We start from the raw sequence: 72,089 nt of genomic DNA, 5'->3' as shown, positions 1-72,089 counted from the left end.
TGTTTTGTGTGATGTTTTCAGGTTTCTTTCAGTATCACGAGACGGCACCGACTTGATTGTACACACCAGAGAAAGAGTCATTTTTTTGAGGATCCTGGTTTTCTATGCAAGTGAAAATGGAGTTATGTTTTGTAATTCGACTATGAATGAGATTTTAAACAAGCGTTTCTAAGAATAAAATGATTATTTTAAATGAAAATTTTGTCTTGAAATTTACGGTGTTACAAGTTGGTATCAAAGCCTTGGTTTGAGGGAATCGGATGCGCCTTCGGGTAAATCTGGACTCAAACTGAGGAAGTAACAAAAGTTTTTAAGGAAATAATTTTCTAAAAGTGAATAAGAGTTCAAAGAGAAAGCAAGAAAGAGCAGTGTGTACAATCAGCCAGAGCCTGAACGGTGATTTCCCAAAATACCCTTACTTTTGTGTTATGAGATATTTATGATGCACTTTATGAGATATTATTGCATGCTAGAGACAGGCTAGGTATTTCATATGTTAGGACTAGAGTGGTCTGATTTGTGATGCCTTAGCCTAGGACTTGTTGTTATATGTGTTATGCTTTTGAGTATGTGATGAGTGAGAGTATCCAGTTAGAACCCATGAGGGGTAGAGTTACAGAGTTCGGTGGTACTTTCGAGGATGAGCCGAGAAGGTGGAGTTATCACAGAGAGGGAGTCCTATGTATTCTTCGATGCTCGAATGCTACTTGCTTTGTGCTCTGTGGAACTCTCGATGATGGGAGTCAGCTACCAAGTGAATATGATGATATTCAGGAGGTAGATGGTTGGCATCATTGGGAGCTCTTCAGCAGCTGATAGCAAAGAAGTGGGAGGACAACAGAAGGGCCTAGGGAGTAACCCTAGCCAGATGAGTGCGCTTGTAGAATAGAGAATTTCGCTGGGGAGCGAGCACGCGCGATGGGATTGGTGAAAGAGCAAGTCGAGCAGCTACTTAGAAGCTCTGGGATGGTCCGTGTGGAAAGTATGGGTAGATGTGGCAGGTAGTATGGGCCTGTACTACTGAAAGCAGAGGACCCATACTTGATACAGGGAGTATTCTGAAGGTTCTAAGGAGCGGATTGAGGAGTGATGTTATGGTTTGAGTACCATACATCATAGCAGATTGAGGAGTAATGTTATGGTTCGGGTACCATACATCAGAGCAGATTGAGGAGTGATGTTATGGTTCGAGTACCATACATCGGAGCGGATTGAGGAGTGATGTTATGGTTCGGGTACCATACATCAGAGCAGATTGAGGAGTGATGTTATGGTTCGGGTACCATACATCAGAGCAGATTGAGGAGTGATGTTATGGTTCGGGTACCATACATCAGAGCAGATTGAGGAGTGATGTTATGGTTCGAGTACCATACATCGGAGCAGATTGAGGAGTGATGTTATGGTTCAGGTACCATACATCAGAGCAGATTGAGGAGTGATGTTATGGTTCGGGTACCATACATTAGAGCAAATTGAGGAGTGATGTTATGATCCGGGTACCATACATCGGAGCGGATTGGGGAGTGATGTTATGGTTAGGGTACGATACACCGAGGCATATTGAGAAGAGATGTCATGGAATGAGTACCATGGTTCGTAGTGAATGATGTTTGTGGTTCTCCGGTTATTCGGTCACGAGTAAGTTCGAAGAGGCGTCCCTTGAGAGGGAGATCGAGAGCCCCTCAGAGTATTTTAGTAAGGAGTCAGTGAGAAGGGAGAATTTCGATCTGTGTTGAGCGATCAGTCGATAAAGGAGATGTCACCTCCTATGATCTGGGAGGTACTGATTATGTTCGTGTGAAAAAAAAATATGAGAAGCATGATGTTTTGGTTTTAGGTTTAGGGGTAAACCTTGCAGGTCATCATTGATGATGATTTCCCACCAGAGTATCAGGTAGCATGTGTGTCGCGCTATACCTAATTGAGTATAGTCGGGTGTACGATAGTGGTATCAGTGGGGAGTTCAGTCGAGTTCAGCGGTGCAGAGAGTTTTCTATCCATGGGGTGTTGAATTTGGGAGTGGGTTCCTGTTCTTGGGATGATCCCGGTGTTGGAGCGTTGGTTAATGAGTTGAGGTGAGGGGTATGATGATTTTATGGTTCAGTCTATGAGCCAGGGATGTTATTGAGCAGTTGAGTTATTTGGTACTAAATTGGTACAAGATTTGGAACGACTATAGGCAGACGTGACGAGAAGTTCTTGAGGAGTTCACCAGAGGTTCAGAGTATATGAGGTCGATTCATTTCCTTAAGGGGGATTATCGGGCGTTGTGTAGCACTTTCCGGGGGCAGGTGCGATATTGCTGGAGAAAATAGTTATGGGTTGGTTGTGTGCTATTTGGTGATGGTTCGAACCCTAAGTGGGGGAGAACCGGGTGCCGTATGTAAGAAAGCAGAGAATTGTCAAGAACAGTTATAAGTGGAGTATAGAGATATGCGGTAAGAAATCATGAGACCAGAGATGCCGGTGACCGAGGAAAGGGGTCAGAGTGAGTTAATGCAGGAAGTACTTGTTTGAGAAGGATGAATGTCTCCACGACAGGTGTTTATTGCTCAGGAATCTGGCAATGGTCAGTGTTGGGGCAAGTAGATAGAGAATGATTGGGCAGCCAACTCCCGGGTCGGTATGCGTATCCTTGTTTGGATTTTGAACAGCGGGAAAAAGGGTTTCGGAGAATTATCAGCGTATTTTGTAACGTTAGCGTTTCTTCGTATTGCAATTGAGAAATTGAATACACCGAAGTTGCAACTTGGGAAAAATGAAGATCTAGTTATGGGGTTCAGAGGGAATGTATTATTGCATCTATATGGTGCTTGGGGCAGGAGATCAGTGGTTGTGGCAGGATCTTGTGATGTTCGGTGGGGGTGTTCCGAGGTATCCGGGTATTGATATCTTTATTTCGAAGTTATTCGTGAATCTTGAGTTGAGACGACTTGTGGTATATCAGATATCTATGGATCTAGTGAGAGCCCTTCGAGTATGGGAATCCAGGGAGATTATTTGAGAGAGTGGATCTTCGCAAGGGTGGGCATCTGTGATGTCGATTGCCTCCAGAGTCTGTGATGAATATTCGAGACGAGTATGGGTAGCCGCCTATGATAGTCTGCGGTGCACGAGCTAGTGGGGTCAGAGGGTGTTGTGATATTGCAGGGAGCCGTAGTACTCACTAGTCAGAGGGTGTTGTGATACCGCGGGGAGCCGTAGTACTCACTAGATGGCAAGGGAGTGTGATGATGGAATGTTCTCCGATCAGTATATGATGTGGAAGAGTTTTGGGCTTGAGTATCCCTAGTATTGAGTTTTTGGAGCCTGGATGTTGGACCGGGGGCGAGACTGGGGTCCCTGTCTCTATCGGGAAATGTGGTGAGATGCGCAAGGGATATGCGCAGCAGAAACCAGAGATCAGAGTGGAGACGATCCTCGGTTGGATTGTATTTTCTCGCATAAGGAAAAGAGAATTTCGTGACTTGCGTGTCACGGTGCCGGGATAGTGGTCACGGGGAGGAAGTTAGTGGGATATTTGGATCATGATATGGGTGACCTTTGGAGGCTCAGCTGTGGAGTCAAAAGCTGACCTGGTGCTCAGTCTCGAAGAGGGATATGAGAAATGAGCTAAAGCTTATCAATTCGATGTCTAAGGACACCTCAGAGGGAGCGAACGATTTAGACGCTCAAAGACATGCTTCAGGCATGTGTATTAGATTTCAGAGGGAGTTGCGGCACATAATTATCCTTGGTTGAGTTATCCTATATCAACAGCCATCATTAGTGCATTGGTATGCCGCCCTTTGAGCTGTTGTATGGGAGGAAGTGTCGGACCCTCATTTGCTGGGGAAAGTGTTGATTCGCGGAAGTGGAAGTTGTAGTGAGAATGGATGATTTGGAGTATGGTGGTCGAACATTGTGTCTGTGATAGTGGTATGGAATGACATCATGATGGGATGTCTGCTGAGGACACGGAAGGGATTCCGCGGGTGTAGAGCCAAGAGTCTCAGGATGGATGTAGGGATGGAGTCTGGGACTCCCATCTTGATTCTGATCAAGGGCCGTGTGCGTAGTGGTGGTTTCTCCTGGAGATGTTAGAGATGTCATCAGTGCGACGAGTTTTCCTAACCCGAGAGTGCGAAGGTTGGTGCGGCATGGGTGCATGATTGCAAGAAGAGGACTCATGGGAGTTGCTCTGGGATTGAAGAGTGGGACTTTCTGTCGTCACGGATTGGATAGAATGGGATTTGGATCGGGGATCCGATGGTTCATGACTTCTAACCCTTATGGGTCGAGTGATTGTTGAGATTTGGGACAGTGATTCTTCATGGGTAATTCTCGGATCGTTGAGTGTGGTTATCAGAGGGTACATCCGGTGCCCGGTTCGAGACAGTGGTCAGGACACCGTAAGGAAAGGGAAAGTGTGTTCGAGTTTCGATGGGTATGCCTTGTGAGACCTGGTCCGATTAAGGCCAGGTGGCACGTTGTGGGAGTATTTTCGGAGTTGAGTTGCTGTAGGCTTCGAGGACGAAGCCTAATTTAAGTGGGGGAGAATTGTAACATCCCGAAATATCAAGAGTAGAGTTGAAGGGCTAAAAGAGTAAATTGGGAAAGAGTGACTCGGCGAGTCCATGTGCGGACTCGGCGAGTAGAGTCGCGACTTGGTCGCGTGTTAAGTGGCCGACTCGGCGAGTCAGTGTAATAGACTCAGCAACTAGGCGCTGAGTGGAGAAAACCCTAATTCTCGGGGTTGAGCCTTATATAAAGATCATTATGTTTTCCTCCCAGCCTCTTTATCACCCCTTGAGCCCTAGAAAACCCTAAATCACGGAGAAGCACCATTGTTGAGTGGATTGGAGCTTGGAGAAGTAATTGTTGAAGGAATTTTGGGAGATTGAAGGCTTGGAGCAAGGCGCTTTACTTGGATTCGAATTACATTGCAGTTGGGGCATCACTTAGAGGTAATATCTCGTTATTGAGCTGTTGTTATGTTGTTTCTTCATTTTGGGGTTTGTGAGAATTTGTCTATGGATGAAATGGGAAGCCTAGAGGTTAGATATGAGGTTGCTACCTTAGATCTGGAAGGGAGAAGAATCAGAGAGCATGAAAGTCCCTGTGTTGGAGTGTTTAGTGAAGCTTACATGTCCCAAACCCTAGCCTAATGTGCAAACAACTTAGATCTCTTTGGATTCATGTAAAGTTTGCCACTTTACGTGATGGATGAGTGGTAGGAGACTAGATCTATGTTTTGGAGCAGTTGCATGGCCTGGAATGCTTTTGAATGGATTCAGACCGGTGGTACTCGGCGAGTCACATGGGTGTACTCGACGAGTTGCTTGAAGATGAGCTGGGACTCGGCGAGTTAGAAGAACAACTCGGCGAGTAGGTTGATGATAGCCTTAGACTCAGCGAGTCTTGTTGAAGGGTCCCGATATTCTCTGGTTGAGTCGAGAATCGGTGAGTCGAGGGATGACTCGGTGAGTTGTGTGCGAGTGGACTCAGAGTTGTTGGACTCGGCGAGTCTCGGGGTGACTCGGCGAGTTAGGTCGCGGATTGAGTGAAGTTCTGATTATGTGAACTCGACGAGTCACAGGGTTGACTCGGCGAATAGGGTCAGTCAGGGGTTGACTTAGACTGAGGACTTTGATTTTGACCAAGGGTTGGCTGTTGACTTTTAGGGTTTGGTCAGCGATTTGGCCTTTGGGCCAAGAGAGGGGTAAAATAGTCTTTTACCCTTAAGAGGGTGTCATGAGAGGATTGATTCTAGTCTCAAGAGTTATATTCATGAGAGTATTTGCCTTACGTGTTAGGCGGTGGCGAGTTTGAGATTTAAGTGTGGGGATATCTGCTTTCTGCTTGCCAGGTGAGTCTTCTCACTATACTTTACCTTGAGTAGGTAACCAGAGTTATGTGATCAGAGTATTTGTATGCTATATGTACGTGATGTGTTGTATTGCATTACTTCTATGTGATTTATGCTGTGCATGTTTATAGAGTTGGAACCGGAAGGTTCCCAGAGTTAGAACCTGAGGGTTCACAGAGTTTGGGTGCACAGACCCATAGAGTTATAGCCTTGAGTGGCTAATATGTGTTATGTGTGGTATTTTGGGGAACTCACTAAGCTTCGTGCTTATAGTGTTTTGTGTGATGTTTTCAGGTTTCTTTTAGTATCACGAGACGGCACCGGCTTGATTGTACACACCAGAGAAAGAGTCATTTTTTTTAGGATCCTGGTTTTCTATGCAAGTGAAAATGGAGTTATGTTTTGTAATTCGACTATGAATGAGATTTTAAACAAGCGTTTCTAAGAATAAAATGATTATTTTAAATGAAAATTTTGTCTTGAAATTTACGGTGTTACAGTACGGATAGATGTGGAAGTTAGTATGGGCCCGTACTACTGAAAGCAGAGGATCCGTACTCGATTCGGGAAAGGCCGAGACAAGACCGGGAACCTGATAGTGAGTATGTTTGGTCTCGCAGCAGTGAGCATTATTCTGATAATGGTTATGTTATATGTTTCAGTATGGTGACATTGCAAGAGGGACCAACGGGCGGAGCAGGCGCTGGAGAGGGATTGGGCTCAGGTTTAGGGCCGAGCAGCTCGAGGAGCGGATGAGAGAGTTGATATCAGCCGAGGTTACGCGCAGTATTCTAGCTCAGACTCCTGTGATATTTGGCACGGTCAAGGAGGGTATATTGGAGATTTTGGATGAGAGGCTGGGAGCCTTCCGTACTGAGATGATGGCTTTGTTGGGAGCGCGTACCTTGGCATTTCGGGAGTTCAGGGCTTGCGGGGCACCAGATTATCATGGGGCTAAGGACCCCATCGCTAGCAGCAGATGGTTGGCTGATGTTGCCAACGCATTCCGTACGAGCCGGTGTCCTGAGGAGGACAAGGTCAGACTCGCTTCCTGTCTTCTGAAGGACAGAGCGAGGGATTGGTGGGAAGAGATTGGTCATGCTTTGGGTGATGATGCCGCGTTGGACGCGATAACTTGGAGTGATTTCTCAGCTAGGTTCAGAGCGGAGTTTTCGCCGATTATTGAGGTGCAGCAGTTGGCCCGGGAGTTTTAGGATTTAACGCAGACTACTGAGACTGTGGCGGAAATCACCGCCAAGTTCAGGGAGAGAGCCCTTCTTGTTCCGCAGTATGTCGCAGATGAGGAGATGAAGAAGGCACGATATCATGAGATGCTGAGGGATGACATTAGGGAGTTCGTGAGCAGGTTCGGTTGTAAGACGCTGGAAGATATGATTTCTCAGGCCAGGGAGAGGGAAATTGATTTAAAGCAGATCCGGAAGAGGAAGCCGGATGAGGTTCAGGTAGCCGCGAGTTTGGGCAAAAGGCCCAAGGGATCGGATTCAAGATCGAGGGATCATCAGGACCGCAGTCGATGCGGAAAGTGTGGTAGGATGCACGGGGGTGCGTGCAGGAGTGGTGGTGGTGGTGAGTCTGGCTGCTTCAGGTGCGGTCGGACTAGTCATTTTAGCAGAGATTGTACTGTTACCATCACCCAGGGATCAGACTTGATATTTTTTCACTGCAATCAGTGGGGCCACAAGAAGGCCCAGTGCCCCAGTTTGCTTTCAGCAGGACGGGTAATGGTACCTGCCCTTGCAACTTTGAGGATCGCAGATGGCCGTCAGGGCCATGCGGAAGCGCCTGCGGTAGGAGGCAGGGCTTTTCAGATGGCTACCTTGGAGACATGGGCAGTGCCGGACGTTGTAGGTATGCGATTTCCATTTTCAGTTCTTCTATTTGTGCATGATGTTATATTGTTATGGTTCTGCATCATTATCTGTATGAGCATTTCATTTGAGCGGTTTGATTGTGATCGAGTTATACGCCATCTGCATGCCTTGGATATTGGTTAGTAGTTAACGGATGGGTTGTATCGAAGAAGGTTATTTAGGGTGCAGTATCTATAGAATGCCTTGGAGAGACTCGGTATGTCTTGCTAGTTCGGAGCCGTATAAGTTTTAGAATGGACAGGTTATATCCTTAGCTATGGTAAGCTTGGGATTCCTCAGCGGATTGATTATGGTAGCAAGGATTGGGATTTCTCTTCATTGAGCATCGAAGTGTAAGCAGGATTGAAGTGTGGGAGAATCCTCCGAGTGTATAAGGGTAAGGGCATGCAAATCCAGATCGAGTATTTGATTTCTGAGAAGGAAAGGAGGTAGTTCAGCGTTTGACGGATTGAGTAGTTCAGGGTTGGGAGTTTGAGAAACTTCCCATCAGTCCGTGCGTGTAATGGGTAATGGTGAGTATGTGGTTCGGATTCAGGTTGAAGGGTCGCCTGTAGGACTCGTGTGAGTCGGAATGGAGATCTTGAGGTCAAATAGCAGGAGATGTTTTCGTGTTAGCAGTCAGTGGCAGAAGCAGCATGTAGAGCATGGAAGAGTGGCGGGAGAGCCTTGGCTTTATTCAGCAGTAGTCAGTGGTGGAAAGTGATGTAAGACTACGGGGCGGTCGTAGCATTCACTAGTAGTAAGTGGTGGAAGTGTTGTTAGACTACGGGGCATCTGTAGCATTCCGTAGTAGCTTCGTTGGCGGAGTCGGGGCAAGGCCCTTATCTCCTAGCATTCAGATAGGGATCGGGAATGGGTAATGGATGAGGATGGTAATGAGTTTCCTGTATAGCCTGTGAGAGGTGAGACCTTGGGAGAGGCCGCTCTAGGATATAGTCGGGTGAGACCCGTGGGCGAGGCCCGTATGAGATAGCAGTATAGGTGAGACCTGAGAGCAGGGTTGCTTAGTAGTATGGTTGGGTGAGACCCGTGGGTGAGGCCAGTGAGTTTTAGTAGCACAGGTGGAACATGGTAAGGATCTTAGTGTCTAGATAAGGGGATCGGGGATCCCAGGAAATAGTATTGCCAGCATGGTAGAATAGATTGAGCAGTATAGGTGGCGGAAGATTCTTCGTATGTCGTTGGGAGCGACTAGTGGTTGTGCTGGGCCAGCAATCGATGAGAGTCGGTAATCTAGATATTGATAGGTTGGTAGGGACTAGGATGGTCTCAGTTCATCCGAAGCCAGATAAGGAATAGCAGGATTTCTAGTCAGTAGCAGTGCGGGGATGCAAAGTATGGTGGAATTCAGTTAGTCGATCCTGGGGTGCTCGACACCGAATGATAGTAGAAAGAATGCCAAGTGGATACTGGCAATGATGACCCGTACAGAGTAGCGGGAGTAATAGATTGGGTGAAGACAGGGTCTTCACAGTGGCAGAGGAGATAAATGGTTATGTAGCGTTGCCTTGGGAAGGCAAGGAAATCGCGCAAGGAAAGAAGGGGTGAACCCCTATGTTGCAGTACTCGGAGAATACCAGAAAGATTGTCGGTTGAGTAAGTTGTGTTTCCAGGATGTTCAGGGTCAGGATGCACCCGAGATTATTATCGGTAAGGATTGACGTTAGTTTGAATGACTGAGCGGAAGGCCAACAAAGTTAGGCAGTTGGTGTTAGAATGGATGGTGGGGTATTGGAGGCAGATCGCACGCAGTAGATTATAGAAAACTTCGAGGATGAAGTTTATTTTAAGTGGGGGAGAGTTGTAACACCCAATGTTTTGAAGGCCAAGAAAGGAAAGAAAAGCCCTAATTTTAAGGGTAGACTCGGTGAGTCCAAGGAGGGACTCGGCGAGTCCTAGCGGGATCCGGGTCGAGGAGTCAGCGACCGACTCGGCGAGTCTGGTCTGAACGAGGAAAACCCTAATCCCAGGAGTTGTACCCTATTTAAAGGGTGTTATGTCCCTCCCTCAGCCCCCATATCACCCTAGAGAACCAGTACACCCTTGATTTCGTGAGAGCTTCCATCATTTGAGAGATAAAGCTTGGAGGAAGGAACTTTGGGAAAGGAACTTGAAGATCAAGTAGGTTGCTTCAAAGGAGGAGGTGTAGATCCGATATCTACTTCCGTGGTGTTCATCTTGGAGGTAACAAGCTGCTATTTTCCCTTTTTGGCACCTAGATCTATGTGTGTATTTGGGCATTCATGGCATTAGAGTGACCTTTCAAGCTAGGGGTTCAGATCTGAGGTTGTTACCTCAGATCCATGCTTATTTTGATCTATAACCCCGTAAAGTATCAGCCCTTGAATTGATTTTGAATCCCCTTGGCCTTAAACCCTAGTTTATGGCATATTTTGCCTAGATCTCCTTCTCTACACATAAAGTTTGCAACTTCACGTGAGGAATAGGCTTCAGAAGGGTAGATCTACAGTTTGGAGTCCATGCATGACTCAAAAGTCCTCTACATGTAACGAGAACTGAAGGGACTCGGCGAGTCCTTTGAGTGGACTCGGCGAGTAGCATGAAGTTGTGGAGAAACTCGACGAGTGGGATGAACAACTCATCGAGTCGTATGAAGATTGCCTTGTACTCGGCGAGTCAGGTCGCAAAACCCCAAACCCTTCGAGTTGAGACTTGAATCAGTGAGTCGGGTGGAGACTCAGTGAGTTAGACAGGTTAGGACTCAGAAATCGGTAGACTCGGCGAGTCATGGACTGACTCGGCGAGTCGAGTCGCGAATGGAAGGAATCTGATCATTTTGAACTCGGCGAGTTAGTAGGGTGACTCGGCGAGTAGGGTTGACCTGGAAGGTTGAATTTGTCCAGGACTTTGACCTTGGACCAGGGTTGATTTGGTTGTCTTTCGGGGGTCAGTTAGACTCAGTGTTGCATTGATATTGGTAGTTCGGGGAGTAAGGGGAGCAGGAGTTCCGTGAGTTGTCGGGCAGCAGCTAGTGAGATCATGAGCAAGTTCAGCCAGTGCAGGTGAGTTTCTCTTTGTGTGAATGGGTCTAAGGCCACAATGCCGGTCCATGTAGTTATGAGTAGAAGACCTAGGGGTTAGCCCTAGGCATAGTATGCTAGTATGATATTCAGGACGAGGTACAGTAATAGCGGGCGGGTGCCCAAGGATTCGTTTGTATGCTAGATTATACTTGTTGTCTGTGTGATACATGTGTGTGCCTAGTAGGGAGGTGAGTGTGGGCGAGGTCCCGTATCTCACCAATAGCAGAGTGTGGATGGGGTTCCATATCTCATTAGTAGCAGAATATGGGCGAGGCCCAAACTAGAACAGGAGTGAGAGTGGGCTAGGCCCGTACCTCACTACCATTAGGAGCGTGGACGGGGTTCCATGACTCATCAATAGCAGGACAGGGGCGAGGTCCAGGATAGGCGAGGCCTTAGGACAGAACCAGTTGCATGTGTTTAGTTATGTGTTTTGAAATGTTTATGTGTTATTATTTTTGGGTGGGTAAGGCCCTGTGGCAGGCGAGGCCTAAGTAGAACAGATCTGCATCCGAGCGGGACTCGAAGCCAGGCGGGGCCTGGAGCGGTGGGGCCGTTGTAGTGGGCGAGGCTCGAGGTAGGGGCGAGGCCCAAGATAGCGGGCGTGGCCCAGTAGGTATTTCAGAAATTAGGGCTAGAGTTTCCTGATTCAAGATGCCTTAGCCTAGGGAGTGCTATTGATTGTTATTATCTGCTATTTTTGTTGTGTATGTGTTGAGTAAGAGTACCTAGCAAGAATCTTTTAGAGAGAGATTTGAGTACAGGAGTAATCTTGGAGAGATATCTAGATGTGCATGTGAGGAATCTACTGAGAGAGTAGTTGGATACCCACGAGACGTCGAGTTGCTTGAGTTCGGTAATACCTTTTAGAGCTGAAGATAAAGCGAGTGGAGTTGTATGCTAGAGTAGTTTTATGTGTTGGTGGAGGTAATTTGATGCTCGAATGTTTCTTGCTTTGTGCTTTGTGTGGAACTCTTGATGATGGGGGACAGCTACTAAGTGAATATGATGATATTCAGGAGGTAGATGGCTGACATCATGAGGAGTTCTTCAACAGCTGATGGCAGAGAAGTATAAGAACCTAGGAAGTGACCTTAGTCAGATGAGTACGCTGATAAAGGAGAGTATTCACTGGAAAGCGAACATGTGTAAAGGGATTGGTGATCGAGAAGGTTGAGCAGCTACTTAGGAAATCTGGCATGATCTGTGTAGAAAGTATGGGTAGATGTGGCAGGTAGTGGGCCCGTACTACTAAAAGCAGAGGACCCATACTCGAAACATAGAAAATTCCAGAGATTCTAAGTAGCAGGATGAGGAGAGATAACATGGTTTGGTTACCATGATTCGTAACAGAGTGTGTTTCCATCTTTAGCAGTTATCCGACGATAGGTGTTCGGACAGATAATGGATATGGTAAACTGTGCGGCCAGAGGGCCATGTCTGTTGAACCTCGATAGAGTGAATCTTGCGTGGAAAAAAATGAGTTTATGTAACAGCCCAAATTCCAGGTTAGCTTTATGGCCCTTCTATTTTGGAGAGTTGGCATTTTAGCCCCTTGAAGTTGAAAAGATGATTTGGTGAGTACGCTGGGCATACTGGGGCGTACGCCGCGCGTACTCATGCACTTAATTCATACGCGTGTTCATCCGGGTACGCTGGGCGTACCCAAGGTTACGTCGGGCGTAACCGGCCCAGATGTAAAACCCTAAATTGTGGCCTTACACTATAAAAGGAACATGTAGTCCCTTGCCCTAGTCACCATACATCCTCGAGAGAACCCTTAGAGAGCTGAGATTCGTGCTTTAGCTTATGTGTGAGTTTTTGAGCTTGATGTTGTCTTTTCAAGGTGAAGAAGGAGAAGAGGGAGCCATTGTTGGAGCTATAAGTTGAAGAACGAGTATAGATCCGAGTTCTACAGTGGTTAGAGATCCTTCTTGAGGTAAAAAGCTTAAAGCTTTCCTTCTTCTTCATAAGATTTGCTTGTTGGACAATTTGTTAGGGTTTTGGTTCAAAGTTGGAGACTTTATGTGCAAAGAGTCTCCATAAGCGTAGATTTAACCTTTTCTAGAGTAAAATGTGTTGAGGAGTCATAAAAATCGAGTCTTGCACGTGGATCTTGTGGCATGCATGAGTTATAGTCTCATTATGGAAAGAGGAAAGGTGTTTTGATCACAAAGTGATCTTTACAGTCATGCAACGGCTTAAAGGTTCCAACTTTATGGTTTAAGACGTGTTAGATGGGTCAGATCTGAAGTTTGGATGCAAGTCTTAACCGTTTAAGACCTGAATATGCTGAACAAAGAAACTGGGCATTATGTTGGGCATAATCCCAGTAAGCGTCGCGTAAGGGGTTGCGTACCTTGTTTCTAGAAGGCAAGAGTACGCCCCGCGTACAGGAGCTGGTACGCCCCGCGTACTGCTTGCTGTTGACTTTTGTTGACTTTTAGGGTTTTAGTCAACATGTGGACTTTTGGGTCAGGGAGGGGTAAAATGGTCTTTTACCCATCTATGGAGTTTTAGAAGGAATATAGTATAGCCTTGAGAGCCGTTAATGATTTAGAATGATTATTTAATATGATCAGGCGAGGCTAGATCAAGGTTACGAGATTCAGAGATATCAAGCATGTGAGACTTAAACATCATATGAGGTGAATCTTCTCACTATACTGTACCTGGAAGGGTACCTATGTGTGACCAGAAGGTTTGGTATGCTATAAGATATATGCATTGTATGTTATAAGTTGCCTGTTTGTATGCGATATGTATGCTATGCTTGATTTGGGCTGGAAGGCATTATGTTATGGGCCGGAAGGCATTATGATGTAGATCGGAAGGTCGACACAGGTGGGACCGGAAGGTTTACCGGGTCAGGATGGAAGTCTCCTGAGACACATGGACTGGAAGGGCGTATGTGTGTAACTGGTATATTCGGGAACTCACTAAGCATTTATGCTTGCAGTTGTTGTGTTATGTGTTTCAGGTACTAGCGAGGACCGTGGGAGGCACCGACATGACTCGTACACACACACACACGCAGTCGGATATGGATTTATTTGATCTTGGGATTTGACATGTTTTGTATTATGATTATGACACATGGGATTTTTATGGTTGGATTTGGATGATAATATATTTTTAAGAAATGAAAAATTATTTTGAAAAATTACGTTGTTACAAGATGGTATCAGAGCCTTGGTTTGAGGGACTCGGATGCACCTTTGGGCGTATCTGAACTCAAACTGAGGATTTGAGAAATTTTCAACAATAAAAACTATACTTTCTAAAAGAGAAAAGAGTTTTGAAACAAACGGACCAGAGCTGTGTGTACGGTCAACCAGCGCCCGAACGGTGAATCCCCAAAATACCCTTACAATATATGTTATGAGATATGCTATGTTATGTTATGCATGCTAGAGTGGGCTAGGTATTCATATTAGGACTAGAGTGGCCTGATTTGTGATGCCTTAGCCTAGGAGAATCCTACTGCTATGAGATGCCTTGAGAGCGACTAGGTAGTCAATGCATAGCATGAATAGAGTACTTGCGATCCGGGATCCAAGGAGGAGGACTTGTGGTGAATGCTAATGCAGTGTAGTCAGTAGTATAGGGCCCATACTACTGAAGACACCGGATCAGTGAGCAACCCAGGTAAGAATCCTTTGGGTATTGGAGGGTGAGTAGGGTTGCATTATTGAGTGTGAGTATGCTCGATCGAGTCTCTGATATTTTTATGTTCTTTTTCAGAGGCATCATGGTTCGGACACGACACACACATGAGATCAGTGGGGTTAGTGACGGGGAGATACGTCGATTGCTTCATGAGGAGGTGGTTGCTCCCATCCGGGCTGAGATTCCAGAGATGTTTTGGGACATCAAGACCACACTGATTGAGACCTTCGATGAGCGGTATGCAGCGGTGACTGAGCCTGCATCTGCTGCAGCTACCGCATCTATTGCTGCTGCTAGACCTTAGGGAGGTGACTCGTTGTTGTTTCGGGAGTTCAGCAACACGAAGCCACCAGAGTTCGATGGGACGCAAGACCCGATAGCGGCGATGAGGTGGATCTCTGATATTTAGGGATGTTTCTATACGTGTTCTTGTCCAGGACACTTAAGGGTACAATTCACTTTGAACCAGCTTCGCTCGGGAGCGAAGGATTGGTGGAAGTTCGTGACGTCGAGCTTCACTTTGGAAGAGATTGCTTAGGTGACCTGGGAGAGATTCACCGCCGTGTTCAGGGATGAGTATGTTCCCCCGGTGGAGAGGGAACGGTTGATTCAGGAGTTCTTGACCCTCAAGCAGGGTAATGATTCGGTTACTGTGGTTACCCGGAAGTTTCATGAGAGGAGATGTTCTACCCTATGCAGGTGTCAACGGAGCAGGCACGGATGAGCCGGTATTTCAACATTTTGAGGAGGGACATTCAAGAGTTCATGTCGAACTCGACGTACCGTACTTTTGTTGAGCTTCAGGCAAATGCCGAGAAGCGTGAGATCAAGTTGGAGACTCACGCCAGGGAGGACACCGAGTCTCAGAAGATGGATCGGCGGCCGGCTCAGTCTCAGCTGACAGCCAAGCGGGCCAAGCCCGCTGATTCGAGGACTGGAGGCTAGAAGGGCCGCACTTGAGGGAAGTGCGAGAAGGGTGTTTAGGGAGCTTTTCGATCGGGTTCTTGATACAAATGTGGCAAGGAGGGAAATATCGCCAAGGATTGCCCCAAGGGATTTATGGTTTGCTTTCATTGCAACCAGACTGGCCATCGGATGGCCGAGTGTCCGCAATTGCATCAGGGGATAGCACAGGGATCTGCACCTGCTGCTAGGGTTACCGAGGTTCGATCGGTAAAGGCTGAGGCTCTGAAGGCTCATGGGAGAGCTTTCCAGTTGACAACAGAGGAGGTCCACGTAGCACCCGACGTTGTGGCCGGTATGTATTCTTCTCTCTATATATTTAATTCTGAGATATTATGCTTATGTTATGTTATGCGTAGGTACTTTTCTTGTGAATTATGTGCCTGCCTTAGTGTTATTTGATTCGGGAGCGAGTCGGTCTTTTGTGCCGTTAGCCTTCAGTCGTCATATCAAGATTTTTCAAGAGGCCATGAGTCGATCTCTATGAGTTTCTATAGCCAACGAGAGAGCAGTGTATGCCACGGATGTGATTAGATGATGTATCCTTGAGATCTTCGGTGTGGAGTTCCCGATAGATCTGGTCCCGATCGTGATGGGGGACGTGTGTGTTATAGTGGGTATGGATTGGTTGAGCCGATTTGTAGCTGTTGTAGATTGCGAGCGTCAGTTGGTGACAATACGAGACCCTAGTGGGGGAGTACTTACGGTGTACGGTGAGGGTACCCGTCCTGAGTCAGCATTTTGCTTGGAAGCTAGAGCGAGACAGAGTTTACAGTAGGGTTGTAAGGGATTTGTGGCTTATGTGATGGACACACGAGTGGCCGCTGGGAGGCCAAGTTCGATTGATGAGGTCCCAATTGTGCGGTAACTCCCTGACGTTTTCCCCGAGGAGTTGTCGGGTGTGCCTCCCGAGAGGCAAGTGGAGTTTCGTATCGACTTGGGTCCCGGGGCGGCACCTATTGCCATGGCACCCTATCGCCTTGCGCCATCCGAGATGCATGAGTTATCCTCGCAGCTTCAGGAGCTATTGGGAAAGGGTTTTATTAGACCGAGTAGCTCACCTTGGGGAGCACCGATCCTTTTTGTCAAGAAGAAGGATGGTTCACATCGGATGTGTATTGATTAACGGGAGTTGAACAAGCTAATGGTCAAGAACTATTATCCGTTACTGAGGATCGACGATTTGTTCGATTAGTTGCAGGGAGCATCTTGGTTCTCCAAGATTGACTTGAGGTCGGGTTATCATTAGATGAGGGTTCGGGATGAAGATATCCAGAAGGCAACGTTCAGAACTCGTTATAGGCATTACGAGTTCGTGGTGATGCCTTTTGGGATCACCAATGCACCAGCCGCGTTCATGGATCTCATGAACAGAGTGTGTAGACCGATGTTGGATTGATCAGTGATTGTTTTCATCGATGATATATTGGTATATTGAAAATCCAGAGAGCAGCATGAGGAGCATTTGAGGGAAATCCTCGGAGTTCTGAGATCGGAGAGGCTTTACGCCAAATTCTCCAAGTGTGATTTTTGGTTACGGGAGGTCCAGTTCCAAGGGAATCTCGTTAACCAGCAGGGGATATTGGTCGATCCGGCCAAGATTGAGGCGGTGATGAGTTGGGAAGTACCGAGGTCACCTTCTAAGATCAGGAGTTTCTTAGGGTTGGCAGACTACTATCGTAGATTTATCAGGGATTTCTCCAAGATCGCTGTGCCACTCACCAAGTTGACCCGGAAGGGTGTTGCATTTTCTTGGGGTCTGGAGTAGCAGACCTCGTTCGATACACTTCACTAGAAATTATGCAAAGTCCCGGTGTTGTCCCTTCCAGAAGGAATGGTGGATTTCATGGTATATTGTGATGCATCTATATCCATATTGGGAGCGGTGCTTATGCAGAGGGGGCATGTGATAGCATATGCATCGAGGCAGCTTAAGCCTCATGACTCGAGGTATCCCACTCATGATTTGAAATTGGGAGCGGTGGTGTTCGCCCTCAAGATCTGGCATCACTATTTGTATGAGGTTCGGTGTACGATATACACGGACCACAAGAGCTTGAAGTATTTGATGGATCAGCTCAATATGAATATGCGCCAGAGCAGATGGTTGGATGTAGTAAAGGATTATGATTGTGAGATCCTGTACCACTCGGGCAAGGCTAATGTGGTTGTTGATGCCCTGAGCTGTAGGGCGGAGGGCGCCCGGATTCGAGACATTTGCATGAGATTGACAGTGATGACTCCGATATAGGACGCCATTCGAGGGACCCAGGCGGAGGCCGTGAGACCGGAGAACCGCAAGAGACAACGAGTGATCGGGCAGGTATCGGAGTTTGTTACCGATAGTCGAGGACTTATGACCTTCCAGGGTTGGGTTTGGGTACCATTTGTGGGAAAAACGCGTACCGTCTTGATGGAGGAGGCACATAAATCGAAGTTCTCGATCCACCCCGGGGCCACTAAGATGTATTTGGACCTGAAGAAGGAGTATTAGTGGCCCTGTATGAAGAGGGATGTTGCATGGTTCGTGGAGAGGTGCTTGACCTGTCGCAAGGTTAAGGCCGAGCACCAACGTCCGCATGGTAAGTCGCAGCCGTTAGAGATTCCCGAGTGGAAGTGGGAACAGATCACCACGGATTTTATCACCAAATTGCTGAGGACTGCCAGGGGTTTCGATGCAATTTGGGTGATTGTGGACCGGTTGACGAAGAGCGCTCATTTTCTTGCTATCAGTGAGAGCTCCTATTCTGAAAAGTTAGCAGAGCTATACGTGAGGGAGGTGGTATCGTGGCATGGAGTTTTGATCTCGATTGTTTCAGACCAATATGTGCATTTTATTTCAAGATTTTGGAAAAAGTTCCACGAGGAGTTGGGTACGAGGCTGCATTTCGGTACCGCATACCACCCACATACCGACAGGCAGAGTGAGCGGACGATTCAGACGCTCGACGACATGATTCGGGCATGTGCATTGGAGTTTGGCGGAAGTTGGGAAACGTATTTGCCATTGGCTGAGTTTTCCTATAACAACGGCCATCCCTTGAGCATTGGTATGCCACCTTTTGAGCTGTTGTATGGAAGGAGGTGTCGTACCCCCATTTGCTAGGGCGAGGTAGGGCAGCATGTGATGGGTAGTACAGAGATAGTGATTCAGACGACATAGCAGATACAGCAGGTCCAACAGAGGTTATTGACCACTCAGAGTCACTAGAAGAGTTACGCGTATAGGCGACGATCCGAAATCGAATTTCAGGTCGGTGATTTCGTGCTCCTAAAGGTATCTCCTTGGAAAGGAGTGATCCGATTCAGGAAGAGGGGCAAGCTGGGACCCAGGTATATTAGGCCGTTTAGAGTGATCGCGAGGGTGGGTAGGGTAGCGTATCGCTTGTAGCTACCTGTGGAGTTGGACCAGATTCATGATACCTTCCACGTATCACAACTGAGGAAGTGTATTGCCGATGAGTCGGTAGTGGTACCATTAGAGGATATCCAGGTGGACGCAAGCCTGAATTATGCAGAGAAACCAATATTGATTCGGGATCAGAAGATCAAGGTTCTAAGGAACAAGGAGATACCATTGGTGCAGGTTCAGTGGCAGCATTGGAATGGGTCCGAGCTGACGTGGGAATCAGAGTCAGAAATGCGGGATCAGCATCCGGAATTGGTCTCGGTATAAGACTTTGATGGCGAAGTCTGGTTCTAGTGGGGGAGAATTGTAACAGCCCAAATTCCAGGTTAGCTTTATGGCCCTTCTATTTTGGAGAGTTGGCATTTTAGTCCCTTAAAGATGAAAAGATGATTTGGTGAGTACGTTGGGCGTATTGGGGCGTACACCACGCATACTCATGCGCTTAATTCATACACATGTTCATCCGGGTATGCTGGGCGTACCCAAGGTTACGCCATGCGTAACCGACACAGATGTAAAACCCTAAATTATGGCCTTGCACTATAAAAGGAACATGTAGTCCCTTGCCCTAGCCACCATATATCCTTGAGAGAACCCTTAGAGAGCTGATATTCATGCTTTAGCTTATGTGTGAGTTTTTGAGCTTGAAGTTGTCTTTTCAAGGTGAAGAAGGAGAAGAGGGGGCCATTATTGGAGCTAGAAGTTGATGAACGAGTATAGATCCGAGTTCTATAGTGGTTGGAGATCCTTGCTGAGGTAAAAAGCTCAAAGCTCTCCTTGTTCTTCATAAGCTTTGCTTGTTGGACCATTTGTTAGGGTTTTGGATCAAAGTTGGAGACTTTATGTGCAAAGATTCTCCATAAGCTTAGATCTAACCTTTTCTAGTGTGAAATGTGTTGAGGAGTCATAAAAATCAAGTATTGCACGTAGATCTTGTGGCATGCATGAGTTATAGTCTCATTATGGAAAGATGAAAGGTGTTTTGAGCACAAAGTGATCTTTACAGTTATGCAAAGGCTTAAAGGTTCCAACTTTATGGTTTAAGATGTATTAGAGAGGTCAGATCTGAAGTTTAGATGCAAGTCTTAACCGTTTAAGACCTGAATAAGTTGAACAAAGAAACTGGGCATTATGTTGGGCGTAATCCCAATACGCGCTTCATAAGTGGTTGTGTAACCCGTTTCTGGAAGGCAAAAGTACGCCCCACGTACAGGACTTGGTACGCCGCACGTACTGCTTGCTGTTGACTTTTGTTGACTTTTAGGGTTTTAGTCAACATGTGGACCTTTGGGTAAGGGAGGGGTAAAATGGGCTTTTAACCTTTTATTGAATTTTAGAAGGAATATTGTATAGCCTTGAGAGTCGTTAATGATTTAGAATGATTGTTTAATATGATTAGGCGATGCTAGGTCGAGGTTACGAGATTCAGAGAAATCAAGTACGTGAGACTTAGACATCATACGAGGTGAGTCTTCTCACTATACTGTACCTGGAAGGGTACCTATGTGTGACCAGAAGGTCTGGTATGCTATAAGATATATGCATTGTATGTTATAAGTTGCCTGTTTGTATGTGATATGTATGTTATGCTTGATTTGGGCCGGAAGGTATTATGTTATGGGCCGGAAGGCATTATGATGTAGACCGGAAGGTCAGGGAGTTACGGATCGGAAGGTCGACACGGGTGGGACCGGAAGGTTTACCGGTTCGGAACGGAAGTCCCCTGGACACATGGACCGGAAGGTCATGGCCCGGAAGGGCGTATGTGTGTAAGTGGTATATTGGGGAACTCACTAAGCATTTATGTTTACAGTTGTTGTGTTATGTGTTTTAGGTACTAGCGAGGCCCGTGGGAAGGTGCCAACATTACTTGTACACACACATACATAGTCGGATTTGGATTTATTTGATCTTGGGATTTGACATGTTTTGTATTATGATTATAATACATGGGATTTTTATTGTTGGATTTGGATGAACATATGTTTTTAAGAAATGAAAAGTTATTTTGAAAAATTACGTTGTTACAGTTTAGATCACGAAGAGTTTGACTGGTGAGTGGACAGTTGGAGTCCCAAGACTTGAGGAAGAGTGGATATGATATGGAACGCCCGTAGATTAGGGCTAGTCCATTTAACGACAATAAACGTCAAAAAAGACTTTTTGACAGAAGATTATTTAGAAGGAGTAATCTTAACTAAGTTGTAGTATATATTACAAGGATTCCATACATATAAAGAACGCCGAAATCCAAAGTATAACGAAGAAGTTATGACCTGTTGAAGTTTCGCAACAAAACCAGCACGACACAGCGCGCCGTAAATAGTGAATTTATGATAGAGCAAAATTTGGATTTAGCTATCTAAATGAAATTCGTAGAATACGTTAAAGAGAGAACTTGCATAAAAAGAACGTCCAAATCTGACTTCGAATGAGGAAGTTATGATTTTCCGAAGTTTCGACTTAGCGGTATGCAGCCCGAATACTCGAATATGAGATCGAGTGATTTTTAGCCAAAACAATCTCAATGAGAATCAAAGATCTCGTCGATAGTAGTGCAATGGTAAAAAGACAGACGAAAACCGACGTCGGATGAAGAAATTATGAATTTCTAATGGAGTTTTCCTATCCCAGCCTACTAAAATTAATATAAAAATATTATATTTATAATATATTAAAAATAAATTCAAAATTATCCAACGGAGTCTAAACGAGAGTTGTAGAGCATATTCTCACCTACATGTCGATATAAAGAACGTCGAAAATGGAGTTTTTATGCGAAAGTTAAGAGTTTCTAAAATTCGGGTCGCGAACCCCAGAGCTATGTCAGTGGTGATGACGTGGAAACATTGCCTACGTCGTGGCATGTTTTCTAACACCTCCTGGAGTCTGCCAGACCCAACTTGTGATGACGCATGCAGTGACTACCAAACCCTCGACATGGAAAAAGTGCCCACGGCATGGAAAATGAGAAATTTGCCCTATAAATAGATTTGAAGGGGCAGCCAACCAAGGTTGCTAATTCACCCTTCTCTCACCCATATTACCTTGATTTACGTGCAAAGAAGCACCCCCGAAGCCATGGTATCATCCCGAGACCCGAAGCAAGTCCCAAAGCCCGAAGATCCCGAGAAGAAAAGAGTTTCCGAGCCGAAGCTCTGCCTGCAAGAAGCCCGGTGTGTGAAGATATACTCGTTTCACCGAAGAATACTACTCTTAGAGCTGTAGTGCTATCCGATCATCGTCTGACCAAGTGAGTGTGTAGTTACTTTCTTCTAACAAATAAATACGAAGTATTTGCTATGAAATACGTGCTATGTGTTTATATATTGTTTTTTATTTGAGATCGGTGGAATGAATGTTTTATATAGGGTTTAAATGAGTTAACCTGTATATATATTTTATGTCTACAAATATGTTGGGTAGAAAAACGATTGATGGAATAGTTGATGTGTAATGAAAGATCCATGTTGAGTAAATCTTGGCTACTATTGAGTTGAGTAAACCTTGGCAACTATGAAGTTAGCGCATGTTGAGTAAACCTTGGCGACTATGGAGTTAGCGCTTATTGAGTAAACCGTGGCGACTATGGAGTTAGCACATGTTGAAAACCTTGAGGACTATGGAGTTAGCGCTTATTGAATAAACCTTGAAGACTATGGAGTTAGCGTTTGTAGAGTAAACATTGGTGACTATGGAGTTAACGCACAATAGCTATGGATTTAGTAGCTGATAGATAAACTTTGGCAGTAATGGACTTCGTGCCAATTCCTTAGGTCAATCCTTAGGAACGAATGAATAAAGGATAGTTGATTCTTAGGGTAAAACCTTAAGAAATAAAGAAGATAATGGGGATGGGTAATTGGGTTGATTGTTTGATGATTAAATATAATGATTATATTATTGTGGGTTGAAAACCCTATATGCTCACCAATCTCCCAAGCCTGACCCACTCAGTTTTCTTTGTATCACAAGTATCAATATGAAGACACATTTCACTGAGAGATTAAAGGAGATGTAAATCATTAGTGTAAATAAATTTATGTTCTGTTGATGCTTATCTGTCTGTATCGGAAAATGACATCCCGAGATTTTGTTATTTAATGAAAAATACATTTCTTTAAAGAAATGCTTTGATAAATTCTTATCACATTTTGTTTTGGGAACAAATTCCGCAACAGTTTTCTTTAAACGATTACTCTAATTTTAAAACAAAGTATAAATAAATCGGTATTTTCTGGTTGAGAAAATGGGGATGTCATAGTTGGTATCAGAGCATTAGTTTAAGCGAACTAGGAAATCTGTAGGATTTCAAGACTTAAACTTAGAATGCTAAGCAATGATTGTGAGATGAATGTCTACCATATTTTAAACATGAGCACTAATATATTTTAGGAAAGTTGCCTAAAATTCTTTTATGTGCTAAATGTTATATGTTTTCCATATATGATATTATTTGTTCGGATCTATTGTCTGTTGTCGACTGGGTCTAGAAACCTTATGTGTTTAGGATTCTAAGCGTACTACTACGGTATTAGAACTAGCATGTAAACATTTCGGAGTGATAATGATGATTTGAATATATACCATGAATGAGGATCTAAATTCACCTTATTCAGTGTATAGATTAACAATGGTGAGAACGAGAAGTGGAGTTGAAAACACTGACGAACACAACAATCGAGCAACTATGATTGAACCAACAATTATGGCAGCTGTAGCACCTGAGCCAATGACAATGCCCGGAGTTCAAATGATGATCCAAGCAATGTTGGATCGCCAGATGGAAGAAACCAGATGTCTGATTAGGTAGAATCGCGAAGAATTGTCAATTCAAGTTGAAGAGCCCGAAGTAAATGGAGGACAGTCTGAAGGAGGAAACTATAGTGGGATCGTTGGTCAAGCCAACCCACCAATAGTTTGCCAAAACAATCACGATGGAGGAAATGACGGATGTGGATGCAAGTACAAGGATTTCATGGCATCCAAACCACCGTGTCTTTCTGGGAGCCCGACACTGGTGCAAGTCATGGACTAGATCTCTGAGATGGAGACAATGTTTGAAAGTTGCAAGTGTAGCAACAGACAGAAGACCGCTCCTACAATTACTCTGTTAAAATCTAGAGTACTGAGCTGGTGGAAGTTACTTGCTGGTTCGATACCTAAGGGGAAAGCTAGCAAGATGTCTTGGGAAGAGTTCGTGGTGCAACTGGAAATGCAATACTGCTCTGACCAGGATCTTCTGGAAATCAACAATGAGTTCCAGAATCCAAAGAAGGGAAAATTGAGCATCACTAAATACACGAAAAGCTTTAAACAGAAAATGAAGCTTATTCCATACCTAATTCCAACTGAACTTTCCAAGGTCCAGAAATTTGCCAATGGCTTACCAACAGACTTTGGTCCGATAGTCAAGCAAGCAACCACTCTGAAAGCCGCCAACTCGGCAGCCAAGAATGTTGAGACCCAAATAACAGAAAAGGGTATGGAGAAAGCTAAAGTTGGAGAGAAAAGGAAACATGAAGGATCTTCAACGATCAACAAAGAAAGCAAATTCTCGAAGTCTGGGGGAAGAGATGAAGCTAAATGGTGTGAGAAGTGTAAAAAGAAACACTTCGGGAAATGTAGCGAGGAGATGACTTGCTACAAATGTGGGAAGACAGGGCATTACACCAACAAGTGTGCACCCATCAAGAAGGTGTGCTACATATGTAACAAAGAATGGCATATTTCTAAAGACTGCCCACAAAAAAACACACTGCCACAGCCAAGGGCATTCCACATGCTCCTCGATGAAGAAGAAAATGATGGAAGGATTAAAAGATGAAGACTTCATATTAATGTATAAATTCTATATCAGGAAGCATAGCCTGTTAGAGGCATAATATAGGGTGAACTTGAACTTTTGTGTAATCATTTCAAGAAATAATATAAACCCTGGTTTTGTTATCCGATGTGTTGAATGATTATATGGTTTATGTATGGTGACTTGGTTGACTGCGAGACAGTACTTGGGACGAGTTTGAGCAGGTGTGAATGGTAGTAGATATCTATACTACCGGAATCATAGGACTTGCACTTGGATCAGGTTACCAAGAAGCTAGTAATTGATTATGTTTTATTCAAGTATGTCATTACCATTGTTTCGGTAATGACTAGTAGGATGGTTGTTATTCCGACCCTAGTGGTCATATCAAATAGAGTCCAACTACGATGAGAGGTCATCGGGACACGACCCATTGATCCGTTACAATAGATAAAGGAATGTATTTATCCTAAGAAGAAGAAGGAGTCCACAATAAGGATTTATTTTGTAACTTGAAGGTTACGATTGAATGTCCAACATAGTATGAAGAGAAGATGTATGATTGAGCATCACGGTCGTTAATTAGGATGGAAAGTTAACATATGGAATCATTATTCAAGCACTGTCTTGTTGATGATTCTAGGACATCATAATCCTAAGGGGGAGATAATTATAATGCCCGCAGATTAGGGATAGTCAATTTAACAACAATAAGCGTCAAAAATGACTTTTTGATGGATGATTATTTAGAAGGAGTAATCTTAACTAAGTTGTATTATGTGTTACAAGGATTTCGTACATATAAAGAACACCGAAATCCGAGTTATAACGAAGAAGTTATGACCTGTCGAAGTTTCACAAAAAAACCGGCACGACACAGCGCGACGTAAATAGTGAATTTATGATAGAGCGAAATTTGGATTTAGAGATCTAAATGAAATTCGTAGAATACGTTAAACCGAGAGCGTGCATAAAAAGAACTTCCAAATCTGACTTCGTATGAGGAAGTTATGATTTTCCGAAGTTTCAACTTAGCGGTATGCAGCCCGAATACTCGAATATGAGATCGAGTGATTTTTAGTCAAAACAATCTCAATGAGAATCGAAGATCTCATCAATAGTAGTCCAACGGTAAAAAGACAGGCAAAAACAGACGTCGGATGAATAAGTTATGAATTTCTAATGGAGTTTTCATGTCCCGGCCTACTAAAAATAATATAAAAATAATATATTTATAATATATTAAAAATAAATTCAAAATTAGCCAACGGAGTTTAAACGATAGTTGTAGAGCATATTCTGACCTACGCATCGATATAAAGAACGTCGAAAACGGAGTTTGTATGCGAAAGTTATGAGTTTCTGAAGTTTAGGGCGCGAACCCCAAAGCTGTGTCAGTGGCCATGATGTGGTAATAGTGCCCACGACATCGCATGTTTGATGATGCCTCCTGGAGTCTGCCAAACCGAACTTTCGATGACGCATATAGTGACGACCATACCCATGATGTGGAAAATGAGAAATTTGCCCTATAAATAGATTTGAAAGGGCAGCCAGCCAAGGTTGCTAATTCACCGTTCTCTCACCCATATTACCTCGATTTACGTGCAAAGAAGCACCCCAAAGCCCTGGTATCATCTCGAGACCCGAAGCAAGTTCCGAAGCTCGAAGATCCCGAGAAGAAAAGAGTTTCCGAGCCGAAGCTCTTCCTGCAAGAAGCCCGGTGTGTGAAGATATATTGGTTTCACAGAAAAATACTACTCTTAGAGCTCTAGTGCTGTCCGAGGATCGTCTAACCAAGTGAGTGTGTAGTTACTTTCTTCTAACACATAAATACAAAGTATTTGCTATGAAATACATGCTATGTGTTCATATATTGTTTTTTATTTGAGATGGGTGGAATGGATGTTTTATATAGGGTTTAAATGAGTTGACATGTATATATATATTTTATATCTACAAATATGTTGGGTAGAACATGGGTTGATGGAATAGTTGATGTCTGATGAAAGATCCATGTTGAATAAATCTTGGCGACTATGGAGTTAGCGCTTATTGAGTAAACCATGGCGACTATGGATTTAGCGCATGTTGAGTAAACCTTGGTGACTTTGGAGTTAGCGCTTGTTGAGTAAAGCTTGGCGACTATGGAGTTAGCGCATGTTGAGTAAACCTTAGGGACTATGGAGTTAGCGCTTATTGAGTAAACCTTGGCGACTATGGAGTTAGCGCTTGTTGAGTAAACCTTAGTGATTATGGAGTTAATGCCTGATAGCTATGGATTTAGTACCTGATAGATAAACTTTGGCAGTAATGGACTTCGTGCCAATTCCTTAGGTCAATCCTTAGGAACGAATGAATAAAGGATAGTTGATTCTTAGGGTAAAACCTTAAGAAATAAAGAAGATAATGGGGATGGGTAATTGGGTTGATTGTTTGATGATTAAATATAATAATTATATTATTATGGGTTGAAAACCCTATATGCTCACCAATCTTCCAAGCCTGACCCACTCAGTTTTCTTTGTATCACAGGTATCAATATGAAGACACATTTCACTGAGAGATTAAAGGAAATGTAAATCATTAGTGTAAATGAATGTATGTTCTGTTGATGCTTATCTGTCTGTATCGGAACATGACATCCCGAGATTTTGTTATTTAATGAAAAATACATTTCTTTAAAGAAATGCTTTGATAAATTCTTATCAAATTTTGTTTTGGGAACAAATTCCGCAACAGTTTTCTTTAAACGATTACTCTGATTTTAAAACAAAGCATAAATAAATCGGCCTTTTATGGTTGTGAAAATTAGGATGTCACATGATACGATGTGGAGGATTGAGGTCTGGGTTGAGTAATTGGCTGATGGTTTAGATGTCACTTCTATGATGAGAATTACACCAGTTTTGCTTCTCGTGTGGAGCGATAGAGATAACGAGCTTCCGGTTTCATAGTTGAAGGTAAACCCCATGGGGTAGCATATAGTTGCAATATTTTTACCAGAGTAATTTTGGTATGTTTATTGTTAAGTATTTTTTATATCGTGAGAGTCTCATCAGTGGGGACGGAAATGAATGAGGACAAGAAGATGCCATAGTTGATTAAGGCATACTTCATAACAGTGGTTCCAGGGAATCAAGAGGAGTATACCGGGGCTGTGGCCCTCGTTGCCTACGTTGTGTACCGACTGTGAGAGTGAGGTCTTTTGCTTTTATGATGATCCACACGATGGAATGTTGGTTGAGGGATCAGAGACGAAGTCTGTGATAGTGCTTTATTTCCAGATTGAGAATTATGACTAATTCGAGACGGTTGGGATATCTTCTAGTGTGTCAGTATGGGATTTCGAGATGACTAGAGGCAGTCACGTTGGGAGGATTCTGAGGATTTCATCTGAGATTCGGGATAGTTGGAGTTACTTGGTCTCTATCAAGAAGAACGTCCAGTGTTACGTTGTACATTCCAAGAGTCAAGTGTGATGTACCTGGTGAGACAATATGTGGAGTAAAGTGTTGATATTCCAATTGGTGATGGTTCGAACCCTCAATGGGGGAGAACTCGATATTCTATTGAGAGGATCAACGATTTGTTCAAGTGCGGTTAGAGAACTGGTAATGTAGATTTGCGGTACGGGCACATGAGACTTGGGTTATTGATGGATGAGGCAAGGTGCAGAGCGAGATGATGCATGTTGTACGTGTTCAGGAAAGGATGAGTGTATCCACAACGAGTAGCCATTGGTCACGAAACCTATTATGGTTAGGAACTCTTCGATTTTGTAGCGGTTGAGTTTGAAGCGGTTGGCTCGTTGAGGTCCAGTTTCGACTGTTGAGAATTTCTAGTTCGATGTATGGGTTGTTATATACACTTCGGGAAGGGCAGCAGTTAATTTGGCAACCAACTTTAGAGGATCTATGATTATTCTCGCATGGGTTTTCAGCGATAGTGGATGGGGTTTCGGATTTGCATCATGTGTTCTTAGTCATTGATGATTCCTCCGTGTCTCAAATTGTGAGTTGGACTATTTCGAGGTTACGAGTTGTGCGAGTGGAATATCAGTGGTTGAGGCAAGACATTATGAGATCCTGAGAGGGTGTAATTGGTATTTAAGTATGATGTCGTGAGCGGAAGATCAGTGGTAGAGTCAAGACCTTGTGAGATTTTGAGGGGGTGTACTGCGGTATCCGAGTATGATGTCGTGAGTAGAAGATCAGTGGTTGAGGCAAGATATTGTGTGGTTCTGTGATGGTGTACTGAGGTATCAGAGTATGATGCCCTAAATTTCAAATTATTTTGAGACTTGGGTGTGTGAAATGGCAAGTGGAGTACAACAAAAACGTATTTCTACATTTAAAACATCTTTATACATTCAAAAATATTTTTATTTTTTTAATTGATGTAAATATGTATTTAATTTGTATAAACTATCGTATGCATATAAATATGAAATAAATACATATTTATACATAGTGATATGTACAAATATATATATATAGTTATATATTTTATACAATATAAACAATACAAATATTATGTACAAATATATTTTTATATGAAATTAATATAAATAAATATATCATTATATGAAATGAATATATATTTATACGTACTAAATATATTTTTATATGAAATATATATATATATATATATATATATATATATATATATATATATATATATATATATATATTTATATTTATATTTATATTTATACGTAGTAAATACAAGTAAATACATTTTTAATATGTAAATACATTTATAAATGAATACATAGGCTTTCAAATTTATATAAATACTAAATATGTATATATATATATATATATATATATATATATATATATATATATATATATATATATATATATATATATATATATATATATTTTTAAATATATATTTAATTTAATAAAAATATGTATATACATTTAAAAATGTATGTATAAGATATTTTTATGCATTTAAAATAATAATAATAACAATAATAATAATAATAATAATAATAATAATAATAATAGTAATTGTTTTTTGAACAACAATAGTAGTAGTAATAATAATAATAATTATTATTATTATAATTATAATAATAATAATAAGAATCAAAATAATTAAAATAACACTTAAAATGAAGGTAAATCCGAAATTTTTTGATAACTTATTGGTACATGCAAACATTTTTTAAAACTAAATGGATTTACTGGCATTATGGAACCTGTATGTTAGCCGGAAACCGGCTGAAGGCATATAAATGAACAAATTAAAAAAACATAAAATTTTACTAGATCTAAACACGTCCGAAGGTAAAACTAATATTTTGGTGATAACTTCAAAGTTTTTGTCATTTTCTCTATTTTATTTCTTAAAAAAAACGAAAACTTAGTCACGCAAACTATGGCATATTTTTTCACAGGATTAATAACATTCAAAAGGAGTATGGTTTTCTCGAAATATATAAGCATACTTTAATTGTAGTTATGTTTAAGTGAATAACTCAAATAAATAAATTGTATGTCCACTAACCCAAAAATGATAAGAGTACATTGGAGACCATTAGTACTCCACTTGTCAGGCAATGAATATATACCCTTTCTTTTCTTCTTTTAGTATTTTTTTTCTTCTTTTATCAAGGTGCATGCTTTCTGCTTTAGATAGTACTATGTGCTTGCTAGGTTAATTTGCCACAATACCAGTTTTTCAGTTCACTAGAGGGTTTCTTCTATACTCCGGCTTTCACTTTGTTCTTGCTTTTTAATTTTAATTAACAAGCTAATGATATTGTTTTCATTGTAGATTATTTATATTTCTTGGTTAATTTTCTGATTCTGAAGGGTGTGATAACAAGATGAGGATGGTGAGACAGAAAACTCAGATCAAAAGGATAGAAAACTTAGCGGCAAGACAGGTGACCTTCTCAAAGAGAAGATGTGGGCTTTTTAAGAAGGCTCAAGAGTTGTGTACTCTTTGTGATGTAGATATCGCTCTCATGGTCTTTTCGGCCACTGGAAAGCTCTTTCACTACTCACCCTCAAGGTGTCTCTCTCCCTCTCTCTATATAACTATCAATCTTTTATATATAAAGCATATGGATACCCCATTATTAGATGTTTTGGCAAATATGAAACCAGATCTATCAACTAATCTTATTAGGTTTGTAACATGTTTATCGTCCCTTTACAAGATTGTTAAATGGGGTATAATATTGATGTACTTCTACCCCATATGGTTCTTCTAAGAAACTACGGGCACGAACTATGTAAACGAATACCATAAGCTCTTTCCCAAAGAGTAGATACAATTTTGAATCTAATTAATTAAAGTATGTTGATAAAAGGACAGATTGTGATATATATGTAACTTGTAATTCATGGCATTATTATCAGTGATAACGCTAAAAAGGCTGATAGCTGGCAAAGTGTATTGTTGTCACAGGTACACAGTTGCTACATAAAAGAGATCTCAATCTTTAGGTACATTTGTGTGTGTGCATATAAGTGACGTTTGAGAGGTTTGCATGTACTTTAAATCTATAATACATGAAGTCTCTTGGACAATGCTTCAATTCTCATGTTAAGCAGAAACCAGTCATCATTTTTTAATCTTTATCAGGTATCACTCGTATAGTGTATTTAATAGGGTTGCAGCTACTAATGGAGAACAAGGGTCGAGCTAGTTCTCTCTAAGATAATTAGTTGTTTGAATGTATTATAGAGAAAGTGATTCTAAATCGACACAACCTTCACAAAAAAAATATTTGGCACCCAAATACACATTAATTTTTTTTTTTTAATCTGAGTGTGGTCTGAGCATAAGTTAATCAAAGTATATATAACTATATTTAATCACTAGGGTTAGATTTATACAACAAAACAAGTTAAACACTTCAAACAAACGATAAACGAGCTTCTATAAAACCTATGAAATAAAATTTCTGAAAACAGAAATAATAAATTAAACACAATATTTGAATGTAGTTCAGTCAAAGTAACCTTGTCAGAGAGAGAGAGAGAGAGAGAGAGAGAGAGAGAGAGAGATAGAGAGAGAGAGAGAGATGATTTTATTAACTTTCAAGAAAAATTACAATTACTCACAACGTTACACCTCATTTGAGCTCTCCAAACAAAAGAATATCTATTTTTTACAAACTACTTCAAAGGATGCGCTCTCAACCTCATAATGATTCATCTCTTAAATTTATGCACAAAGAATAATTAATAGGGGGTTTCCATATTATAGAAAAACATGAGAAACTGTAATTATGATGGGTTCAACCCATCAATAATTAGCCTATAAAGGGATGTCCTAATTATTAACTAACAACTGGATACTATGTAGCTGCTTCTGGAACCTTAAACATTGAGGGATGTGCAAGGTCACATGCCATGTACATAAGAGCAAACCAAGCAAGCCTTCGCTGGCCCATAAGGGCACACTTGGGTATAAGGTGGCACATTATGCTCCAAGGGGCACACCTTTCTTCCAAGGGTGTGTATGTTACTCTAAAGGGGAATCATGATGCATGGAACACATCTTGATGCCTCCTATACATCCTCACTCCAAAGGGGAATCATGATGCATGGAACACATCTTGATGCCTCCTATACATCCTTATCACGCCTTAACACTTTGATCACCTAGAGCACAATTTTCTCACCTAATAGAACATTTGGATACCAAGAGCACATATGTTCATCTGGAGCACCTTTGAACGCTAATAATATCTTTTGATTCCCAAGAGCACAATTTAGATGCCAAGCCCACCTATTGATCACCAAAAGCACATTTAAACCCCAAGACCAACTTTTGATCATCAATAATATTTTGGCTTACAAATAGCACCTTTTCTCTCTTGGAGAACCTTAGCTCAAGTCTTACATGCCAAACAATCTCTCACTGGAAGGTTTGAACAACTTAGTCTATTAGGCCATTCAAATCTTCATCATTGCTTATATATATATATATATATATATATATATATATATATATATATATATATATATATATATATATATATCGACGAATGCCCATTCCTCAAAATCTTAAAAGGGAAGTTGAACTCATGTCCAACTTTAATTTTTACATTCATCTGTTGATTTCACATTACTAAGGAATTTATTCACCTTATCGTCCGTTTGGTTCAGAATCTTGAACTCTTTGGCTAACCGCATCTTAAGCTCGTTGATATTGTGTATGTGAGAACCATCAACCAATAAGCATCAACATTCAACATGAGTATGGTAAAAGAGGAACTAAATTTCTTCAGATAATAGTTGTGATCAGCCTCACGTCTCCTGAATCCTCTCCTTTTCATGACGTTATCAAACTTTAAGTACCATTCCTTAAATGTTTGCTTCATTCCATATATATTTTCCCTATTTTTAAACACCAACTATAAGAGCACACTCTGGTTGTTCTTTCCAAATGTCTCTATCTAGATTATCATCAAGGAGATTTGTTCTATTCACATATAGTTACTCTAGATGGAGATTATCAAAGCCTGGTACATTCAAGACTAAACTAATTATATTTGTCTTTGAAACTAGAGAAACGACCTCCCCTTTTTGTCAGAATCCATTAACTATCAATCCTCCTTGCAAGTATTTTCACCATCAATCTCATCCTTAACCCGAAACGTATGGCAATTCTGTAGTTCCTACAACTCTTCATCTATAGCCTTCTCCTACTAGATGGAGTTCATCCTCAAGACCTCTAGTTTTGACCCATTTTCACACATCAATAAGTAGTTGGTTGCTAGACAATACCTCACTATAGTACTATGCTTAGTAGTTCTACATATAATAGTTGGCATAATCTTTAAAAGAACTACAAATCCAGCCATAGAACTATGATCACAAGTGCTCCCATTCTTTTTAGATTTATTAGTTCTTCCACTACTTCCAGAATACATGTATATCATTTGACTAGTAATATGTCTTGTGTGATTCCAGAATCCTCCCACTAATGAAACTGAAGTAGGACTGTAAACACAAAATAAACAAAAATGAACTTCCTAGACTTTGCCAGATTACCTATCTACACAAAACTTACTTTCTTCTATCTGCCAATAACACATGGCTTAGAAGCAACTTTCACAATCTTTAGATATGTCATTCTCCCTTTGGATATAAGCTTCCTCATTCCCTCCTTACTCATATACCTAAATCTTTGGTGGCATAGAGAAGATGTCTCAACTCCTTCAACAATGCATGCTTCATCTTTAGAAACCTCCACCATATATAGAGTACCTCATTTAAGCCCTTAGCAACGACCGAATTTACTTTCTTCACTTTTCACTTCTAATCACCAAACATAATAGTATCAATGCAATGAATTCATCCTAAAAGCCAATATCAACCAAATCAACCTTAAGATGATTGAATTGAATCATTAACATGGTCAGTCATCGAGGCACTCTTCTTCATCTTCAAATCCACTAATTGTCGAATCAATAAAACCTTATTCGGTGTTGAAGGTTTTTCGTACATATTAGACATTGCATTGATCAACCCATAAGTAGTCTTCATATCGAAAATGTTGTAAGCTACATTCTTTAACAATGATTATCTCAAAACACCAAGTGCCTGCCGATCTAATAAGTGTCATTCATCTTGCTTCATCACTTCAGGTTTCTTTTTGAAAAATGATTCATGTAGTTTCTTTAGTAAACATAATCCTCAATTTGTATCTTCCAGAAATCGAAATAATGATCATTGAATTTGTCGATTTTAACTCTCGCATCTTTAGTCATATCTTTGATATCTGTTTGTTGGGAATATTCAACAAAAAAAAAAAGTTAAGAACTTCAGACAAATGATAAATGAACTTTGGTTAAACTTGCAATTTAAAACTTTTGAAAACTGAAATAAAAACACCGAACACAATAGTCAACGTGTTTCAGTTAAATTGACCTACATCCATTGGCGAACAAGAGAGAGAGAGAGAGAGAGTGAGTGAGTGAGTGAGTGAGTGAGAGAGAGAGAGATGACTATATTTACTTTTAAGAACAATTACAATCACTCATAATGTTTCACCTCATTTGAGCTCTCATAACAAAATAATCACTATTGCTTACCAACTGCTCCTAAGGATGTGCTCACAACCTCATTAATGGGCCATACACATCCATAATTAGCCTATGAAGGAGATGTTCTAATTATCGACTAATCACGGGATTCCATGCATCTAGTTTTGGAACCTACAACCTTGAAGGAAATACATGGCCACTTGTCATGCTCTTAGGAGCACGCCAAGCCGGTCATGGTGCAGCCAACTTTGAGGACATACTTGGTTGCAAGGTGGCACATCATGCTCTAAGGAATGTAACTTGCTTACAAGGGTGCACATAATGCTCTAAGGGGGTGCATCGTGTTTCCAAAAGGGAACATCATGATGCTTGGAGCACATCTTGATGCATCGAACGCGTTATACACATGCCCAGACACTTTGCTAACCAAGAGTGCATTTTGATTATCTAGAGCACACTTTGACCACCTAGAGCACACATTGCTCACCAAGAGTACATTTGGAAGCCAAGAGCATCTTTTCATCACTAAGAGTGTCTTTGCTTATCAAGAGCACATTTTCTTAGTAAGAGCATATTTGAACCTGTCGCAAGAGCACCTTTTGATCACCAAGAGCATATTTTCTCAACTGGAGCATATTTGCTCTCCAAGAGCACCTTTGGACACCTAGAACACATTTTGATCATCAAGAGCATATTTGCTCACCAAGAGTACCTTTGCTCAAGTCTTCACACCCCAACAAATAGTAAAGTAAATTCTACAAATTTCCTTTTCATTAGATGATGGTATGAATTTGCATATTGCTATTCCATTTATTGATTAAGAAAGAAAACGATTAGATAAATCAAGTACCTTTAATTTGCACTATGTAATCGGTGATACATTTTTATAAACCCAACAAGTTCGGGTGTTTTTTTTTTTTTTTTTTTTTTTTTTTTTTTTTTTTTTTGTTAATTACACAATCATGGACTTAGAGTGGAGACAGTAGAGATGGCAAAAAAAACTCGTACCCAACGGGTACCTGAAACCCTAACCCAAGTTGATCGGGTAAATCCCCGAGTTGACCGGGGATGGGGACGGGGATGGGTATTACCCGAATATAAAAAGCGGGGATGAGGATGGGGATGGTTTTACCTATCGGGTACCCATACCCGTACCCGAAACCGGCCCCGATGGGTACCCGATATATATATATATATATATATATATATATATATATATATATATATATATATATATATATATATATATATATATAGTATTATTTATGTTTTTATTTTTAATAATGCATAAGCAAATGTTTATTACACAAAATAAGGTTTTTTAACAATCAAACGTATGGTTTTGGGAAGACTTTTTATGTCTTTTTTTGCAAAGAATGATTTAATTTGTAACCTTGAATGTTATTGTTCGTGTTTGAAGACATGTAGTGATTATAGTGTTATATATTAGTTCTGTTAGTTTTTGTTTTGTTGGTTAATATATAATTATGAATAATTTTTCATAAAAATTCAAAACTTTGTAACAGGAAAAAATCCCCCATTAGGATCCCCGATACCCATTGGGGATGGGGATGGGGATAGATTTTTAATCCCCGATGGGGATGGGGTCGGGTATGGGGATGGGGATGGGGATGGGGATTCGGGTATGGGGATGGGGAACACGAAACCCGGTATAACCGTACCCATTATCATCCCTAGGAGACACTTACACTGTTGGAAACATGTTTTATCTTCAACGTGCTTTTATACAATCTTAGCTAAAATTTATGGATCATCCTCTATAGAATATTATTTTTGTTTCATCAAATTAAAATTTTGCATGCGTAAAGTCAAATTACTGTCAGATTTTGCAAATATATAGTCTAATTAGTGATATATCTTCATATATATATATATAACTCTTTTTTTGTTTGGTTAAAAGCATGAATCAAGTGTTAGAAAAGCGTAGACTACTGCAAACCCGGAATGTTGGAGAACTGAGACACCCATCTCAGGAGATGCAGGTATGTATTTCTGCAGTAGTCATTTTAAAAGTTATTTTCAAAGTCATGATACATGCAGAAAAATAGAATACAACTAAAAGATCAATAGTTAAGTTTTATTTTTCTTTCACCAAATGGGTCCCCGATTTGTTTACTGTGACTTGTGATTAGTTTCCTAATCACATTATTTTTCCCTTAAATGCTCTTAAAACAATCACAATTATAAGGAGTGGATGGATGTATAGTGAGTCCATATTGAAAACCTACAATGGTTCATTTTCTTTTTTAGATCCATGAATCTTATATTAAAACTTAATGGCTTTAAGACATGAGAAATTAAATATATATCCTCCTAACTTTTTTTATCTACTTATTTTTCTACCATGTGAAATTGTGACAACTAACAAGTGTCATATTTTAATAAAATTAATTATATTTTATGATACTTATCATCATTTCAAATAGATAGGAAGGTAATTAGGAAAAAAAAATAAAAGGATATTTAATTTCACTTAAGACATATAGAGACAATATGAAACATCCAATCACAACTTCTTATCACTAATAAGTAACAACTTAACAGATTACCTCGCAATTAAGAACTAATATCCAACTGAGATCAATAAAATTAACAATGACCGGAAATAGATACATAACTAAAGCACTCCCCTAACTTGATAAAATTTAATTGGATTAATTAACGCTGCAAAACGTTGGAAGTTCTTAGCTACTTCTCTCGCCTTGTTTAACATCTTGCTACTTTTTTATATAATTGCAAATTGAAAGAGAAGAAGATAAAAAAATAATAAACAAATATTGAATTAATCCTCATAAAACTATTAGCCGACCTAAGTGACATATTTAAATTTGTAATTTTATCTTTTATCTCTTCATTAATGCCCGTAGCAGTACCCTTGTTTCCGGCATCTCACTTCTTTTCTTTCATACAATCATTATTCCTTGATCACCATGGCCACCACAAAATCAATCACCGATGCAAGCAAGACTCCATGGCATTCATGGTGCCCAAGATCTATCTCCTTCCACTCGACAAAAATGATGGCCATTATGCATCGCAGTTTGATCTTTTTTAAATACAGGCATGCGAGTCTAATGTACCATTGTCAAACAATGGATATATAACACAATAAGTATATAGGTGAGTCCGCTCAAGAACTCGGGAAGTATCCTGTTGAGATATTTGATCAAGACAATCAAGTCACTAGAGCCGTATGCCTGGAAGAACAATTTATTACCACCCGTTTTGAAGCCTTCTCGATTATTACTGAATATGGTATTCGTTTCAAAACTCTTGTTGATCAACTTTCCAATGTCGGTAACCCCATCTTTGGAAAAAATATGGTATTAGAATTGGTTTTCTGCCTTCGCAAAGAAGATTACGACACCACTACTATGTTTATCCAACAAATCTAGGTCTCAAGCAAGTCTTGATATCGACTCCACACCTTGGTGTGAATAATCCAGCTCCGACATCCATGGACGTTGCCTAAAAACGGTGAATGGGGTTAAAACCTTCAAACGTTCTTGGCATCTTAGAATAAAACTTAATTGAGAAATTTTTCTCACAATCTGATGTTACTAGAAATGCAATGTGATTAACTATGATATCCTGATTAATGATATGATGCTTTTCGTTCAATATGATGAAGGCTTATGGAGGAATTACAGAGATGAGATTCTAATTACTCATATCCAACCTTCAAGTCCGTAGAGATCTTTCATTCGCATTTTTTGCTTTGTTGGTATTAAAAATGAGATTTAACTTACTAGCCTACTAGGCATTTAGTTCCCACGTTTATAGAAAGAAAGAGTAGAACTCATATAAGTTTAATTACTGACACATATAATATACAAACTTTATCAATTAAACTCTATATTTCATTAAACTTTATACAATTTAATGAATTAACACATTATTTATTATTTGTTAATTATTATTTTTATTAGAAAATTGCATCAAATTAAAAATTAAAAACTACAACTAAAATTAATATTAATTAAAAATTGAAAATTACAATTTTAAAATAAAAAATAAATTTAATATATAGAGTGGACTCAACTCCCCCATCCTATTAAATCCTAGTCAATTTTCCAAGATTTTAGGTTTAATGACATTCAACTCTCAATTAAGCCCCTATTAAACTCTGATCGGACTCTAAAACCCCTAAAGATCAGAATAAATTATTAACAACACTTTACCTATATATCCGTCAATCTCAATCCAAATATTCATAATACAAGTCATACTGACTATGAAAGATATATATATATATATATATATATATATATATATATATATATATATATATATATATATATATATATATATATATATATATATATATATATATATATATATATATATATATAGGAGTATGATCAAATGAGAACACCAAAAAGGTTGATAACGCGAGAACAAAGTATATTCATTTGCTATTCCATATATTCGTTTGAGAGAAACGATAAATTTTTACTCATTTAATTTCAATTGAAGAGAAAAAAACATATTCATGGTAATTGTGCGTAAAAATTTATCATTTCTCCACAAATGAATACATGACATCACAAATGAATATACTTGTTCTTGCATTCTCAACCTTTTAGGTGTTCTCATTTGATCATTTCTGTACACACACACACGTATATATATATATATATATATATATATATATATATATATATATATATATATATATATATCATGGTTATACAAATCGGGATCAATCGGTGATTAATCGTGGATTAATCGCTTAGCATTCTCCAACCGTCGAGGATTAAGGCATTAATCAGAAATTTAGGATTAATCGGGTTTGGCGGGATTAATCGGTCAACAAAAGTCAAAAAAAGTCGAAAAAAGTCAAAAACAAAGTCAAAAAAAGTGAAAAAAAAGGTCAAAATTTTTTTAAAAATTCAAAAAACCAACTTCCTTTTTATATTTCAAAATTTTTAAATTTTCAAAATTTCAAATATTATACCAAAATGTTAATATTTTCGTATTTTCAAATTTTAAAATTACAATTTTTATTCTTTTCTAATTTTGAAGTACTTGTTTTTCCTAAGATATATTAATATTTAATTAATTTTAATATTTTATTAATAATCTATGGTCCCCGATTAATCCTCGATTAATCCCCGTCAAGACTGATTAATCCCTTAACACCAGTCGACCGTCGAGCTACTGTCAAACGATTTTTACAACCTTGATATATATATATATATATATATGTTCAGGTTCATTTGAGACCAAATATAATTTTGTGAGACCAAATCGAAAAATAATTTTAAAATGCAAAATAAATGGAAAAATCCAAAAATTCTTTTTTTAAATATTATTTTCGGAACTTGAGTTAACTAAAAAAAATAAAAAAGAAAGAGAAAAAAAATCCCGTTTTTTTTTTTAAAAATACGTGAAATATTCTATTAGAATATTACAGTGACATATTCTAAAAAATAATTTTAAAATGCAAAATAAATGGAAAAATCTAAACATTCTTTTTTTAAATATTATTTTCGGAACTTGAGTTAACTAAAAAAAATAAAAAATAAATCCTTTTTGTTTTTGAAAAATACGTGAAATATTCTAATAGAATATTACACTTTACATATTCTAAAAAATAATTTTAAAATGCAAAATAAATGGAAAAATATATAAGTTCTTTTTTTAAATATTATTTTCGGAACTTGAATTTACTATAAAAATATAAAAAATAAAAAAAATCTTGTTTTTTTAAAAAAATACGTGAAATATTCTAATAGAATATTACACTATACATATTCTAAAAAATAATTTTAGAATGCAAAATAAATGGAAAAATCAAAAAAAAATTAATATTATTTTCAGAACTTGAATTAATTAAAAAAAAATTAAAAAAAAAATGCGTCTCACGGTCTCACAAAATATCAAGGTTCTAAAAAGCTTGTCATGGCTCCGTCATGGCGCGCCACGATTCCAATGCTTGCACCTACCGCCAAGCTTTGCCAAAACGTCACCTTAACTCATATATGTGTATAAAAATAAATAATAGTTGAAAATACATAAAAAAATATTAATTATCTAGAAAATCGCCGCCTTAAGTCACGCCTTACAAACGTCATTACTCGCCAAGGCTCAGAAAAACTTGAGGCTTGACATTACCACCAAGTCACGCCTTACGTTATTTAGAACCTTGGAAAATATAGGTGATCTCAAATAAACTTAACCCTATATATATATATATATATATATATATATATATATATATATATATATATATATATATATATATATATATATATATATATATATATATATATATATATATATATATATATATATATATATATATATATATATATATATATATATATATATATATGAGTAAATTACATGAATGGTCATTATAGTTTGGCGTAATTTGCACGCTTGATCCCTAACTTATTTTTTTTAGCTCGGAAAGTCTCTACTTTTTGAACAAAAGAGACATAAAAAATCAAACATTGACAATAATTTTAGGACAGATAGAGTATTAATTTCTCACTCATTTATACATGTCCCGTTTTTTTGGCCTTTTGTCATATTATGTTCCAAAATATATGATAATTATATTTCTTTGAGATAGAAATGTACATTTTTTTTTTTAAATTTAAGACCAAGAAAGATTTTCAATTCCCTTAAGATAAAATTGCAGAAATGGTCTCTATTGGTATGTATTTTTTGGGGTTTTAGTCCAAGCCACGACTTTTTTAGATTGGTGGTCCTATTAAGCTAGTTTCGTTGCATTTTTTGCCCCCCAAAAAACTAAAAAGACAAAAATGCCCTTCTCATACATTTTTTTTATGATTTTTGCTATTTAATTTAAAGTTTTATCAATAAAAATTATGGGGCCCACCTCTCTCTCTATCTCTTACAATTTTATTTCTTCCTTTTCTTCTTCGTTTTTATGTTTAAAACACCATCGGAGGTGGATGAATTTCCGATGACCATCAAGAACAATAACTCCACCAGCGATCCAAAGGGCTGCCATCGCCACCACCAACACCTCCATCGCCACCAACTGTCACCTCTGTTAATGCTTCCTTCTTCTCCGATCAACAGAGGATCGAAGACCTCCATCTTTTGTTATGTTTTTCTGCTGATCACAACAAAAACGGAATGAAGGCTCTGGGGATAGCCTTCTATCGGCACCCCTCCTCGTGACTGTGTAACTACCATAATTTGATATATGTTTACCAATTTCACAAACAAAGAAGAAAGAGACATCGAATCTCCATCTCTGTCCCATCTTCTCGTTCAAAATCAAATAACAAATAGAGGATCATTGAGAATTGCAATCGAAAACTCATACACACATACACACACCTATTAATCGATCCAACTAAGATAAAGAAAGGATATCCATGGTTCGATATTACACGTAAAATCAATTCCAGATTCGAAACTAATTTCATAGTGCATTAGGGCTTACCGAGATTAGATCTTCAGAGATCGACGTGATTAAATCTTAACATATTCGAAATCGTTTTTTCCCCTAATATGTCTTCAACTTCTCAATCAATTTCATATGTTGTTCTTGAAGAGCGAACCCAGAACATTGAATGTTCATGTGTGTGTCAGTGTGTGTTAAAGTGCAAACCTGTGAATTGATTTCCATAAACGAAAAATAGATCACTGGTGACATCCGTTAACAACGAACATCACCATCACCTGCTAGTAAACCTAATAGCATCGTTGTCGTCACTTTTTTCTTCCTCCCTGTCGATAACCAAACCCTAAATCTTGATATTTTAGGTGGGTATCATTGCAGTAGTTTGGTCTAAGGTTTCAATGGAGGAGATGGTCACTTTCCCGACAATGGAATGATTATCGAGGTTCAACGGGTAAGGGAGGGGAAATAGCATGAAAAAGAATTCAAGAATTGGGTGAGAGTTGGGGAAAATGGTTTATGGGCGAAAAAGGTGGGGTCACATGAGAGAGAGAGAGAGAGAGAGAGAGAGAACCCACTTTTATATTTAATAATAATATTATTATTAAAAAGTGAAACAAAAATGAAAAATAAATTCATTAAGGGTATAATAGTCTTTTTAGTTTGGACAGGAACCAAAATTGCAAGCAAAGTAGCTCAAAACGACCACCAACCCAAAAAAATCGAGGCTTGAACTAAAACCCCAAAAAAAATACATACCAAAAGGACTATTTTTGCAATTTTGTCTTCCCTTAAAAGTGATCAATCGAATTTCTTTATCATCAATTCCCTAAACTTAGAGAGAAGATCCATTCATAAACCTATGGATATCATGTCATTGAGAAGAAAACTACTAACATAATACTTTCATATATATATATATATATATATATATATATATATATATATATATATATATATATATATATATATATATATATATATATATATATATATAGTTAGCTCCCTGGGGTTTCTTTCAAACATAATCCATATCAACAATATTTTATCAAATATTATGTGCGGTTGCATAAACCAATTTTTAGATCCCTATTTAAGAACACAAACCTAGCTAATGTCTAATTTAAGACCACCAAATATTTTTTTAACTGTATGTGTCAAAAATGTCATAACTTTTTCAACAAAACTCCGAAAGATTTGCAGTTTTTTCATTGGAATCTACATATAAACAACTTTTTTCACAGACATATATATAAGACATGATTTTTTTGACATAGATTGTTCCAAACCTCCTGTTGAAGTTCGTTAATTTTTTTCAGACCACCAAAACATATTTTTTTTGTACACCAGATAGCATATGGCAAAAATGTTATACTCCATAAAACTTCAAAAGACTTGTGTGTTTTCATTGAAATCTACATATCCAAATCTTTCGAGAAATATATAATACTTGATTTTAATTCTGTATTATTTTACACATTCTGTTAAAGTTAGTCCAAAAATATTTTTCAGACTACCAAACATATTTTTGTGCACGGTACAACCTATGAAAAAAAACGTAACAACACTTCCTTTACAAAACTTCTAAAATGTTTTTTTCCCACATCTAGAGTTGTCAATCATAAATACACATGATTTTGTGACTTCTAGATCATTCCATACTTGTCGTTGAAGTTTGTGCAAAAAAACACACAAAAATTGGAGAGGAAAAGTAAATTTCTTAAAATCGACTATTCTAAACAAAACCTAAACCATTTATGGGATCTAAAACACTAAAATACTATATGAGTATCTTGAAAACATTAAATATTTCGATACATGCATTGGAAAATTCAAGCACTTAGTTTGATTCAGTTGTTGTTAATCCATTGAATAACATGTGGAAAAAACATCATAACAACCTCTATAGAATTCCAAAAGTGTTTTGGAGTTTTTTTTTTTTTTTTTCTTTTTCTTTTTGGTTTGCATTGAAAAGTTACATAACCATAGATTTCAAAGCATATAATATACACGATTTTGTGATTTATAGATCGTTCCTGACTTCCTGAAGTTGGTAAAAAACATATAATTTGGAAAGAAAAAGAAACTTTATTAAAATTATTGATTTTAAACAAAACCTCAGTTATTTATAAGACTTAAAATATTAAAACAATTCATAAATAAATTAAAAACATCAAATACTTCAATAACACATAAAAGATCTCCAGAGGCTTGGAAAACCATTTTTTTTTTTTTTTGACTTTTTTCTATCCGGAAAATCTATGTCAAAAACATCACAACTTCCTCTATAAAACACTAAAAGCCTCACACATCCCGAGCATTTTAAGAATATAAGATACCCGATTTTTAGACTTGTGGTTCATCTTGACTTCTTGTTGAAGTTGGTCATAAAACAACGATTTAAGATTTCTTTATCAACACCTCCTGTGTTAGGAATATCTCCATATCTCAACATGACCTTTTTCGTACTCTATGTAGCCTTCATCTTCTTCATTTCCCTTTAGTAACAATAAACAACAAAAACAAAAATTCTAGTTAATCTAAAGAACATGAACCAAGATAAATACAATAAAGTCTCAACAAAAAGGCAATGAAGCCTCATTTATATCCATGAAAATCGTCGGTTACTTTGGAACTTAATAACCAAAGAACAAAAGTTTTCATTAAAAGACAAATTAAATACAACCCTGAACTACAACCAAATGAAGAGTCTCTTACAATTGATAGCTACATCAGAAAACTAAGGTCCACCAGAAACTATTATTCCCAAATAACGTTCAACTACATATCCCAAGTGTTCGTGAATCATTCTCATCGCAACAATTCAACAAAAGGCATCTTAAATTGTATAAGATATAAACACTAACTAAAAAAATTACTTCAATTAGACTATAAATAAAGAAAACATAAGAAATTTTCTAAAATTTAAAAGCTAATTATTTAGACTATATGCAAATATTGGAATCACATCAATAAAAGAAGAAGAAACGGTATGTTCTAGCAATTTGATAATAATTAATTAAACATATCGAAATTTTTAAAAATAAAATTATTAAAATTTCTAATAGAACATATAGTAGATTTTAAATCCAAATGTTCAAATACAAACTCATATTAGCATAGAAATACACTTTTGGTGTTAAAAGTATACACATTGGACTAAAAATCATAAAAATACATATAAAAATACTATAGATCACAAATCCTTTTTTTTTTTTTTACTTTACATTTTTAAAAATTGCAGCGTTTTTATAAGTTCGTTAAAAAAAAATTTAAAAATCTATTTTTTATTTTTTATTATTTATTTATTTAATTATTTATTTATTGTTTTTCTTTCAAAATTTATTTCACCGAAATTATGTAAAAAGTTGTGATTTTTAAGAATATAAAATAAAATAAAAAGTTTGTGATCTATAAGTATTTTTTATGCATTTTTATGATTGTAGGGTTTTTAGGATTTTTTTGTTTTCCAGAGAAACTAAGCTATATATATATATATATATATATATATATATATATATATATATATATATATATATATGTGTGTGTGTGTTTAGGTTCTATGGAAAACAAAAAAATCTAAAAAACCCTAAAATCATAAATATATATATATATATATATATATATATATATATATATATATATATATATATATATATATATATAATTTAAATCAATACACATATTGACATGCCATATTTAGAAGAAATATGCATATGTGTGATTTTCTATTTAGATATGAGCTTGGAGCAGGACAAATGTAAAATATATATAAAAGGAATTGCACTTTAATTAGAAACATACTTGGATGAGAAAACTCTTGCATTTTTGTTCATATTTAATATTATACTTAGACAATGAATGTTCCTCCAATAGATTGCTAGTAGAAATTTTGGTATCTTGAGCAAAGAACTTGCAGAAAAATCCACCGCATTAAGGTACCAATTGTTGTTTCCTTCGTATATTTTTCTTCCATTAACATTGTGTGTACAATATTAAATTGATTTTTGTTAATAATCAAGAGAATTAGCATGTTGAATAATGCAGGCAAATGAAAGGGGAAGATCTCAAGGGACTTAACCTCAAGGAGCTAGACAAATTAGAAGCTATGATTGAATCTGGGTTGGTTAAAGTAGTAAAAACAAAGGTACAATGATTCAACTGGATAGTTCTATTATTATGTTTTGTTTACTAAATGACACAAAAAATAGTCTTTTTACACACAAATTCGATTTTGATACCGTGTTATTTTTTGTGTCAATTTTAATACTGTGTTTTTCAATTTGTTACATTCTGACCACTTGACCGGTTAACTAGGTTACATGCTGACGTGGCATGATGACATGTTAGTTTTGATGATGTGGCATGCGGACATTATATGCTGACGTGTCAAAATTGATTTTTTTTCTCACAAAAAACACTAAGTTTTCATTTTTTTCGATTTTGACACTAAGTTTAATTTTTTCTTTCAACTTTGACATTATGTTTTTTTGTTCCAAATCGAAAATCATTTTTTCAATTTTGTTCAATGTTGACAATTTTCTATTTCAAACCGTATAAATATTTTTTTAATACATTTAAAACGTAAAAATAAAATTTTTTATATTTAAAAACCATAGTTTTGTATAAATACATTTTTTTAAACTCAAACCATATCTTTATATTATATAAAAATTGTATTTTATATTAAATATATAACTTTAAAAGTTTGGAGGTTTGGAGGCGTGTAGTCGATCAAAACTCAGATATCAAGTTTGCAACCTATCAAATTTTTACATCTTATTAGAAGCTTATGGTTAGTTTGATTCTCATGATATAACTAATGCTTTGAATGTAAGAAAAAAACACATTGTATTTAAATAAAAATGTGGTTTTTAAACGAAAAATATATGTTTATACGGTTTAAAATGTAATAAAAAAAATATATATTTATACGGTTTCAAATGGAAAATAGACAAAATTGAACAAAATTTGATAAATAATGTTCGATTGGAACAAAAAAAAAACATAATGTCAAAATTAAAATAAAAAATTAAACTTCGTGTCAAAATCGAAAAAAAAAAATGAAAACTTAGTGTTTTTTGTGGAAAAAAAATCAATTTTAACACGTCAGCATGCCACGTCATCAAAACTGACACGTCATCATGCCACGTCAGTATGTAACCTGGTTAACCGGTAAAGTAGTAAGAATTGTAATAAATTTGAAAACACAGTGTCAAAATTGACACAAAAAAAAAATACAGTGTCAAAATTGAATTTCTGTGTAAAAAGAGTGTTTTTTGTATCATTTACCCATTTATTTTTCTTGACTTTCAGGAACAAAAAATGTTGAAAGAGATCAGCACACTGAAGGAGAAGGTCATATAGCGAAACATATGTGTTTTTCTATTCCTGCGATTCATATAGAAATATCTAAATATATATTTTAGGCGATTGAAGCTTACATTAGGGAAATTAGGGAATCTAACCTATATAAATGATCTTCTTAAAGAAAATAACTATTTTTTTTAGTTTTTAAAAAATAACTATTTTTCTTAAATGCCTTATTCTGGACTACTATTCACACTTAGGGCTAATTTTCATTCTTTTTTCAAAGAATGCTCCATTCTAAAAATGCTCAATTCCGAGTTTGATTTTCAAAATTTAAATTTCTAGAATTTGTTTTTGGTTTTTTCCGATTTTTTTTTAAATATCCCCACTTATGTCTGAAATGTCAATTTCTAAAAGTATACTATCACCGTTTTTAATTAAGAAGTCTGATTTTATGTACTAATATAGTATATAGTTCATATTTACTATATTTGTTTAACTTTTTGTTAAATTCAAGTAAAAAACAAATTTTTTTCTGAAAACTTTGGAATTGTTCTTCGGATTTCAGACTTGTTTCTAAAATTTCAGAGTTTTTTTTTTCGAAATCCAAAATTTTAGTCTCGAATGTTGATCCAGAATTCCCATTTTGTACCAAGTGGCTGTTTTTGCTTAAAAGAAAAACGAGTTATTTTGTTCAAATAAACATTAAAAGGTGGTAAGATTACTCAATTTCCCTTAAGTTATGCTCAAAACTTAAGTAAATAATGGAAAAGTATGCAACCTTATAAACTAAAAAGAAATATCATTGAATTTGTAAATATGTCAAGCAAAGTTATTCTAGCTGAATTACTTCAACAAAATACACCATTTAGGAAGCTCAACTGATGGAAGAGAATGTACATTTGAAACAACAGTTCGCTGTAAGGGCCTTTAAAATTCCCTAACTATAGTTGTCTTTTTTTAAAGATCGGATGCATAATTACTAAATGTTGATTCTTGTGTTTTAGATGATGCACTTATGTATTGAGAAATCAGGTATTCATGAGCAATGTGGCCATCATCCTTCTTGGGAGTTAACGATTAGCAACCTCAAGTCTAGAGATCAACCTCAAAACTACAACAACTCGGATACCCGCCTCAAACTTGGGTAATCCAATCAAGTAAGAAAATCTTTTATTTTACAATAAAATTTCATAGGAAATACTCCACGAAGAATCATTGTTATATATTTCTAAAATCATTTCAGGTTCCCTTTTTCTAATTGAATTTAAATGGTGAATTAGAAGAAGAGCAAAGTAGCGTGATTATGTAACACAAGTCATTGGTCGACTGATGTAGGTTCTTAAATAATCTCTCACGTACATCCATGATTACAGGTTGTGGATTTTGTTGTAGCCAAAGAACATTCCAATATGTTAAACGACTAATATTTTCTTTGGTTTTGGAGCTAAGTTTGAAGCATTGTATATCTATCTATAGACATATTTCACTATTATAAAAGTGCGTTATGGTGTCGGTTTTTGAAAACTGGGTCTTCTCAATTTTCATATTTCTCATCACTAAAGGTCATAACGTAATGTTCATGATTGTTTCCATGACAATTTACTAAATATGAGTTACCATTACACATCATATTTGTGCGACGGCCTAGAAGGTGGGAAAATGTCCTCTTTACTAATGAGTATAATTATTTTATATGTGTCTTTACCTTGTATCGATTATTAAACGAGACTTATGGTATTGAAATTTCATTTTAAGTGATTAAATCTTATAATGAAGTTTCTAACATCAAAAAACCCGTGACAAGTTGTGCAACAACCAAAAGCGGTGGCCAAATGTCATCAACTATAATTGATTTTCATATGTACCTTAATGGGTTAAGTGAAATCCAAATATCTACGTCCAGTAAATCTATTTTAATTACCGAAGTCCAATAAGTCAATAAATTGTTTTTGATAAAGTATTCGTCTTAGCTTTATACATATTTTAAGAGGTATTTCTCATTTACCATCCAAAAAGTTATAAGGAGTTTTTGAAAAGCTAGAAATCCTAATAACTTATTGAAATCTCATTTTTGAAGGGTTAATTAAATGTTATTTTAGAATTCATTTTCATATTGATAAGCACGTTTTTTGACTTATTGACTTTTCAAAAAGCCATAAGTCAATAAGTTGCTTTTAAATGGAATATCAAACATCGTAGCTTGAAGTCAAATGATAAATTAATCATTACAACTTTAAGAATTCATTTCCCAATGGTTGCTTTAAGTGATCATTTTTAACTTATGATTTGTTAACTGTTAAATAAGTATATAAACAAAATTGAAAAATTAAAACACGTGCATTTTTACTACAATAAGATAATTAGCAGCATTAAGTTACACATTAACATTCAAATAAAAAAAAAGTATTGTGTTTACATTTATAGTTACCATAAAATGTTATTTACATAACTAACGAAGTTTATTTATTTATTTACAAATTTACAAAAACCAATGTACTCCCAATACCACCTATAAACAGGACAAAACTTCAATACATGATCATCACCAGTAAATTCATCAGTGACCTCTACGATAATATAGTCTTCACATTTTAAAGTAATGACTTGATCTTAAGAAGATTTATGTCAAAGAAATATATTTTGCAAGAGTTCCCTAACTTTTGTTGAACAATCAACAAAACCAGGACCATATATCGTCAATTCATCAAAATCACACGTTTAAACCTATAATTACACATGAGAAATAAATAACATTTTTAGTCCTATATATATATATATATATATATATATATATATAACATGTTCCTTTTGTCCACCAGAACATACAAACATATAACAACAAATAGCTAAAAGAGTAAAGCTTTAATACACATAGTAAACTAAATTAAAGTGTGTTACCTAATGAAGACCTTGTAGAAATTAATAAAACATATTAAATATCCACAAATATTTGTTCTGGTCATGAAGGTTATATGTCTAAAGGCATTCACAATATAAAGTCCAATGAATTGTCATACGCTCTTGGTGTAACGAACACTACGACTTTAATTTAGATTGCTAAGGCTAAAAGCACTTTATCGTAAATTCACTTTTAACGTCACACAGCGTTGTGCTGATTCTGTCGTGAAACTTCGACATGTCATAACTTCTTCGTTATAACTCGGATTTCGGTGTTCTTTTTATCTCCAAAATCCTTGTCACAACCACTACAACTTTCTTCATAGATATCAGTTTTATCTAATATTTTTTTTAATGCTTATTTTCATTCTTAATTTATTATATTATCATAATGAAGTATAAAGCAAATAATTTCATATAATTTACATAATACGTAAACAATTCATCTTTATTACTTCAAAACGAGTTACAAGGGTTGACCTAGACTGTTACATCATCATTAATGCTTAGCCCATGAACACGGGAGTTACAATTCTCTTCCCCTTGATCGGAATGAACAAATCACCAATCCAACAACCCACTTTCCGAAAAATCAATGCGCTCCAAACATTCTTAATAGATATAACACAAGTTCTTTCGACAATCCCAACAGTTGATCAACCTATGCGAAAAAATCATCACTTATACTCATGCATGATAGGTAAACACCGCTTTTACCCTACTAGTGGTAGCAATTGGATCAAAGTGAGAACCAATAATCAGCTAACTTCCAACCTAAGTGACACAAGCAACCATGTACTCTAAATTTATAGTTCCAAAAGGGAACAACACGAATTTTCTTAGGTTCCCGACCTCACTCTACCATTAACTATTGAAGAACTCCCACTAATGTCAAATAGCTAATTCATGAATACAGTTACATGCTACAAAGGATATATAATCCTTCCACTAAAAGACTCATCCTTACAACGGTTAGAATCAGATGAGAGTTGTATAGTAGGGCTAAATCAATTACTTTGAGATTATTTAACCTATATAGCATGTGACTAAACAAATTCACTTAATAGCCAACTCACATCATCAAGAGTCCCACAAAGCACAAAGCAAGCAAAATTCATGCACAAACCAATCAAAGGACATCTTGAGCTTACTTGCTACCAAAATAGAGTCCAATTATAAAATAGCATCCAATTCCTCCTAGGCTACAAGACATCACATATTAGGACAATCTATTTATCATCAGAAATGCATTTTAGCATGCGATTCTAAAAGCTCGACCAACAAGTATATAGAGGCATCTCTCCTACAATTTTATCATGTAATCCTGAGCAGATCCTTATCCCTAATCTTACATGCAGTTCTCATAATATATAGCATAACATCATGTATGGGTATTCGGGAAATCTGTTACTTGAGCTCGACAAATTGCACGCATCACACCCATTTTCTTTATAAAAATCTTTTAGAAAACTCATTTTAGTTCAAAAAGATTATCATTTCCTCAGTTTGACTCCAGATACACCCAAGAGTATTCCCGAGTCCCTCAAACCAAGGTTCTGATACCAACATGCAATATCCCAAAACTTCAAGGTAAATTTTTCATTCTTAAAAATACTTAAACCATACAAATAAGTAGTTCGAAAACCTATCAAGTGACTATATCATTTAAACATCAAAGTAAAAAGCCATAAATTGCCAATGCGGAAAATATTGGGGGATGTTATTTAGTCACGCCATGCCCTTCCCTTTGCAACTGGAAGTACATGAAACCATAAACATATAACCATAAGAACAAATCTCATTGAGTTCCCCAAAATATCATATACCATACATACATACATCGGACCCCGCTCGGGGTCGGGCCCCGACTAGCATAGATCTACTAGTCATATATGGTGGGCCCTGCTCGGTTTACATACAAACACATGCAAGAGTCACACAAACAACTCGCATCCTATAAAGTAACAATAGGTTAGCATTGGTGCCTTCGACCATCAATATATTGTAAGGAGACTGACCTGATGCACGAATCAGCTAAACCACAGCTCAAAGCTTCACGGATGTTGCTACAGTACTCTTATCATATCATATAAGATCCAACTTTAGTCTACACACAAAAACCAACCATTTTGACCAAAAGTCAGCTAATGTTAAAAGTCAATGGTCAAAGACAACGATCGAGGTTGAATTCAGTCAATAGGTCATTTCGTAGCCCTCCTTGGCCAGGTCATGGCCCTCCTTAGATCAAACAAACGGGAAATTCCCAGTCACCACGTCGTGGTGACCTATGTCCACATCATGAGCACTAGGTTTCCAGCATCTTAATGGATTAAGATGCTTTCTTCAAATCCAAGAGCTCTAAAGCTCAGATCCGGTCCATTCTATGGTCTAAATGGATAAAGTTTCCAACTTTAACCATTAAGACACCCAAAGAGATTAAGATCTCCAACCCTAGGTCCAAAGAAATCCATATACCACAATCTCTTAACCAATAAGAACTTATTCTAAAAAAGTCATTAACCCAACCACTCTAGAAGGGTTTATAATGCTAGATCCATCATAAAATTAAAAGCTTTATAGACACATATGCCCAAACATGTATATAATCCATTTTAGGTCAAAATGAGCTAGAAAGACCAAATCTTAAGAAAATGACAAGAACTTTAACCAAAGGCTAGATCTATAGCATTTTATGTTCTTGGGACTCATGAGAGTTATAAAGTTGGTAACTGTATGAGTACAATCCTTCCAAACATGCCCAATCAAGAAGAACATGGGACAATATCCTAGATCTAGTCACTTCAAGCAATAAAGATTAAGCCTTTGATACTTACAAAGGTCCAGAAGCTATGTAATATGTTGATGATGTTGGTTCTTTCCAAGATCCATCAATGAAACACCTTATTATCCTTTTTCTCTTCTTCTCCAAGCCAACAATGCTCCAAAAATGCCACACCTCACCAAGGGAATGAGAGCTAGGGTATCTCTATGGTATAACGGTGTTGGAGGCTAGGAATGAACCCTCGAAATGAGTTAGAGGAGTTTAAATGCAAAGGAAACCCTAGAAAATCATGAGCTTAGGCCAGAACAGCTACCACACAGTGGCCTTCTTAGCCACGTCATGGTGGTCCAAATAAAACAAAGGATTCATGTAATCATCGCTACGTCGTGGCATAGAGTTTCCTCCAAAACTTCATCTTTGGTCCTTAATAAAAGTAAGCTTAACCAATCTGGAACACGAGTGTTACAAAAAAGCTACAATTTTCAAGGTCCATTAGGTTAGGGATAGCCTTACGAAAAGAAGTAGTTGAAGACTTAATGGATTAATGTCTCAAACCATTAGGATTTTACTTCAGACCGTGGTCACATTATGACGTGGAGAGTGTCACGACATGACAATTCAGGATCTCGTGATTATCTAGTCCTGTTGTGTGCACGACGTGACGAACGAGGGTTCACGTCATGGTGCGTTCTCATGATTTGACCAAGGGTTGATCACGAAATGAGGCTTATCTATAGTATTGTTGGATATTGACTTTGATTTTGACCGTTGACTTTTAAACATGGTTGAATTTTGGTCAAAATAAGGATTTATGATGTAGACTGATATGGTACTTCTTTATTGCTCTTAGATGTCTCATTGTACATGTCTACCTGGTGTATGAGCGGTTGTGCGTCAGCTGCTATTCGTGAGGTGAGTCTTCTCAGTATACTTGCATATGTGCTAGTATATGTTGACCAACTAGGTCTTCTTTGTTGGTTAATGCTATATGTGAACTGAGTTGCTGATAACTCCTAGATTTCTAATAGTCGCTATGGTTGCTGATAACTTGTGAGGTGTGGTGTTAATCTATAGGGCGTGTTGTCAACCCAATTGGACAACAGATATCCCCAGGGTTGTTGTTAACCCATAGTTGATTATATTGTGTGTTGCATGTGACATTCGAGACTACTAATATATTTAGGCCTGCTGATAAAACATAGTTGGTTATTATGTTGTGTTGAATGAGATATTTTGAGGGACTCACTAATATTTGTGCTTACAGTTGTGGATTACCTATTTTGCAGGTACTTATCAGATTGTCTAGGCTGGACTATACACACACATCAACAGATTTATGATCTGAGTTTCCGCATTATCATCTTTAACTCTAATTCCTAAATAATGGTTATGAACAAACGGTTTTACTCGAGTGTAATTTTATTAAAATGGAAGTTTGAATTACTCTAAAAATGAAAATTTTAGCATGGAATTTTGCGATGTTACAACATGTCATTACCATTGGCTGTTACCTTTAAAAGGTGACACATTCCTATTGAATTTGTTGTATTTGGTTATTTTAATGAAACGGGGGAGGACTCATATCATATCCTAATTGGGTGTCGTTCGGTAAGCATCACATGAAATTGGATTATGAAAATGGTGTGGGATTGATAACTATAACTTCACACAGGTTGGCAAGTTTATCAATTTTGATGCCTCTTGGGGCCATTACCCTAAAAAAGGAAATTGTTTTTATCTATTTCCTATGGCATGTTTTTGTGGATATGAATGCCTAGAATTAGAGACCACAATTTAGTTACAGGCCATAAGATACTATATTAACATTTATGTTATTATACCCTTTTAAGTGATTAAGATCTCTTAGTTAAGTGCCATCAATATATATATATATATATATATATATATATATATATATATAATTAAATTCTACATGTTTACTTGTATTAGTAAGTGATCACACCCAAATAAACGTAGTTATGATTAAATTATATTGTATCTGAGACTGATATTCCATCATTATAAAAACAGGCTATTGACTAAATCACATTTATTTGAAATTGATATAAAGTCACTAAAGAATCGAGTTAAAGACTAAATGACATTGTATATGATAAAATACCATATGAGACTAATACTTAGTTATTGAAAAATCACATTAAGGACTGAATACGATATTACCAAAGACTGAAGGATCAGGTTAAAGACTAAATAACATTATAAATAAAATGTCCTTGCTACTGATATTCAATTATTGAAAAATCACATTATAGTTTGAATGTGATATTATCACAGACTAATATTCACTCCTAAAATGACAGTTCAAGGAGTAATATGATATAAAATAAATATTAAAGGAAACATACTAGAGACTAAATAAGATAGTAATTCATTCCTTAAAATATAATACAACCTAAAATATGAATTCTAAAGAAACATACTACAAATTGAATGAGGTAATATTAAGGACTCATATTCATCCCTCAAACATAGTATTCCGAACACATTATCTCTAATAAATGATGGGTTTTTTTTCACATGTCACTTTATCATGAATTATGACACTTGGCATTTTATGGTATTTTTGAATTTAATAAAATCCACATGTCATTTTCTTATATTTATCAATTTTATTTAAAAATGCCACATAATTATCTATTTATGAGGATTTAAGAATACATATTCCTTCCAAATTTCAATTCCTACATTTAAGGTCATTTAAATCAATTTTCAGTTTATTTTTCTTATTCGATACTATTTAGCATTCAAATTCACATATATTCTATTTTTTTCAAAAACTTTCCAGTGTATCTATATACTAGGCGACTAGCGGCGCGTTGCACAACGTAAAATTATGTACTTAAATTTTTGACAAATAAATATTAAAATTAATATATGTTATTGATATTTATATCATAACACCATTCATATTTTAACCTAGTAATACATGTCATTCAAGATACAACATTTTCATTTTTAGAAATATATTAATGTTTTTTTTATGGGTTCTTTTCTATCAAAGCCAAAACATCCAACAAATAGTATGAAACCTATGTTTGTTTATCACCACACACCTTTACTACTCTACTTCAATCCAGATTACTAAACTGTAAATGCACAAAGTGACATTTATATCCATTAATATTGACTAACTAAATAATGTGATGTACTTATTATTTGTTAAATGCATATTGATGCATCATATTAATTTTCATATTTCAACATCGGAAAACTAAAACCACATAGCCATAATCTGGATACCAACATCTAATTTCTATTAGAGATTAATACAAACACACCACTGCCACAAAAATGCTTGGTTGAGACTAAATGTAGATTTACAAAAAAAAAAAAAAAGAAGCTAAAAGGATTACCTTCTCATGACTTGAAAAGGAGCATGGCAACTCACTAGTATCGGTTGTACCGGTACAACATTGAAATATGCATGGCATGCCTTTAATTCACATGTGATATTTTATAGGATCAAATAAAAAATCATGACTTCAATGAAAACTAAGACCAATTGACATTTAAAACAATTTATATGTAGCAATACATTTGCTAATATCACTTCAAATTTTCCAATATCTTCTAGGGTTCAATAAATCCACCTTGTGATGCCAACGATGAATATTTTACTATTTTCCATCTTTTTTATATTCTCAAGTATTAAAATGGTTTTAACAAAAAAAAATCTTAAGAAAAATCAAATTCATACACGCATGGATACATATGGAAGTATCAAATAGTGAAGGTAGAGATAATTTCCATTGTTGAAGGAATGATGATGAAAACCGAATCTATTCAAAGAATTTATAATGATCCGCAAGATTTGTTTGTGTATGCATGAGTCAAACATTAATTTAGTACATGTAGTGAATGGAATTAGGTGTATCTTTATGCAAAAGTTTTTACCCCAGATATAACATGTGACATACCGGAAGCAACCACACATTGAACCGTTGGTAAAAACAAAAGATTGTTGAAATTCATATTCAAAGCAATACATACATAAAAGTCTTTTTTTCCTTCTTTAAAGGTCTTTAATCCTTGCAAAATATGACAAAGATGTTCCTATTATTCACCATATTTATATTTGGTATTGTTATGTTTGATGTTGTTCAAGTTATTTTTATATTAAAGAACCAATTAATAATAATTATTAAAAAGTCTTTTGAGTGGTATTAATTAAATTAGGGTGTTTCAAATGCATAAGAATCAAGGAAATTAAATTATGGGGTTTCAAATGCATAAAAATCAAGGAAAAATGCTTCCTTTATAAGATACACTAGACGAATTCTAGCACATGGCGCAGCGAATATTAAAAATATATTGTTAAAATATTGAAAAATATATGTTTAAAATAGTTATGTTATTGACATTAATTTTGAGATAATATTTTTACACTAATATATATATATATATATATATATATATATATATATATATATATATATATATATATATATATTATTTTGAATAATAATATTCATTGACATCAACCCATATTCCTCATTAATAGAATTAAATATAATTATCTATTTAGTATTATTTTTAACAATTATTATTATTGATTAACTAAATGTTTACTTATGCGATCATTTTCTAATGTCAATAATGATGTTCATTTAAAATACAATTTATTTATAGCTAAGTGTGAATTATAATTTGATGTTATTATCATTTATAATTGTTATTAATTAGTTTTAAACCAATTATTATTAATAATAAGTTAAAGAAGACTTTTAAGAAACACTTAATATTAGTATTAAAATGTGAAATATACACTAAATAATAAAGTGATAAGATAGATAATTTCTATTTCAAAAGAGACTTGCATGGATAATATGACATATCCATGTAATTTGTTTTATTATTTATAATTATTGCTTATTAATTTTAAAACCACTTGTTATTATTAATAAGTGAAAGAAACTTTTAAAAAACATTTACTCTTATAATTAAATTGTTAAACATATACTAAAATATAAAGTGATAAGATAGACAATTTGCATTTTAAAAAAGGCTTACATGGATAATATGAATAATATGAAATATCCATGATTTTTAATTAATTATTGTTTTGAAGCAACATAAACATACAAACATGTATACAATAGTTAATTAAATATAATATATATCATCTTCCATAACATATTATCGATAACATGAATCTAATCTAATTTACATTAAAATTTCAACCACAACATACAATGATATTCTTAAAAAAATATTTAAATCAAGAAAATACAAAAAAAAAATGTATATAACAAACTTACAAATTAAAAACTTCAACATCATAACATGGCTCGAAAAATTGTTCAAAACTCTCAAACCAACACAAAAAACTTTAAACTTGTTTTCTTTGTGAATTTTGTATGTGATTTGTATTTGTGTATCTACTCAAAAGGATTGACAATTTTATAGTAGAGTATCCATTAATTATTTATTAAATATATTATATAAGTTATAAAACCTTTGAATTGTTAATCATTATTAAGAGACGTTTGAGTGGTATTCATTAAAATAGGAGGTGACAAATGCATAAGGTGTTTGCAATTTTTATAGGGGTTTCAAATGCATGAGGGTCAAGAGAAAATGTTAGCTTTATAAGTATGTATGATAGATGTTATATGGATTTAAAATTATGCTACTGGCATACTTTTTTTCGTTTAATATTTTTTTTAGTTTATTTATTTACTTATTTTTTCAAATAAACTTTGTTTAAACATCTTTTTGAGAATAATAAATTAATAGAAGTTATTAGCAACCTAAATTATTTCATTATAAATATTTTAAATAAAACACTGGTATTACTATGTACGAGTATAGTTTTTTATATTAAAATTAATATTTTATAGTACGACATGACGATTGTATCATTGATCTTGAGTTAAAACATATTGTTAATGTTTTAATATTTACAATTTGATATTTAACTTTTACTTTAATTAAATCGTGTAATACACGGATATTACACCTTGTATAACAACAAATCAATGATTCAAACAAAACACATTAGCGACCGAATGTGATAGTATCAAAGACTAAGAGCTCGTTTGTTTTTTTTAGAAAAAAGACTTTTTCGGCTCTTTCATCTGACGGCTGGTAGACATTTACCCAAAAGATTGTTTGTTTTCTGGAAGACAAAATAGCCCGAAAAGCCTTTTTCATCACTTTTCCGGAAAGACCTACTAATACCTCTTCTAATCGTGGCATACATTTGTCACCTCCATCGCCCCCATCCTATCTTTCCCCTTTTAACGAGTGCATCTTCCCACATCAGCCAATAACTCTAGCGGACGTCGGTCCCTCTCAGCATCCACTACTCCATGTCATCGTCGCCACTACTGTTTGCTCATTAGGTATCGTTCCATCGCTCTTCATTCTTTTGTTCTTGGCTCATCTGTTATGTGACTCTTCTATCGTCTATCTCGTTTTTCAATTTCTTATCTCTTTTCAACTTGTATTATCACTTTAGACTCCATTAATAGTGAAATCCCATATAGCATTTTGTTAATTAAAAACCTCAATGTTTCTGATTTCTCAAATAACTTCCAGTTTTCCTACCTTTATTTTTAAGATTGAAAATTAGTATATATATTTGACATAAGTAGAGTACCTTTTAACATATTGACATTGCCATATTTATACATGTTTTTACGCAATATTTATTTACCTTTTTATTGATATTTTGGTTATTAGCATAGAATAATGGTACTTATAATCTTAATTTATATCTTGTAGCCAAATATAATCATTTTTAAAGAAAGGGACTAAAACTGTCAAAACATAGAACTTTGGAGGCTTGGAGAATGAAAGAATAAGAAACCCACGAAATCTGCTGTATTCACGTCGTGAGATGTCTAGATTCATGACGTGAGTTGGAGTATTCTAGAAGATAGGCACCAGAAGGAAGAGTCCTTGTCAAACACGTATTTACCGTATTCACGACGTGAGAAACTAGTTATTACGATGTGAACATTGAAAAACTAGAAACAATATATATATCCTTGTCCATTACGACTTGGAGGACTTTTTGGCTGTTTGAAGAGTTCCATGAGACGATTTTCAGAGGTAAAGAAGGTCTCGAATAGGGTTTCAACACAAAAGGAGAAGAGAGTTCATACTTAGTTCAATCATTTGGTACTTTAATTATGTCTATTAATTTGATTTGTTTTAGTATGATTTTGAGTATGAGTAGCTGACTTAAGTTACTCATGTTTAGCTAGATGAATCTTCGACTTATGGTTTGGTTAATTTATTATGGATTTGATTACTTGGTATTGAGCTTGTGTTAGATTTTTAATACCTAGCATGTTAATATTTGATTCTTTAGTTACTTAAATTCATGTTCTGTGTAGCTTAGTGATAATTAAATTACATGAACTTGACACTTAGTGATTTAGTGAACATTAAATTGCTATAGCTAGGATCGACCAAATCTTAGGTAAGTAGTTGAAGTAATTAAATTTAGTTGTGTTAGAGAGCATATGTTATGACCATAATTATATTTGCCTAATAAATCTTACATAGCTTATTCATAATCATAACTAGTTTTGTGTTTGATTGTGTGTGACCATGCATAGTTTTACATGAATAAGTTAAATATTGGTAAATTTACACTTAAATTACTAATATAATACAAAACTAGATAACCAACTTTGATAATCCATAGATGTTAGCTAGCCAAAAAGAAGAAGTGGATTCGAACTAAACGGGAGTATTTTCAGTACCTGATTGAATTTGTGTTAAAGAGTTAAGTTTATCTAAACTTGAAAAATTGGATAAATTCCATTTCTTTGCTAATAATTAGGTTAATTTAGTAGTAGATTGTGAAAATCCGAAATTTCCATTCTATACAAACAATATCACTTCAATAGAAGTTATAACAGTCATAGTCAATTTTCAGACTTTTCGTATAAGTTGGAGTAATTTAGGGTTTACACTTCAGTAAACATCAGGAGAGTGGATGCACTACGATGTTGTGCAACACTGTTATTCCAACACTCGGATATATTAGAAATCATTTCCGGAATGAAAATATTTTCAGTCAAAATATTTCAGGACTATAAATAAATTTCTGAACTAAATTCATTCATTATTCACATTTCCAACTAGAGAAAAGCCATTTTCTCTCTCACGGATCTTCGGGTTTCCATCCCAAATCGTGAGTCTACTTTCCTAAATGTGTTTTAATGCTTGTTATATGCTTTATAACATTGTTTACATGTCTAAAATACAAGATTCGGGAGTTTACCGCCCAAGAACGTTCTTGGGGAGTAAACTCCAAAATGGAGCTTTAAGGCTACCTAGTCCCAATTCCTTGTTAGGCAACTAGTTAAGGACATTATGTATGATCATTTGAGGCTAGAACACAATCAATAACACATAGTTTAAGGAGTTCATGGCCCAAGAAAGTCTTAGGCCGTAAACTCCAAAAATTCAAGGGATAATGTGCCCTAAACACCCCTAAGGCTTTAAGAAAATTACCCTCTAATGCTTGTAACTAATTTGGAGACCAAAACACATCAAAATCATCCCTAAAAGGGAGTTTACGGCCAAGAAATACTCTTGGGCCATAAACTCCAAGTAAAGGCACAAAAGTGTGCCTAAAGTCCCCTTTAGCCTTAAACAAAAACCTAGAAGCTATCCTTTGTGTGCAAGAGGCTTAAAAGAATTAAAACAAACACCCCATAGGAGTTTACGGCTGTAAACTCTAGGGGTTATGGTCTTTAGGCTGTAAACTCCTCAAAGGAGCATTCTAGGGCCTTAAACTATTTCAAGGATTAATCTACCAATGCTAGGCTTATTCTAGAATTCATTTAGCACACTTAAACACCCAAAACCACCAAGAGAAGAGTTCACGGCCGTAAACTCAAGGGTTTACGACCGTAAACTCCTTGTGTGGAGTTTAATAAGTAGTAAAAACTTATACAAGGTTCTTGGAAGATTTACACCCCTTTAACCTTGTCCTATAGCAACTTAGATGCAACCATTAAGACCTATAACACTTATACAAAGTGTTTACATGTTCCTGAGTGTCCCAACTTATTTTATTAAGTTATCATTGGGCTAATTAGTTATATATATATATGCTCATTATATGATAACTAGGCTCTTGCGTGTGAACAAGTCTCCGTTTGCCACCTAGCACGATACCCGATACTTCAATCCAATCCACTCACCACAAGTGAGTTCATACCCCTTTAATTAACCTTTGAAATGCTTTTAAATGTATTATATACTTTATGGGGGGATACAAGTTAAATAATTATAGTTATTACATCAATCACATGTGATTACATTAATCACATGCGATTAATAACTAGAAAACCAATGATTTTATCACTGTTCAAACTGTTTATCAAATTGTTTAACTTCAAAATGTTTTACAAACTATTTTACTTATCAAATGCTTTTATTAAACTTTGTTTTTACTTCTTATAAATTGCATGCCCATATATGTATAGATATATAAGAAATGTTTAAAGGGCTTAGGAAGGCTATCCACCCTATTTCCTTTTCGTGCATTGAGATGTGGTCTGGTGGGATTTCGGGTAGTCGTCCGAAGGTCGTTTCAATATTAGTTATATATCAAATATACATATATAGACATAAAAGTACTTCCATATTCATACTTATCAGTACACCATCAGTAAGTTACCATCGGGGTAACATAGGATCATACTACTACAATTTCTAGATAAATGAGTCAGTTCATTCATGAGTTAATACTTATTACTACGAGTACTTATACAACTATACTAGGAAGAGAACTTATACAACTATACTAGAAAGAGAACATATACAACTATACTAGAAAGAGAACATATACAACTATACTAGACAGAGAACACATACAACTATACTAGAGGAAGAACATATACAACTATACTAGAACAATTCATTTCATTACATATACAAGAATACGTTAACAATTGTGATCCACTGTATCGAAGCATGCCTTAATTGTCATGGACCGAGTTGCAGCCACAATTCTCTTGGAGGGAGAGCGTGAGTTTGCGTATAGATCTATACTGGATTGACTATCCTACACCTTGCTGCTAGCTACAGCCGGACCTGCAGGTCTGCGGGTGCCAAACGTCATTCCGTCATTTTGACCATTCGTATGTCGTTGTTACCAGTCGATAGTATGGTGCAATTTATCACATGATACCTTAATATAAATCCGGTTTAAGGTAGTTAGTACAGCAGTAGTTCTTATAATACAAAACTACAGTACTACAATGATTTACCCATTACATATTTTAGTGATAACCTCACTTAAACGTTAATGTACAAACTATATTTTGTTAAATGATAGTTACACTTGGGAAATTACACACTTATACATCAAACGAGCATACAAAACAGTTAAGCCTTGGTAGAAGGCTACTTTAATAGAAAATATAGGTTTTTCTGAGAGATTAAAACTTTTACAAACAATTACAAACCTTTACATACATTTTACAAAGTTACACTTGATACATGTTCAAACATTTTTTTATGACAAATACCGACACTAAAATACTTATGAACTCACCAGCTTAATGCTGATAAACTCTTTCAAAATAACTTGTATTCTCAGGTTATCAGTAGACAGGTACCGAGGCCAGCTTTTGAGAAGATGGAGCGCATCCAAGACTCATCTTATTATTTTGATATACATTATTTTTTGTGTCTATACTGTACAGAAAACGCTTGTATTAAAATTTATATATTTAATGCAATGGATGATGTTGTTTGCTTATTTACATTTACTGTGTTGTGATACTTTACATAAAGTCCTCCGCCCCAGAACGTTTCCGCCGTTCTTGGTTTTGGGGTGTGACAGATTGGTATCAGAGCATTGTTTATAGTGAATCAAGTATATAAACCGATAAAAGATATACTAAACTATAAACCCATTTGGGATTAAAACACTCTGACCAAGAGTCTATACTTTAAATACTAAGATATTTAATTAAGTATACTAGTTTGCATTCATACTAAAATCAATGTCACAATGACAAGAACAAAAGTATTATGATTGTTAAATATCACAGGTAAGCTCGGGGATGTATGGTCAGTCCAGGGAATGGCATAGCCTGATCAACTATGCTGGTCCGAGGAGTGATTAGCATATGCCTTAGAATGGTTGTGATGTGTTAACAAGTCTAAAAACTTACCAACAATACCACAAGAAGATCAATAGAACCTAAAATTAAAATACTATAGGTGTATTTTGTACTTCTAGCTACATATATACTATATCTTTATACCTCTCTTCTCGCGTAGATTGAAATGGCTGGATTCCATCACGGCGACCCGTACTTTCCAAATGAAGGCAACGCTGGATGGCTCGAAGCAGAGTCCGATGATGAGCACCAAATTCCGTTGGATGATCATCAAGCTGAAGGCTTCTCGGATGGATCAGACTCTGAGCCCGAAGTCAACAACCTACCTCCAGTAGGTCAAGCCCCGAACAACAACCCTCAACCAACTTTTCCAGGTCCCACTCCCTTGTGGGTAGATAACTTGAATCGCTGGAGCGAGGAACAGGGTCAACCCTTACCATACATTGGGGACCGAAGCTTTTACAATGTCAGCGAAGGTGGTTCTGCTGACCGAGCTCTGCCGGTCATTATCTGCAGAATAGCTCGTAATGTTGAGCAAGGTCGAGCGGCCATCGACTGGGTCGTGGAGATTGATGCCAACTCTGGTGTCAACACAGTCCGCATTCGCCGTCTCGAAGAAGACATGGAACGGACCCGGAGAACCAATGAAACCCTACAACAACATCTGGTTGCCTCTCAAGCAGAAGTCATGGAACTTTGAGCTCATCAAAGGGCTCATGAATGACACCTTCAAGAGGTGGTCCGCCAAATGAGAGACCTCAGGGTTCTCCCGAGGAATACTCATCGCCGTTAGATGATGTCTAGTACATCATTATCTTTTGGGTTAAGGATTAGCCTTTAACATCTGTGCTCTAAGTAGCACTTATCTGTATAATATTCCTAACTTTCAGTACTCTAATTAGGAATCTAAGAACTGTCAAACTTTCCGTATGGTATGATGTAAGACCTATTGTTAGGTCAATTTTCATTGAACTTGTTACATCAGTAATACCAATATTATTGACAACTACCTACTCTATGGGAAGAATCTTTACACTTGTGTTTTCCTACAAATCTTCCTTGTTATGATCTCAAACACTCATACAATAGTTGGGCTATGGTTAGTTAGCCCATGTGTCACTCTCACCTTACTTACAAATTGATTCTTACCACTTTTCTCATCTTTATAAATTTATAGCTGAAAGATGCCTCCTCGCAAATCTCCCCAAAATAACCCTACACCTACACCGCCTCCTCCACCTCCGGTCATCGATACAGAAGCCCTAAAAATGTTGTAACTGCAGCAGTGGCAACTGCCATGGCACAGTATCACTCTGCTGATGCCAGCAGAGGTGGAACCCCTGTTAACTCCATTCCGGTTGAAACCCCTGTGCGCTCGATAGAGTGCTCTTACAAGGATTTCACGAACTGCAAGCCGAAGTCCTTTCATGGGACCATCGGAGTCATTGCCCTCTCGCAATGGTTCGAGAAGACTGAATCAGTCTTCGAAATTTGTTCATGCCCTGCTGCGAGCAAAGTCAAATATGCCGCATGCACCTTTGAAGGAAAGGCCCTGATGTGGTGGAACGGCCACGTTAAAGCTCTAACTCTCGTCGTAGCCAACGACATAGGTTGGGAAACGATGAAAGACCTCATGATTGAGGAATACTGCCCGAGGGGCGAGATCCAGAAACTAGAGCAAGAGCTTTGGAGCATGACCATGAAGGGCACCAATATTGTTGCTTATACCGCCAGATTAAGCGAACTGGTGGCCCTCTTCCCTAATATGGTTCCCACTAAAGGGAAAAAGATCGAAAGGTACATATGGGGGCTAGTGCCTCCGTATCAGGGGAATGTCCTATCATCAAACCCTGCTACCTTCGATAGTGCCAAGCGACTGGCACAGTGACTCATTGACCATGGAGTCAAAACCCCTGCAACCACAACAACCCTAGCCATCCTGGAACCCTCCAAAACCACTGACATCAAGCGGAAGTTCTGGGATGACAAGAAGAAGCAGCGAGCTGCCAAAAAACAGCAAATTGTGGCAGTGCATGCCGCGATAACCCCTGCTACTGATGCTGTCACTGCTCCGATGAGGCAGTATGCTGGAAGTTTGACAAAGTGCAACAAATGAAACTTCGACCACAACGGCCCCTGCCGTGAAATGCAGTGCTCTAACTGCAATAGGAAAGGACACACCATCCGTTTCTGTAAGTTCCCGACACAACCGATCACCCAAGTCCCCGGCTCTGGTGCGAGCCCGACCTGCTATGGATGTGGCGAAGCAGGCCACTTTAAGAAGGACTGCCCCAAGGAGAAGAATGCTGGGGGAGGAGGGAGGGTACTAGCTATAGGCCACAGGGAAGCAGTTGCTGACCCGACAGTGGTGACTGGTACGTTCCTCCTCGATAACTCCTATGCATGCATTCTGTTCGATAGTGGAGCGGAGCGAAGCTTCGTTAACCATAAATTTGGTCGCATGCTTAAAAAACAACCGCATGCACTTAAAGAACAATTCACAGTAGAAATGGCTAATGGAAAAACAGAAAACACTAGTAGCATATACTTAGGATGTACCCTAACTCTAGATAACCATTCATTCCCAATCGACCTTATGCCGGTCTCGATTAAAAGCTTCGACATTATCATCGGTATGGATTGGTTGAGTCTTCATCGTGCCGACATCATGTGCTTCGAGAAAGCAGTCCGCCTAAACCTCCCGTCTAACGAGACACTTATCGTCTACGGTGACAAACCCGGTGCGAGTCTTCGCATTATATCAAGTATTCAAGCACAGAAATATCTGCGCAAAGAATACCATGCATTCCTTGCTCACGTCGTCGACACGAGCCTCGAAACGAAAGAACTAAAGAACATTCCAGTAGTGAGCGACTTCCCCGACATTTTCCCAGAAGAGCTACCTGGATTACCTCCGCAACGACAGGTCGAGTTTAGAATCGACTTAGTCCCAGGAGCTACCCCAGTAGCCAAGTCGCTCTACCGCTTAGTACGAGCAGAGATGCAGGAATTATCTGGTCAAATTAACGAACTGCTTAGCAAGGGCTTCATAAGACCAAGCTTCTCACCTTGGGGAGCACCAGTCTTGTTCGTTAACAAGAAAGATGGATCATTCCGTATGTGTATCGACTATAGAGAACTCAACAAACTGACGGTCAAGAATCGTTACCCTCTACCTCGCATAGACGATCTATTTGACCAACTGCAAGGGGCGAACTATTTTTCCAAAATTGATCTGAGATCCGGATATCACCAGTTACGAGTACTAGAGGAGGATGTTCCAAAGACAGCCTTCCGAACTCGTTACGGACACTACGAGTTCGTGGTGATGCCATTCGGATTGACCAATGCGCCCGCAGTTTTCATGGACCTGATGAACAAAGTATGTAGACCTTACTTAGATCAGTTTGTCATCGTTTTCATTGACGACATCCTGATCTACTCCCGAAGTAAGGAAGAGCATGGCGATCACCTGCGACAAGTTTTAGGAACCTTACGAATGGAGAAACTCTATGCGAAGTTCTCGAAATGTGAATTTTGGATCCGAAGAGTCGAATTCTTAGGACACGTGGTAAGCGAAGAGGGAATCCACGTGGACCCATCCAAAATTAAAGCCATTGAGAACTGGTCAGCACCCACGACGCCTACAGAAATTCGTCAATTTCTAGGTCTCGCTGGCTACTACCGCAGATTCATCCAGAACTTCTCCCGAATAGCGAAACCTCTTACAACACTGACCCAGAAAGGCGTGGCCTTTGACTGGGAAGAGAAACAAGAAAGAGCGTTCCAAACGCTCAAGCGAGCCTTGTGCAACGCGCCAATAGTATCTCTCCCCGAAGGGATAGAGGACTTCGTAGTCTATTGCGATGCATCGAACCAAGGGCTTGAGTGTGTTCTGATGCAGCGAGGTAAGGTCATCGCCTACACCTCGAGATAGTTGAAGACACGCGAGGTTAACTAAACTACCCACGATCTTGAACTGGGAGCAGTGGTGTTTGCTCTGAAGATCTGGAGACATTACTAGTACGGGACGAAAAGCACTATCTTTACCGACCACAAGAGTTTACAACACATATTCGATCAGAAGGAGCTCAACATGAGACAACGACGGTGGGTCGAGCTACTCAGTGATTATGAATGCGATATTCGTTATCATCCGGGTAAAGCCAACGTAGTAGCAGATGCCCTAAGTCGGAAGGAATATTTTGGTCGCTGGGTCAAGTCATTGTTAATAACCATCCATTCACACTTGTCTAAACAAATTCAGGCGGCCCAACTTGAAGCCATGAAACCTGAAAATGTGACGAGTGAATCCCTCAGAGGAATGGACAAGAATTTAGAAGCCAAGGGCGATGGAGCCTTATATTTCATGGACCGGATCTGGACACCAAAACACGGTGGTTTCCAAGACTTGGTCATGACCGAGGCGCAAAACACTCGGTATTCCATCCACCCAGGTTCAGATAAGATGTATCGGGATCTTAAAAAGCTATACTGGTGGCCTAATATGAAAGCAGAGATTGCTACCTTCGTAAGTAAATGCCTTACTTGCGCAAAGGTTAAGGTTGAGTACTAGAAGCCCTCTGGTTTACTGCAACAACTAGAGATTCCAGAATGGAAGTGGGAGCGGATCACTATGGATTTCATAACCAAGTTGCCCAAGACAACGGGTGGACTTGATACCATATGGGTCATCGTCGATAGATTGACCAAGTCTGCAGACTTCCTGCCTATCAAAGAAACCGACAAGATGGAGAAACTTACGAGAACATACATTAGGGAAATCGTACGGCTACATGGTGTGCCTATATCCATTATCTCCGATAGAGATAGTAGGTTCACCTCAAGATTCTGGGAATCACTACAACATTCCCTGGGAACTAGGCTAGACATGAGCACAACCTACCATCCACAGACCGACGGACAGAGTGAGAGGACAATCCAGACTTTAGAAGATATGTTGCGTGCTTGTGTAATTGACTTTGGAAAAGCATGGGATACCCATTTACCCCTCGTTGAATTTTCCTACAACAACAGTTATCACACGAGCATAAAGGCAACACCATTTGAAGCCCTCTACGGCCGAAAGTGAAGATCCCCTCTGTGTTGGGCTGAGGTGGGTGATACCCAATTAGCTAGGGGGCAAGCTTCTGACAGTACTATCACCGGTCCGGAGATCATTCGGGAAACGACAAATAAAATCGTTCAGATTCGTGAACGATTGAAAGTCTCTAGAGACCGACAGAAGAGCTACGCTGATAAGCGAAGAAAACCTTTTGAATTTCAGGTGGGAGATCGAGTCCTTCTCAAAGTATCACCCTGGAAGGGCTTAATACGCTTTAGTAAGCGTGGGAAGCTTAATCCAAGGTACATAGGGCCTTTCGAGATTCTCGCAAGAGTCGGCCCCGTAGCTTACAAACTCGATCTACCTGACACACTTCGTAACGTACATTCTACATTCCACGTATCCAACTTGTAAAAGTGTCTGTCCGACGAGACCCTTGTAATCCCACTCGACGAGATCGAGATCAACGAGAGCCTCAACTTTGTGGAAGAACCTGTAGAGATCATGGACCGTGAGGTCAAGAAGACGAAACAAATCTGTATCCCGATTGTGAAGGTTCGCTGGAACGCCAAGCGAGGACCGGAATTCACTTGGGAACGCGAGGATCAGATGAAACTGAAATACCCTCATCTTTTCGCTTAGTTATTTGTAACTTCTTATTTGCTTAAATTCTAATTTCGGGACGAAATTCCTTCTAACCGGGGGATGATGTGACAACCCGAAATTTCCACAGTATCACTTCAATAGAAGTTATAACAGTCATAGTCAATTTTCAGAATTTTCGTATAAGTTGGAGTAATTTAGGGTTTACACTTCAGTAAACATCAGGAGAGTGGATGCACTACGATGTTGTGCAACACTGTTATTCCAACACTCAGATATATTAGAAATCATTTCCGGAATGAAAATATTTTCTGTCAAAATATTTCAGGACTATAAATAGATTTTTGAACTAAATTCATTCATTATTCACATTTCCAACTAGAGAAAAACCATTTTCTCTCTCACGGATCTTCGGGTTACCATCCCAAATCGTGAGTCTACTTTCCTAAATGTGTTTTAATGTTTGTTATATGCTTTATAACATTGTTTACATGTCTAAAATACAAGATCCGGGAGTTTACCGCCCAAGAACGTTCTTGGGGAGTAAACTCCAAAATGGAGCTTTAAGGCTACCTAGTCCCAATTCCTTGTTAGGCAACTAGTTAAGGACATTATGTATGATCATTTGAGGCTAGAACACAATCAAGAACACATAGTTTAAGGAGTTCACGGTCCAAGAAAGTTTTAGGCCGTAAACTCCAAAAATTCAAGAGATAATGTGCCCTAAACACTCCTAAGGCTTTAAGACAATTACCCTCTAATGCTTGTAACTAATTTGGAGACCAAAACACATCAAAATCATCCCTAAAAGGGAGTTTACGGCAAGAAATACTCTTGGGCCGTAAACTCCAAGTAAAGGCACAAAAGTGTGCCTAAAGTCCCCTTTAGCCTTAAACAAAAACCTAGAAGCTATCCTTTGTGTGCAAGAGGCTTAAAAGAATTAAAACAAACACCCCATAGGAGTTTACGGCTGTAAACTCTAGGGGTTATGGTCTTTAGGCCGTAAACTCCTCAAAGGAGCATTCTAGGGCCTTAAACTACTTCAAGGATTAATCTACCAATGCTAGGCTTATTCTAGAATTCATTTAGCACACTTAAACACCCAAAACCACCAAGACAAGAGTTCACGGCCGTAAACTCAAGGGTTTATGACCGTAAAATCCTTGTGTGGATTTTAATAAGTAGTAAACACTTATACAAGGTCCTTGGAAGCTTTACACCCCTTTAACCTTGTCCCATAGCAACTTAGATGCAACCATTAAAACCTATAACACTTATACAAAGTGTTTACATGTTCCTGAGTGTCCCAACTTATTTTATTAAGTTATCATTGGGCTAATTAGTTATATATATGCTCATTATATGATAACTAGGCTCTTGCGTGTGAACAAGTCTCCGTTTGCCACCTAGCACGGTACCCGATACTTCAATCCAATCCACTCACCACAAGTGAGTTCATACCCCTTTAATTAACCTTTGAAATGCTTTTAAATGTTTTGTATACTTTATGGGGGGGATAAAAGTTAAATACTTATAGTTATTACATCAATCACATGTGATTACATTAATCACATGCGATTAATAACTAGAAAAACTAATGATTTTATCACTGTTCAAACTGTTTATCAAATTGTTTAACTTCAAAATGTTTTACAAACTATTTTACTTATCAAATGCTTTTATTAAACTTTGTTTTTACTTCTTATAAATTGCATGCCCATATATGTATAGATATATAAGAAATGTTTAAAGGGCTTATGAAGGCTATCCACCCTATTTCCTTTTCGCGCATTGAGATGTGGTCTGGTGGGATTTCGGGTAGTCGTCCAAAGGTCGTTTCAATATTAGTCATATATTGAATATACATATATAGACATAAAAGTACTTCCATATTCATACTTATCAGTACACCATCAGTAAGTTACCATCGGGGTAACATAGGATCATACTACTACAATTTCTAGATAAATGAGTCACATCATTCATGAGTTCATACTTATTACTATGAGTACTTATACAACTATACTAGGAAGAGAACTTATACAACTATACTAGAAAGAGAACATATACAACTATACTAGAAAGAGAACATATACAACTATACTAGACAGAGAACATATACAACTATACTAGAGGAAGAACATATACATCTATACTAGAACAGTTCATTTCATTACATATACAAGAATACGTTAACAATTGTGATGAACTGTATCGGAGCATGCCTTAATTGTCATGGCCCGAGTTG

General features: G+C 37.3%; 1 protein-coding gene across 2 annotated transcripts; it reads left to right on the top strand.

Moving 5' to 3' along the window:
• Positions 1–30,275: 30,275 nt before the first annotated feature.
• On the top strand, positions 30,276–48,810 carry LOC145038914 (MADS-box protein JOINTLESS-like). Of its 2 annotated transcripts, none has more exons than XM_078987126.1 (9): positions 30,276–30,343; positions 30,463–30,664; positions 36,577–36,658; positions 45,937–45,998; positions 46,108–46,207; positions 47,377–47,418; positions 48,243–48,290; positions 48,378–48,530; positions 48,617–48,810. In XM_078987126.1, exons 2-8 carry the CDS (start codon positions 30,477–30,479, stop codon positions 48,519–48,521), a joined length of 666 nt encoding a protein of 221 aa, XP_078843252.1. In that variant the 5' UTR covers positions 30,276–30,343; positions 30,463–30,476; the 3' UTR covers positions 48,522–48,530; positions 48,617–48,810. The 2 variants fall into 2 exon arrangements, with proteins under 2 accessions (XP_078843252.1, XP_078843253.1); XM_078987127.1 differs by having other exon boundaries at positions 30,298–30,343; positions 30,425–30,664.
• The last annotated feature ends 23,279 nt before the right edge of the window (positions 48,811–72,089 follow it).

The sequence above is a fragment of the Lactuca saligna genome, chromosome 4 (assembly GCF_052625555.1).
Source record: "Lactuca saligna cultivar CGN05327 chromosome 4, ASM5262555v1, whole genome shotgun sequence".
Classification (NCBI taxonomy): domain Eukaryota; kingdom Viridiplantae; phylum Streptophyta; class Magnoliopsida; order Asterales; family Asteraceae; genus Lactuca; species Lactuca saligna.
This window is presented reverse-complemented; position numbering and strand designations above follow the sequence as displayed.

What these genes read in the sequence shown, in the direction of transcription:
- LOC145038914 (XM_078987126.1), top strand. Translation starts at nt 30,477, where the DNA reads ATGAGGATGGTGAGACAGAAAACTCAGATCAAAAGGATAGAAAACTTA. An exon ending in ACCCATCTCAGGAGATGCAG is followed by an intron (nt 36,659 to 45,936) that starts GTATGTATTTCT and finishes TTCCTCCAATAG; the next exon opens with ATTGCTAGTAGAAATTTTGG. An exon ending in ATTTGAAACAACAGTTCGCT is followed by an intron (nt 48,291 to 48,377) that starts GTAAGGGCCTTT and finishes CTTGTGTTTTAG; the next exon opens with ATGATGCACTTATGTATTGA.